Source organism: Hemiscyllium ocellatum, chromosome 45, assembly GCF_020745735.1.
Source record: "Hemiscyllium ocellatum isolate sHemOce1 chromosome 45, sHemOce1.pat.X.cur, whole genome shotgun sequence".
NCBI classification, from domain to species: domain Eukaryota; kingdom Metazoa; phylum Chordata; class Chondrichthyes; order Orectolobiformes; family Hemiscylliidae; genus Hemiscyllium; species Hemiscyllium ocellatum.
In genome coordinates this window covers 25722183-25794271 of record NC_083445.1, presented here as the reverse complement: position 1 = coordinate 25794271, position 72089 = coordinate 25722183, and the positions used below count along the sequence as shown (strand labels likewise).

Below are 72089 nucleotides of genomic sequence, written 5' to 3'. Positions count from 1 at the left end.
TTGGAGCAATATTGATGGTCCTTCACTCACGCTTGGTTAAAATCCCTCAACTACTCCCCTTCGACTGCTGCCATTCTCGAAGGTGGCTCACAACCAGCAATTAGGGATGATCAACAATTACTACCCACATCGCTTGAATGAATAGAAATTGAATAAGAAGAAAGAAGTATTTAATCGTTCATAGAAACAGACTTGTACTCATCACTGCTGTTTCATAGAGAGCGGGGCTAGTTTAAACTAAATGTGTTGAGTTTTCAGATAGAAGATTGTCAAGTAGAGAGTTTGCCATTAACATTACTAACAACCTGCTTTATTCCATTACAGCAAAAACTCTTATTTACTTGGCAGGCATTTATAACAACGTGGTTTCAAAGGAAAAATCGCTGGATTGGACTCACTGATTCTATCTCTGAAGGTGATTGGCGTTGGGTGGATGGAATGGATTATACTTCCTCTGTAAAGTGAGCTCACTTTCTGATTGTATATTTTTGACAATATTTGGGACATTAGACACAAAACAGAAAGTTGAATGTGTTTTGAAGTTTAGCTTCAGCTATTTCGTTAAGCTGGAAAATTAGAGATAAATGGAGTGAAGCCAGGCAGGACAGAAGCCGTCTAAGGGGCACTATGAGATCCCTTTAAGTTGCAAAATGACATCTCTGGTGTATGTGCACTCACTTGCCGAGAGTGCTGACTGCCGTGTTGATAAGAGAGTTTGTGTACACGCACATCAGTGTACACCAGTTTTGTTTCGAGCAGACAGGCCATGATGTAGCTCATCCAGAGCTCCAGCCTCCATCCTCTGAAACTCCCACATCTGAGCACACCTTCAGTGGCATGCAGCACCTCCCTGCAGTATTCATTAAGACGATCAACAACTAATTACAGGTCAGTTGTTGGAATATTTATTCAGCACATTGCTACCAGTCTATGCATTTTCCAGTGCATTTCAGGGATTTTAAAATGTTTTACTAGAGTATAAAGTGATCTGGCTGATTTTATTTTGGTGAGTGAAGGATTATTCATAAACTAGTGCTGCCCTTGTAGTGTCTATTCCTCACACGATCGCGACAGTGAGGAGAGGCTAGGCAGAGCATGACAAGCTGCTAGAAGAGGAAGGGAAGAGTAAAAGTAGCTATTTTCAACAGGCACCATAATGGCAGAGCCTATTGGGGAACACACTTGATAGAGAACAGCTTTTTCCCGAGCTTTGCTGGAGTTGCATTATGTCAGGACTTATAGCAGAAGCAGTTATGCAAAGATTAGAATGAACAGCCCTCCCCATGATCCAGCTTAAGCTATGGGTCCGGTATGTAGGTGATATCTTTGTCATCATGAAACTTGACAAACTGGATGAAACACACCAATACATCAACAATATCCTTACGGATATAAAATTACATCAACAATATCCTTACGGATACAAAATTCACCAAAGAGGAATAGAACAATAGCTGAGAAAAACACCTAGAACATAGAAAAGTACAGCACAAAACAGGCCCTTTGGCCCATGATGTTGTGCCAAGGATTATTCCTAACCTAAAATAAAATAACCTAACCTACGCCCCCTCAATTCACTGCTGTCCATGTGAATGTCCAGCAGTCGCTTAAATGTCCCTAATGACTCGCTTCCACCACCATTGCTAGAAACACATTCCATGCATTCACAACTCTACATAAAGAACCCACCTCTGACATCTTCTCTATATCTTCCTCCAAATATCTTAAAACTATGACCCCCTTGTGCCAGTCAATCCTGCCCTGGGGAAAAGTCTCTGGCTATTGACTGTATCCATGCCTGTCATTACCTTGTTTACTCAATCAGGTCACCTCTCTTCCTCCTTCTCTCTAGAGAGAAAAATCCAAGCTTAGTCAACCTCTCTTCATAAGACAAGCCGTCCAGTCCAAGTAGCATCCTGGTAAATCTTCTTTGCACCCTTTCCAAAGCTTTCTTATCTCTCTTATAATAGGGCGACCAGAACTGGACACAATATTCCAAGGGTGGTCTCACCAGGGAGTTGTGAGCTGCAGCAAAGCCTCATGGCTCTTAAGCTCAAACACCTGTTAATGAAAGCCAAAACACCATATGCTTTCTTAACAACCCTATCCATTTGGGTGGCAACTTTGAGGGATCTATGCACTTGGACATCAAAATCCTTCTGTTCCTCCACACTACCAAGAATCCTGTCTTTATCCTATATTCAGCATTCAAGTTTCAACCTTCCAAAATGTATCTCGTCACATTTATCCAGATTAAGCTCCATCTGCCAATTCTCCACCCAGCTCTGCATCCTGTCTATGTTGTGCTGCAGACTGCAATAGCCCTTGATATTATCAAATGCACCTCCAACCTTGTGTCATCAGCAAATTTACTAACCCACCCCTCAACCTCTTCGTCCAAGTCATTTATAAAAACCACAAAGGGCAGAGGCCTAAGAACAGAGCCTTGCAGGATACCACTCACCACTGACCTCCAGCTGTATACTTTCCATCTATAACCACTCTCTGCCTTCTGTCAGCCAGCGAATTTTGAATCCAGAGAGTCAAATCTCCCTGTATCCCATACCTCTTGACTTTATGAATGGGGAACCTTATCAAATGCCTTGCTGAAGTCCATATACACCACATCCACTGCTCGACCTTGGTCGACCTGTCTCGTAATCTCCTCAAAGAACTCAATAAGATTTGTGAGGTATGACCTGCCCCTCACAAAGCCAGGCTGACTGCCTTTAATCATGCTGTGCTTTTCCAAATAGTCATAAATCCTATTCCTCAGAATTCTTTCCAAAATCTTGCTGACCTCAGACGTCAGACTGTCTGGTCTTTAATTACCAGGGATTTCCATTCCCCTTCCTGAAAAGAGGAACATTTGCCTCCTTCCAATCCTCCAGTACGGGTCCCGTGGAGAGTGAGGAAGCAAAGATCTTCACCAGCTGCTTAGCAACCTCCTTTCTCACTTCCTGGAGCAACCTAGAATAAATCTGGTCTGGCCCTGGGGACTTATCAATCTTAATATTCGCTAAAATTTCCAGCACATCAACTTCATCAGTCTTGATCTGTACAAGCCTGTTTCCCAGCACCTCAAAGTTCTCATTCACAACAAGGTCCCTATATAATCTATTCAGGAATAGCAATTACCCGATAAGTGGAGTCCACCAATTCCTTTTGGACATTTTAATAGAACTAAATGCCAACGAGAACTGCAAACTAGTGTCTATAGGAAAGCCACACACGCTGACCAGTTACTCAACTCCAGAAGCAACCATCCCAACACCCACAAAAAGAGCTCATCAGGACACCAATCAAACAAGCCACAACTCACTGCAGCACCATGGTCTACGAGAAGCCGAGGGAAAATACCTATACAATGTATTCAGGAACGACAGTTACCCGATTGACGCAGTCTGCCAATTCCTTCTTGGATGTCTTGGTGGAACTAAGCACCGATGGAGAACTACAGACCAGCGTCTTCAGGAAAGCCACACACGCTGACCAGATACTCAACTCCAGAAACACCATCCCAACACCCAGGTTTATAAAATCATGAGGGGCATGGAAAGGATAAATAGAAAAAGTCTTTTTCCTGGGGTGGGGGAATCCAGAACTAGAGGGCATAGGTTTAGGATGAGAGGGGAAAGATTTAAAAGAGACTGAAGAGGCAACTTTTTCACACAGAGGGTGGTACATTATGGAATGAGCTGCCAGAGGAAGTAGTGGAGGCCCAGAGCCATGAATGCCTTGGCACTGCAAGTGCACATCGTCAACGTTACAAATGCTTCTGCCTCGATCACCCTTAGAGGCAGTGAGTTCCAGATTACCACCACCCACTTGGTCAAAGGTTTTTCCTCGCATCTCTTCTCAACCTTCCACCCCTTCCCTTAAATGTGCACTCCTAGTCATTGTTCCCTCCATCCAGTGGAAATGTTTCTTCTTGTCTACCCAATCTATGTCACACATAATTTTATACGTCTCTATCGTGTCCCCTGTCAATCTCCTCTGCTCTAAGAAAATCAACCCTTGTCTGTCCAATCTGTTTTCAAAATTGAAACTCTCTAGCCCAGGCAACATCCTGTAAATCTCCTCTCAGCTGCTATCACATCCCCCCCCCCCCCCCCACACACACACACAATGTAGATTCCTGAACTGTACACAATGCAGTAGCTGTGGCCTAACCAATGTTTTATACAGTTCAGAGTTGACACAGTCCAGAATGTTTGGATGAAAATGGCAGCTTCAAGGGAGCTGCAACCTTTAACTTTGTCGGAGAATGCAAGTCGGACCCATCGTGTAACTGCAGCATCGACTTAAAAGACACATTGAGTTGGACAGAAGGGAGTGAGAAGGAACATTCAAAGAGTACAGGAGCACGCAGGGCTGGTGTAGCTCGACAGCAGGCTTCACGATCAAGCAGTTAGTAAAACATACAGACAGGCAATTTAATCTAGAGAAGTGAGAAAGAGAAAAATCAGGAAATATGAACCTCTTAGATGTACAGTGGGTATGGGAAAGTCACATAGAGTGACAGAGCTAATCAGTTTGTGACCATGTCAGTTATTCTCCCTCCATCGATCCATTGGCCCTGAGGATTGAAACATTATCTGGCTCACTGACAGAGACTGTCTCTCACAGAAAGTCACGCTTTGTTCAGCAGGAAGAAATAATTATCAAACTGAAACCCAAAATAGGAACCAAAAAATATCAAATTCCTCAAAATTGGGCATGTCCTTCCCATCTGGCAAATTTCCTTTGTGAGGAAGAAAGATTATCAAAGAATCATGGATTTGTTAGAGTGCAGCATGAGGCCATTTAGCCTTTTGTGTCTGTACCAACTCTGCAGTGAGTTTATCTGCACTTATTTGTTGTAGAATCAAAGTCTGACCTGTATCTATTGATGAAACATTTCTGCAAATAGTAAATATTCTCTAAAATCCTTAGTCATTCTTTCTGCACAGATTAAACCTATAATCAGTGCAATCACAAAAATCCATTGAATGAATGATATTCATATGATCTACCCTGGAACAGAAACTTAATAATACAACATTTTCACATAAAACGGAGTACATCCTGGCTGAATGATAAAGTCTTCCTCTTCCTTCACCGATGACACGGTGACACAGGGCGGCACGGTGGCACAGTGGTTAGCACTGCTGCCTCACAGCGCCTGAGACCCGGGTTCAATTCCCGACTCAGGTGACTGACTGTGTGGAGTTTGCACGTTCTCCCCGTGTCTGCGTGGGTTTCCTCCGGGTGCTCCGGTTTCCTCCACAGTCCAAAGATGTGTGGGTCAGGTGAATTGGCCATGCTAAATTGCCCGTAGTGTTAGGTAAGGGGTAAATGTAGGGGTATGGGTGGGTTGCGCTTCGGCGGGTCAGTGTGGACTTGTTGGGCCGAAGGGCCTGTTTCCACACTGTAAGTCTAATCTAATCTAAACTAGAATAGACACATCATTGGTACAGTCCATGTTGCTTCAGAAAATGAACAGTTGAGCTGCTCCCATTGTTGAGATCCTCTGAGATAATGTGCTCGGTTTGGAGTCTGTGTGGGCTCTTCCCTACAGGGGACACGCTGCCCATGAGGAGACAAGGAAGCAAGTGGGCTACTGACTGAGGAGAGGCACAGACAATGGCAAGGCAATGGATGAGGTGCAGTGCTTTGAGTGGCGTCCAAATCCCAAATCTCCTTTCCCTGTTATCATCCACATCACCCAGGCTCATTTCAATTCTACATTATTAAGGTATTCAATTTATGCACAACTTTAAATTACATTTGTCAATTGTCATTTGAGTATTCACACAACAATAACCCAAATGCTATCACAACACAGTTTAAAATGACACAACACTTACAGAGTATCACTGCAGTGAGAAGCATCCCCATGGACAGCAGGATGGAGAGGCTCAGGAGAATGTGGCTGACTAGAGATGAGCATTATCCTTGGCCAGGCTCTGTTGATTGAACACCATAAAGTGTAAGAGAAGGTCATCATTGAAAGGATTAGAGAAACTCACCTTGTGAACACGACAGCAAATCCCTTTTCATTTGATGCTGGAGAAGAGGGAGAAAAAACTGAATGTTATAGTCGATGCTGGAATTTTTACAACATTTTAAAATCTAGTGGACATGCCATGTTCAGCTCACAGACATTCATTAAAAGCAGCTTAAATATTTAAAATTTCACAAGAATTAACATGACAACATGTATAGGTAGTTATAAAGAACAGATACAAAATACCAGTTGTGATGTAATCTACATTGTACAAGAAATAAAAACCATTTCTCAATCACAGACTTGCCTCCTTCTCAACCCTTCAATGTTTCGTTATTCCCTCCTCAATATCTTTACATCAAAATCTTCCTCATGATTTTCAGTGTGAGCCAATAACACCGTCTGTTAAAGGGAGGGTCACATTATTTTTCATTGATTTATTTCATTGTTAACAACACAAACAGTTAAAGGGATAGACACAGAAGAATGTCTGCCCCATTACGCTATTTCACTGTTCACACTAAAATCCATCAAATCAGAAGTGGGATTTTGTGACAACACTTTTTCTCAAACAAAGAGAAATGTTTCCATTGTTGGTCATTGATCTGAAGGTTAATTATTTCTGGTTAATTAACAAATACTGAGTAATCTCTACAATAATCACTGATGTTTACCTGATTTGAGGTTTTCCTGTTTCGTGCCTTGCTTCAGTTGATCATGATGCAAGGTTTCCAGATTGTTATAAATGTTCAGCTCCGTGTTCTCACTCAGGAGACCGTCCTGTTTTTAGAGGCAACCAGGGAAAGATAACATTTTATTCCTCAGTTTCTCTTCCGGAATCTCTGTTCAAAAAGTCATCACGATAATTACAGACTTCTGCTTTGCAACAAAGGCATGGACTTGTATCCAGCTCCTTAGCAATGATAACACAAACACATTTGTTTCTGCATTTTATGAAGATATCGTTGTTCTGTGATTGATTGCTGAAAATGCTACTGGATGTTGTTTCTCTCTGTCTATGTTTTTACAAAATTCTGTATTTGATTCTTCAGGTCTTCCTGTTCTATAACAATCTGATAGTGTTTGGGTTCAGTGAATCAAATGTAATATTTCCCAGTCTGCTGCCTACACAAGGCTATGTGAGAAGTGGAATGGTGAAGAGAAATTAGGACACATCAAGCTAATTTAGTTGAGTGAGTTAAAAATGTGCGACCGTTGTAGGATAATGGGGAAAGAGTGAAGTCCACTTCAGTTAAAAAGACCAGAATGGCAGGCTATTATTTAAATGGTGATAGATTGAGAAAGTTTGTTGAACTAAGGAACCTGGGTATTATTGTACACTGCTGAAAATGTGTTGCAGGAAAAGCGCAGCAGGTCAGGCAGCATCCAAGGAGCAGGAGAATCGACATTTCGGGTATGAGCCCTTCTTCAGGAATGAGGAGAGGGTGCCAAGCAGGCTAAGATAAAAGGTAGGGAGGCGGGACTTGGGGGAGGGGCATTGGAAATGCGATGGGTGGAAGGAGGTCAAGGTGAGGGAGATAGGCCGGAGTGGGAGTGGGGCGCGGAGAGGTCAGGAAGCACACTCTCCTCATTCCTGAAGAAGGGATCATGCCCGAAACGTCGATTCCCCTGCTCCTTGGATGCTGCCTGACCTGCTGCGTTTTTCCAGCAGCACATTTTCAGCTCTGATCTCCAGCATCTGCAGTCCTCACTTTCTCCTATCATTGTACACTGGTCACTGAAAGTAAATATTGGTGTTACAAGCTGTCAGGAAGGCAAACACTATGTTGGCCTTCATCACAACAGGGTTTGAGTTCAGGAGCAAGAGTCTTACTCCAACTGTACAGCGTCTTTGTCTACTGTGCGCAATTTTGGTTTTCTCACCTAAGAAAAGATACACTTGCTAAAGAGGGACTGCAGATTCATTGGGATGGTGTGTTAGACATGTGAATGGAAATTGGGTCAACTTGGCCTGTATTTTCTGGAGTTTAGAAACATCACTGAATCCTCACTATCAATGTCCCAGTGCAATATATTGTGTGCATAGTAATATCTACAAGATTCCAGTCAGGAGTAGATGGAATACTCTCCACTTGCCTGGTGGGGATAGCTCTAACAACAGTCAAGAAGCTCAACACCTTCTAGGATAAAGCGACTTATTTGATTGGCACCACATCCACAAACATCCACTTCCCCCACACCACTCAGTAGCAGCAGTATATACAAGATGTACAGAAATGTTCCATCCATTTTGTTATAATAACAATCTGCTTTCAGGGACATTTCTTAAGAGTTTAAATGTTGGCTACAACACTGGGGAGAACTCTGCAACTCTCCTGCCAATGAGCTGTCACGTATGAGAGCAGAAGAGGCTCTGGGTAATGGCTTATCCAAAAGATGGTACCTCTTTCAGAACAGCACTCCCTCAGTGATGCAGAGTCTCGTTCCGCCTGGTTTTGTGATCATATGCTGGGACAGTGATAGAACATTGAACAGAACAGGTCCTTCGGCCCACAATGTCGTGTCGAAAATGTTGCCAAATTAAATTAACCTCCTCTGCCTGCCCTTGGTCCATATTCTTTCATGGAGAAAATGAGGTCTGCAGATGCTAGAGATCAGAGCTGAAAAATGTGTTGCTGGAAAAGCGCAGCAGGTCAGGCAGCATGCAAGGAACAGGAAATTCGACGTTTCGGGCATAAGCCCTTCATCATCCTGATTATGCCCGAAATGTCGAATTTCCTGTTCCTTGGATGCTGCCTGACCTGCTGCGCTTTTCCAGCAACACATTTTCATCCATATTCTTTCATTGTATATATTCATGTGCTAAGCTAAAAGTCCCTTAAACACCCCTATTGTATCTGCCTCCACCATCATGCCTGGCAGGGTGTTGCACTCTCCTACCACTCTCTGTGTAAAAAAACTTGTGCCCCATATGTCCTTTGAACTTAGCTCCTCTCACCTTAAATACATGCCACGTCGTTAGTATTAGGCATTTCAACTCTGGAAAAAAATAGTCTGTCAGCCCTATCCATGCATCCCATAATTTTATCAACTATTATCAAGTTTGCCCTCAGCCTCCTGCGCTCAAGAAAAAACAAGTCTAGTTTTTCAAGTCTCTCCTTCTAGCTATACCAGGCAGCATCCCGGTAAACCTTTTTTGCACTCTCTCCAAGGCCTCCACAACCTTCATGTGACAGCCAGAATGGAACACAATACTCTGAGGTGTGGTCTAACCAAACTCTTACAAAGCTACAGCATAACATCCTGACTTCTGTACTCAATTCCCTGCCCAATAAAAGCAAATACGCCACAAGCCTTCTTTACAGCCCAATCTGCTTGGTTGGCTGCTTTCAGGGAGCTATGGACTTGAACCCCAAGACCCCAAGAACCCCAAGCTCCTCACACTTAGCTGGATTAAACCGCATCTGCCATTTCCCCGCCCATATCTGCAACTAATCTAAATCCCACTGTATCCTTTGACAACCATTGACACTATCCACAAATCCACTGATTTACAAATTTACATTATCTCTATTTCCCTTCTTGAACAACATTACCACCTCCTCCTTCCTTGGGATCTCTCTGGTGGTTAGTGAGAAAACACAGATCTCGGTCAAGGCCCCAGCAATCTCCTCTCTTGCCTCTCTCAATAACCTGGGGTAGATCCCTTCAGGCTCTGGGGATAACTCCATCTTAATGCTCTTCAAGAGATCCAACACCACTTCTTTCTTGATTTCAAATGCCCTAACATTTAGCATGCTGCACACAAATCTCACTGTCCCCCATATCCTTCTCCTGGGTGAATGCCATCTCACAGTACTCATTTAAGTTGGTGCTCTCTGCGTCCAAACACAAGTTCCTTCCTTTATCTTTGAGTGGTCTTACCTTCTCCCTAGTTATCCTCTCATTTTTAATGTATGTATAGCATGCCTTAAGATTCTCTTTAACCCTACGTGCCAAGGTCATTTCCTGGCCCCTTCTTGCTTATCTAATTCCCTGCTTGAGTTCTTTCCAGCTTCCATAGAGTCATAGTCATAGAGATGTACTGCATGGAAACAGACCCTTCGATCTTCATATCCCTCATGGGCCCTGCCCAAGTTTAGCTTCCTAACCCTTCCATATGCTTCTTTTTCCCTTTTGACTGAATTCCCAACTTCCCTTGTTTATCCAAGGGTCCTAAACTTTGCTATCCTTGTTTTTCCTCCTTGCCAGAACATGCCAGTCCTACACTTTGATCGGTCAGTCTATAAACAACTTCTTCATGTCAAATGTGGATCTGCCCAATACCAGCGACTCCCAATTAACACCCCCAAGCTTTTGCCTAGTACTGAAGTAATTTTCCATCCCTCAACTTAGTACCTTCCTACATGAACCATGAAACTATTGCTCTGACTTTAACCTGGCTGGATAGTAAGGAAAGCGCAAACCTACTCGCCCAAGATATTCAAAGAGCCATTCTCTCCCCTCAAACTCAGCAAAAAGTCATACTTGTGACCTCTGTGCTTGACTGAAATCTGAAACTTGAGTAGGGAAAGAGGAATGAAGGTAACAATCCAGATAGTCCTTTCTTACACAGCAATGTATGAAAAACTGAATCAAATGTCATCCAGGAAACCTCATGCCCAATTCCTCATGGTGCCATGTTACGGTTCACATGTCTGGATGTGGTGAAGTGCTCCTACACAGTGCTAGCCCAGAGGGTGCAATGTGATTCGGTGAACATCACTGACCATCTGCAGGCACTCTTGACTAGATGTCTGGATCTAGGCAGCCCCTCAGCCCATGTGGCTGGCTGGGTTGGCTGCCCAGTAGAAGCTTGGACACTGGGTCAAGGTGGGGTAGGGTTAGGATGGGGTGGGGGTGGGGAGGGGTGTTGTTGGCTGAGGACATCATTCTTAGGCAGGATCCCAAAGACATTTAATATAGCTGCTGGCCTCTGATGGACTGAAAGCTCTCGGTGGGTAGGACATCCGGCCTCAGCTCCTTGATCCTCAGGGGAGAAGCCCCTCGTGGCCAATTATGTCAGAAAGTGGCATTTAAAAATATGCCCCCTAGTTTTGAACTCTCCCACCTTAGGGAAAATCTCCTTGCCATTCACCTTATCTATATCTCTCATGATTGTACGAATCTCAATAAGGTCACCCCGACAACCTTCGACATTCCAGTGAAGGAATCCCAGCCTTTCCAGTCTATTTTTATACCTCAAACCTTCCAATCCCGGCAACATCCTTTTCTGAGCCCTCTCCAGTTTAATAACATGCTCCTATAACAGTGCAAAAAGAACGACACAGTAGAGTGCAGGGATGTGGAAGGAGCAATTTCAATGCAAACTCATAATCCTTCAGCATCCCATTTGTAGCCTCATCATCACAGGTGATCCCTCGCAGACAAGGAAGACTCCCTTCCCTCTCACGGCGAGTGTGTTTTCAGTTTGTTAACCAACACTTTATGTGACACTCCATTAAAAACTTGAAATATTCCTGTCAGGATGAACAATAAAGACGGCATGATTCAGGAACCTTAGATGACAAGAAATGTTGTATGTTAATTAAAAAGAAAGAAGTATGTCTAAGGTTTAGTAAACAGGAATCAGCAAGACCTTTGAGGATTATAAAAGGAGTACAAATACATTTCACTAATAAATTAGGAGGGCTGGACAGGGCCATGAAATGTCCTTGGCAATTAGGATTAAGTAGTCTTGCAAAACATTTCATACATACATGGGTGGCATAGTGGCTCCGTGGTTAGCATTATTGTCTCACAGCACCAGGACCCTGAGTTTGATTCCAACCTTATGTGACTATCTGTGTGGAGTTTGCAGACTCTACCTTTGCCTGCATGGATTTCTACTGGGTGCTCTGGTACCGTCCCATAGTCCAAAGATGTGCAAGTGAGGTGGATTAGCCATGCTAACATGTCCATAGTGTTCAGGAATGTGGGCCTAGGAGGATTAGCCATGGGAAATGGAGGGTTATGGGTATTGGGGAGGTGCAGGTCTGGCGGAGATACTCTTCAGAGGGTTGGTCTGGCACATGGGATCTATCCCTGGATACTCAAAAAGGCAAAGGAGGATATTGCTGGGTCCTTCACATAGACCTTTGTATCCTCTTTAATCACAGGAGATGTTCCAGAAGACTGAAGAATAGCCATTGTTGTTTCTTTATTCAAGGAAGGCAACAGGGATATCCAGAAAATTATTGGTGAAGATTCCGAGGGAAAGGATTTACTTGCATTTGGAAATGAATGGACTTATTAGAGATACTCAGCATAGGGGAGGTCTTGTCTTACAAACTTGATTTTTCTGAGGAAGTGAAAAGATAACTGATGAAGGCAAGGCAGTGAATGTTATCTCTATTGACTTTACTCAAGTGTGGTAGACTCGTCCAGAACATCAAATCACCTGGGATTTCTGGTGAGTTGGTAAATTGGATACAAAATTGGTTTGTTCATTGAGTACAGAGGGTAGTTGTGGAGGGACTGAGGTGTTCTGACTGGAGGTCTGTGACCAGTGATTTACCACAAGGATTAGTCCTGGGACCTCTGTTGTATGTAACATATATATGTATATATAAAATGTAGGTGGCCTGTTGATTAAGTTTGCTGGTGGGAACCGGGGCTATGGATTGAAGGATGGAATAGCTCGTGTACAGCCAGATACAGCTTGCAGAGAGTCTTTGAGGAGGGATAGACAGTTGATAGGGCAAATTTGCAGTCAATGTGATGGATTGAAATGTGTCTATTTTAACACAAGAAGTCTCAGGAATAAGGGTGATGAACTTAAAGCATGGATCAGTACTTGGAACTATGATGATGTGGCCATTACAGAGACTTGAATATCATAGGGGCAGGAATGGTTATTGAATGTTTCAGGGTTTAGGTGTTTCAAAAGGAATGAGGGGAGTGAGGGGAGGTAAAAGAGGTAGGGGAGTGGCATTGCTAATCAGGGATAGTATCACAGCGACAGAAAGGGAGGTTGTCGAGGAGGGTTTGTCAACAGAGTCAGTATAGGTGGAAGTCAGAAACAGGAAAGGAGCAGTCGCTTTACTGGGAGTTTTCTACAGATTTCCCTGCCCCATAGCAACAGAGACATGGAGGAAACATTTGGGAGGCAGAATTTGGAAAGATACAGAAGTAACAGAGTTGTTGTCATGGGTAATTTTAACTTCCCTAATATTGATTGGAATCTCCTTAGCTCAAATCGTTTAGATAGAGCAGTTTTTGTCAGGTGTGTCCCGACTCAACATGTAGATAAGCGGACTAGAGGGGAGGCCATATTGGATTTGGTGCTTGACAATGAACCAGGCCAGGTGTCAAATCTGTCGGTGGGACAACATTTTGGTGATAGCGATCACAACTCCCTGACCTTTTCTATAGCCATGGAGAGGGTTAGGAGCAGATGGTATGGGAAAGTATTTAATTGGGGGAGGGAGAATTACAATGACATTGGCAGGAACTGGGTGCCTTGCTGAGATATTAGTTTCATCGATAGTCACAAATGAGATGCTGGAAGTCTGGAGGTTGCTTAACAATGTGTCACTATTGAAGTAAGGTGGTAAGGAAAAGCCAGGGAACCATAGACCAGTGAGCCTGATGTTAATGGTGGGCAAATTGATGGAGGGAATCCAGAGGGTTGGGATTTACATGTATTTGGAAAGGCAAATGTATTTACATGTATTTGATTAGGGATAGTCAACATGGCTTTGTGTGTGAGAAGTCATATCTCACAAAATTGATTGAGTTTTTGAAGAAGTAACAAAGAAGATTGATGAGGGCAGAATGGTAGATGCGATCGGTATGGAGTTCAGTAAGGCATTCGACAAGGTTCCCCATGAGAGACTAGTTAGCAAGGTTAGATCTCATGGAATAATGAGAGAACTAGCCATTTGGATACAGAACTGGCTCAAAGGTAGAAGACAGAGGGTGGCGGTGGAAGATTGTTTTTCAGACTGGAGGCCTGTGATCAGTGGAATGCCACAAGGATTGGTGCTGAGTCCACTGCTTTTCATCATTTACAGAAATGATTTTGATGTGAGCATAAGAGGTATTGTTAAGAAGTTTGCAAATGACACCAAAATTGGTGTTGCAGTAGACCGCGATGAAGGTTACTTCAGAGTACAATGGGATCTTGATCTGATGGGTCAATGGGCTGAGGAGTGGCAGATGGAGTTTAATTTAGATAAATGTGAGGTGCTGCATTTTGGAAAAACAGATCAAAGCTGGACTTATACACTTAGTGGTAAGGTCCTGGGGAATGTTGTTGAACAAAGTGACCTTAGAGTGCAGGTTCATAGTTCCTTGAAAGTGGAGTCACAGATAGAAAGGATAGTGAAGGTGGTATTTGGTATACTTTGCTTTATTGGTCAGAGTATTGGGAGGTCATGTTGCAGCTGTACAGGACATTGGTTATGCCACTGTTGGAATATGGCGTGCAATTCTGGTCTTCTTCCTATTGGAAGGATGTTGTGAAATTTTAAAGGGTTCAGAAAAAATTTGCAAGGATATTATGTTGCAAGTGTTAAAGGATTTGAACTATAGGGAGAGGCTGAATACGCTGGGGTGATTATCCCTGGAGTGTCGGAGGCTGAGGGGTGATGTTATAGAGGTTTATAAAATCATGAGGGGCATGGATAGGATAAATAGACAAGGCTTTTCCTTGGTGTGGGGGAGTCCAGAACTAGAGGGCATAGGTTTAGGGTGAGAGGGGAAAGTTACTTTAGGGGCAACTTTTGCACGCAAAGAATGGAGCACATTTGGAATGAGCTGCCAGAGGAAGTGGTGGAGGTGGTACAGTTACAGCATTTAGATGGGTATATGAACAGAAAGGGTTTAGAGGGATATGGGCCACATTCTGGCAAATGGAACTAGATTAATTTAGGGTATCTGGTCAGCATGGACAAGTTGGACCAAAGGGTGTGTTACCATGCTGTACATCTCTGACTCTATAGCATCTTCCCAGAACTTCAATGCACTGGCTTTAAATAACCTCTTTATGGTTTTCATACAGTGTGGAAACAGGCCATTTGGCCCAACAGTCCACACCAACGCTTCAAAGAGTATCCCACCCAGACACGTCCCCTTACCTTATTACTCTACATCTAGGTCAGGCAGCATCCAAGGAGCAGGAGAATCGCGTTTCGGGCATGAGCCCTTCTTCAGGAATGAGGAGAGTGTGCTTCCTGACTTCTCCACCCCCACTCCCACTCCCACTCTGGCCTATCACCCTCACCTTGACCTCCTTCCACCTATCGCATTTCCAACGCCCCTCCCCCGAGTCCCTCCTCCCTACCTTTTATCTTAGCCTGCTTGGCACACTCTCCTCATTCCTGAAGAAGGGCTCATGCCCGAAACGTCGATTCTCCTGCTCCTTTGATGCTGCCTGACCTGCTGCGCTTTTCCAGCAACACATTTTCAGCTCTATTCTCTAGCATCTGCAGTCCTCACTTTCTACTCTACATCTACCCTTGATTAATGCACTAACCTACACATCCCTGAACACTATGGGCAATTTAGCATGGCCAATCAACCGAGCTTGCACATCCTTGGACTGTGAGAGAAAACCAGAACACCTGGAGGGAACCCACGCAGACATGGAGAGAATGTGCAAACTCCACACAGAGAGTCACCCGAGACTGAAATTGTACCTGGGACCCTGACGCTGTGAGGCAGCAGTGCTAACCACTGAGCCACCATGTTTTATTTCAACGCTTCTGGTGTGAACACAGACTAACTCTTCACTCAAAGGTAACCTAGTTCAGTCCATATTTTTCCTTTCTCCTATTCCAAGAAGTTCACAGGACTACCCCACTCAAAATAACAAACTGAACAGTAACAGTCTCCTACCCAAAGCTACCCACCGTGGGTGGCACAGTGGCACAGTGGTTAGCACTGTTGCCTCACAGCGCCAGAGACCTAGGTTCAATTCCCGCCTCAGGCCACTGACTGTGTGGAGTTTGCACGTTCTCCCCGTGGCTGCGTGGGTTTCCTCTGGGTGCTCCGGTTTCCTCCCACAGTCCAAAGATGTGCGGGTCAGGGGAATTGGCCATGCTAAATTGCCTGTAGTGTTAAGTAAAGGGGGGAATGGGTGGTTTGTGGGTCGGTGTGGACTTGTTGGGCCGAAGGGCCTGTTTCCACACTGTGAGTAATCTAATCTATGAGTATTTTGCTTAAGCTGAAGAAACACAAGCCCATTATTTCTTTTGCTTGTCACAGAACAACCTAAAATAAATAAAATTCATTAATGCTGCACAAAAAAATAATTTCTCTACAGCCAGTCTTCAAAAATGGATTTGAAAGAAATCATTGTGGCTCCGGAAGGAGTTACAAGTTAATTATCAACTTCTGACATACAAAAACCCACTGGTTTTACTCATTTGAAAACTACATTGCAAACTGAAAACATCAATGATGCTTGTTTGAGGAACCCGTGCACACCATGAGCTGAATGAACTCCTTCTGTGCTTCTGTGATATACTGTATGTAAATCACATAGATTACATCACTCAACACATAACAGACCATGAGACTGAGCCATGCAATCCATAAGAAATAAGATTACCAGACAACGGTTTAAGACAACAAGAGATTTATGACATGAAAGTACTGGAAGATCTTACATTTATAGACACATCTAATTGGTTGCCCAGCAGCAAGTGGTCTCATGAATGGCTGAGGATCCTGGGTTTGTATTAATTGGAGTTTAGAAGATTAAGGGGAGATTTAATAGAAATTTACAAGATAATACATGGCTTGGAAAGGGTGGACGCTAGGAAATTGTTTCCATTAGGCGAGGAGACTAGGACCCGTGGACACAGCCCGAAAATTAGAGGGGGTCAATTCAGAACAGAAATACGGAGACATTTCTTCAGTCAGAGAGTGGTGGGCCTGTGGAATTCATTGCCACAGAGTGCAGTGGAGGCCGGGACGCTAAATGTCTTCAAGGCAGAAATTGATAAATTCTTGATGTCACAAGGAATTAAGGGCTACGGGGAGAATACGGGTAAGTGGACTTGAAATGCCCATCAGCCATGATTGAATGGCTGAGTGGACTCGATGGGCCGAATGGCCTTACTTCCACTCCTATGTCTTACGGTCTTATGGTCTTATGGAATACCATGAGAAGCTCACCCACTGAAGACACAGAATAACTGAGGATCTTGTTGTAGGATAATGCAGAGACAGCTGCAAATTCCACAAACAGAGAAAGGTGGGGAATAAGGTGGAAGGGAAAGTTGGAGATTAAAGAGGAAAGTGAGGAATAAATGGCAGTTGGGAGTCAAGGGAAAGGTGGGGATAAAAAAAGGATGGGATCAAAAAAGGAGTTCAGTGTCAAGGGGAAGTCGGTAATTAAAGGTGACTTTGGATGTCAAGGGGAAGTTCGAGATGAAAGGGGAACTGGAGTAGAGGAACATCCAGGGAAGTGGAATGAAGTTGAGTGCGATGGGGGGGAAGGGGGGGGCAAGTGGTTACATTTGCAGGGGGTGGTGAAATAGAGATAGCGATAAAGGTGAAGGAGAATGTGGAAGGGAACAGAGAGATGCAGTGACAGTGGAGATTGGGGAGGTGGGAGATGGAGAGATGTGGGGTAGACTAATTGATGAATTGACTTGGGTGAATCCAGGACCAAGGAAGCAGAACATCACACTGATTTTTCACAGATCGAGCGATGCATAGAATTGCATGGCCAATCGTCCCATTTCCCTTCAGAAGACATTGTGGCACAATTTTCTTTTCTGTTACCATTGGGCTGGCCACTCCTCCAAAACCTGAATGTGGAAAGAGAATAGGGCAGAATGAATGGACTGTTGCATGTTAGATGAAGTGCAAGGACCTTCTCTATTGTACCCACTGCCACAAGAGTTTGTACTATCAACTGATTGTTACATATTTAACACAGTCACAAAATCTTTGAAACTGGACAGTAATGAACCAGTACATATGGAAAATGATCTGTGTGACCAGCTCATATAAACATTAATTAATAAATTGCTGCCATTTTATGCACTAAGATCTCTGAGAAATAAGATATGCATGCATTTGGAAAGATAATGTTTGATTTGAAGGAGTCAGCATGACTTTGTGAGGGAGACCATTCCTTACAAAGTTATTAGAGTTCTTTGATGAAGTGACCAGGAAGGTTGACGAGGCTAGAGCCGGAAACACAGTCTATGTGGATTTCAGTAAGGGCTTTGATAAGGTTCCACATGGTAGGCTGTTCTGGAAGGTTGGATCACATGGAATCGGGGGAGAGCTGGCAAATTGGATACAGATTGGCTTAATGGTAGAAAGCAGGGGGTTATAGTGGAAGGTTGCTTGTTGGACTGGAGACCTGTTACCAGTGATGTGCCTCAGGGTTGGTGCTGGGCCCATTACTGTTTGTTATCTATATCAATGATTTGGATGAGAATGTACAAGGCAGGATTAGTAAGTTTGCGGATGACACTAAAATAGACGGTATCGTGGACAGTGTGGAAGGTTATCAGAAATTAGATCAGAACCTTGATCAGCTGGGGAAGTGGGCTGAGGAATGGCAAATGGAGTTTAATAAAGATAATTGTGAAGTCTTTCATTTTGTAAAGTCAAATCAAGGTAGGGGTTTCATGGTAAATGCTAAGTCCTTAAAGAGTGCAGTGGAACAGAGGGATAGAGTTCAGGAGCACAGTTCTCTGAAAGTGGAGTCACAGGTAGACAGGGCAGGGAAGAAGGCCTTCATCAGTCAGGGCATTGAGTATAGAAATTGAGAAATTATGTTGCAGTTATACAGAACTTTGGTGAGGCTGCACTTGGAGTATTGTGTTTAGTTTTGATCACCTTGCTATGGGAAGGATTGTATTAAACTGGCTGGATAGTATTTGGTACCGGACAAAGCTTCAGACTCCTTGGACCAGCCTCTTGCTTCAGCTAGCGATTAATTTCTACTCTTTTCATTTCCTCCAGGGTTCCCTTGAAGACATCTTTGTACCTGCAAAAAATCTCTTGCAAACCTGTTTATGAGTCCACCAGCCTGTTAACCTGTCCCTGATTTTACTTTAACATTTGTAATCCAAAATGTCTACATAATGCCGGGTCGCCACGTTTCACTCCGTACAGAGGCAGTCCAGCACACTGGGCCCTTAGTTGTACTTTTACTGCCTTACTCTGTATTTTGGGAAGAACCCAGAAACACCCAGCCTCACTCTGTACCATCAGGATGTCGAACCAAAGCTCTGCTGACCCTGGGCCTTCTGGTTCTCCCACACTCCCGGCCGATTCCTGATCAGAGTCAGCATGGATTTCCGAAGGGGAAATTATGCTTGAATAACCTTCTGGAATTTTTTGAGAATGTAACTATGAAGATGGACAAGAGAGAGCCAATGGATGTAGTGTATCTGGACTTTCAGAAAGCCTTCGATAAGGTCCCACCTAGGAGGTCTGTGAACAAAATTAGGGCACATGGTATTGGTGGCAAGGTACTGATTTGGATTGAAAATTAGCTGACTGACAGGAAACAAAGAGTAAGGTTAAACAGGTCCCTTTTGGAAGTGCAAACAGTGACCAGTGGGGTACCACAAGATTCGGTGCTAGGCCCACAGCTGTTTACAATATACATTAATGATGAAGGCATTAAAAGTAATATTAGCAAATTTGCTGATGACCCAAAGCTGGGTAGCAGGGTGAAATGTGAGAAGGATGTTATGAAAATACGGGGTGACTTGAACAGGCTAGGTGAGTGGACAGATGCATGGCAGATGCAGATTAATGTGGATAATGTGTGGTTATCCACTTTAGTGGCAAGAACAGGAAGGCAGATTTCTATCGAAATGGAGTCAAATTAGACTACGGGGAAGTACAATGAGATTGTACATCAGTCAATGAAAGCAAGCATGCAGGTACAGCAGGTAGTGAAGAAAGCTAATAGCATGCTGGCCTTCATAACAAGAGGAATTGAGTATAGAAGCAAAGAGGTCCTTCTGCAGCTGTACAGGGCCCCAGTGAGAGCGCACCTGGAGTATTGTGTGCAGGTTTGGTTTCCAAATTTGAGGAAGGACATTCTGGTTATTGAGGGAGTGTAGCATGGCTTCATGAGGTCAAATCCTGGAATGGTGGGACTATCACATATTGAAAGATTGGAGCGACTGGGCTTGTATGTGCTTGAGTTTAGAAGACTGAGATGGGATCTGATGGAGACATATAAAACTATTAATTGATTGGACACACTGGAGGCAGGAAGCATGTTTCTGCTGATGGGTGGGTCCAGAACCAGAGGCCGCAGTTTAAAAATAAGGGGTAGGCTACAGAGAATAGAGTTAAGGCCAGAGAGTAGTGGATATATGGAATGCTCTGCCCCAGAGGGCAAGGGTCCCTGGTTCAATTCCAGCCTCAGGTGACTGTCTGTGTGGGTTTCCTCCCACAATGCAAAGATGTGCGGGTCGGGTCAATGGGCCATGTTAAATTGCCCATAGGGTTAGGTGCATCAGTCAGGGGGAAATGGGTCTGGGTGGATTACTCCTCAGAGTGTTGGTGTGGACTTGTTGGGCCGAAGGGCTTGTTTCCACACTGTAGGATATCTAATCTAATCTAAAACTCTAAAATAATATTCGCACTACACAAATGCCAGACAATGACCATTCCCACCTCTTCCCACCCTACCTCCTGCAAAAATGCCATCCCGTATTCCCAATTCCTCCGCCTCTGCCGTATCTGCTCCCGGGAGGACCAGTTCCACCACAGAACACACCAGATGTCCTCCTTCTTTAGAGACCGCAATTTCCCTTCCCATGTGGTTAAAGATGCCCTCCAACGCATCTCGTCCACATCCTGCACCTCCGCCCTCAGACCCCACCCCTCCAACCGTAACAAGGACAGAACCCCCTGGTGCTCACTTCCACCCTACCAACCTTCACATAAACCAAATCATCCGCCGACATTTCTGCCACCTCCAAATGGACCCCACCACCAGGGATATATTTCCCTCCCCACCCCTTTCCACCTTCTGCAAAGATTGTTCCCTCCGTGCCTACCTGGTCAGGTCCACGTCCCCCAACAACCCACCCTCCCATCCTGGCACCTTCCCCTGCCACCGCAGGAACTGTAAAACCTGCGCCCACACCTCCTTCCTCACCTCCATCCAAGGCCCTAAAGGAGCCTTCCACATCCATCAAAGTTTCACCTGCACATCCACCAATATCATTTATTGTATCTGCTGCTCCCGATGCAGTCTCCTCTACATTGGGGAGACTGGACACCTCCAAGCAGAGCTCTTTAGGGAACATCTCTGGGACACCAGCACCAATCAACCACACCACCCTGTGGCCCAACATTTCAACTCCCCCTCCCACTCTGCAAAGGACATGGAGGTGCTGGGCCTCCTTCACCGCCGCTCCGTCACCACCAGACACCTGGAGGAAGAACGCCTCATCTTCCGCCTCGGAACACTTCAACCCCAGGGCATCAATGTGCACTTCAACAGTTTCCTCATTTCCCCTTCCCCCACCTCACCCTAGTTCCAAACTTCCAGCTCAGCACTGTCCCCATGACTTGTCCTACCTGCCTATCTTCTTTTCGACTTGTCCATTCCACCCTCCTCTCTGACCTATCACCTTCATCTCACCCCCATCCACCCATTGTACTCTTTGCTACCTTCTCCCATCCTCCTCCCTGACCTATCACCTTGATCCCCACCCTCACTCACCTATTGTACTCCATGCTACTTTCTCCCCACCCCCACCCTCCTCTCATTTATCTGTCCACCCTTCAGGCACTCTGCCTGTATTCCTGATGAAGGGCTTTTGCCCAAAATGTCGATTTTACTGCTCCTCGGATGCTGCCTGGACTGCTATGCTTTTCCAGCACCACTAATCCAGGTTTTGAGGAGGTTCACCAGGGTGGAGAAACTGAGCTCTAATGAGACACCAGATAGACTTAGATTGTTTTCTTCCAGGAGAGCAGAGAAGACTGGGAGGTGACATGATTGAGGTGTATAAGATTGTGAGGGATATGGATATGTTGAATAGAGAGCAGCTATTCCCCTATGTTGAGGGGTCAATAAAGAGAGGGCATTGATTTAGAGTAATGAGCAGGAAATTCAGAGGGGATTTGAGAAAAAAATGTTTTCACTTAGCCGGAGGTGGGAATCTGGAATCCACTGCCTGGGAAGATCGTGAAGGCTGGAAATCTTATAATCTTTATAAGATATTTGGATGAACATTTCAAATGCCATAGCATTTGAGGATATGGGCCAAGTGCAGGAAGTGGGATTAGAGCACTTCTACTGGGAGTTGTGTTGGTGCAGAGTCAATACGGTGAAGGGCTTTCTCTGTGCTATTTGAATCTTTGACCTGATTACCAATCAATGACCTGGCGGAAAACCAGGGCAGAAATTCTGAAACCTCTATCAAGAATTCTTCAACATGCTGCAAACAAGAGAATTATGGGGAGAGACAGAAAATACAACTTCCTCTTCAAAATTATGTAAATAGGAACAAGCCAGGGAATTATACTCCTCAAAGTTTGTGAGAAGATTTGTAGCTCGGGTGCTCGTTGTTGTGGTTCTGTTCGCCGAGCTGGGAGTTTTTGTTGCAAACGTTTCGTCCCCTTTCTAGGTGACATTCTCAGTGCTTGGGAGTCTCCTGTGAAGTGCTTCTGTGCTGATTCCTCCGGCATTTATAGTGGTTTGTCTCTGTCGCTTCCGGTTGTCAGTTGCTGTCCGCTGCAGTGGCCGGTATATAGGGTCTAGGTCGATGTGTTTGTTGATAGAATTTGTGGATGAGTGCCATGCCTCTAGGAATTCGCTGGCTGTTCTCTGTTTGGCTTGTCCTATAATAGTGGTGTTGTCCCAATCGAATTCATGTTGTTTGTCATCTGAGTGTATGGCTACTAAGGATAGCTGGTCGTGTCGTTTCGTGGCTAGTTGGTGTTCATGGCCACATACACAGACCAAGTCCTGAACTATGAAAGCAACCACCCCAACGCACACAAACGAAGTTGCATCAGGACATTATTCAAAAGAGCTACAACACACTGCAGTACACCAGAACTGCAAAAAGAGGAAGAAGAACATCTATACAAGGTCTTCACCAAAAACGGATACCCACGCAATTTCATCAACAGATGCCTAAGGGAAAGACAACGAAATGAGGACATGCCACAACCCAAAGGACTGGCCACACTCCCATACATCAGGAGCGTTTCTGAACTGACAGCCAGACTGCTGCGACCACTCGGACTCATAACAGCACATAAACCAACAGCCACTCTCAGACAACAACTTACCAGGGCAAAGGACCCGATACCCAGCATGAGCCAAACCAACGTAGTGTACAAAAAATCCCATGCAAGGACTGCACAAAACACTACATAGGACAAACAGGAAGATAGCTAACAACCCGCATCCATGAACACCAACTAGCCACGAAACGACACGACCAGCTATTCTTAGTAGCCATATACTCAGATGACAAACAACATGAATTCGATTGGGACAACACCACTATTATAGGCAAACCAAACAGAGAACAGCCAGTGAATTCCTAGAGGCTTGGCACTCATCCACAAATTCTATCAACAAATACATCGACCTCGACCCTATACACCGGCCACTGCAGCGGACAGCAACTGACAACCGGAAGCGACAGAGACAAACCACTATAAATGCCGGAGGAATCAGCACAGAAGCACTTCACAGGAGACTCCCAAGCACTGAGGATGTCACCTAGAAAGGGGACGAAACGTTTGCAACAAAAACTCCCAGCTCGGCGAACAGATCCACAACAATTGTACTCCTGTTCATCTCGTTGGAATTAATATTGTGAAATAGTAACTCTTAGACTAAAGGTAAGTGAATCAAGGTAATGAACTCAAGAAGATTATGCCTGATCAACCCCCACAAATGTTTTAAACAATTATAAGAAGAAAAGGAAATGCTATGGATTGTGTTTTATATATTTTTAAATGCATTTGATAGCATATCAGAGAAGAGTGTTAATGAGAGGGGATGAATGCTGACGGCGAAGCCATGTGGTATGTAAAAGATAGAAAGTAAGCTGGAGGGCAGAAAGCAATAAGATAGAATTTGGGTAGATTCAATGTGGTGGCTGATGCACTATGTTGCAAGTGAAAATTACCTCTATACGTTGGAACCATTACTCACTTCACATTTGAACCATAATCAGTTTCATCCACCCAGCGCCATTTCCCTTCTTCAACGGTGTCATGGAGTCCAATCCAATGCGTGTGTTTCATTTTCATTTGTAAATATTCCTTATAGATAAATAACAATGAACATGTGTTAGTCCATTTCTCAGGGGTCACCTTGTAATGAAACGTTATCAGACTTGCTTCCAGTGAACTGTAATGTCACTGTATTCCCACAGAATTGCTTTTTGATGAGTGAGTGAATGAGTGAGAGAGTGAAAGAGTGAGAGAGTGAAAGAGTGAGAGAGTGAGAGAGTGAGTGAGAGAGTGAGAGAGTGAGTGAGTGAGTGTGAGCAAGAGGGAGGCAACTGAGACAACATTATCCTGAGCATCACCACATTTCAGTCAAGGGGCAGGGTTGAGAAAGCAAGACATGCTTGTGAATCTGATGTGAGTTTCCCTCATGAATATTGGTTTCTGCCTCATTTAACACTGTAGTGACTCGAATGTGTTGTACATAGGTCTAGAAATATCTGAAAGGATTAATACTCGATTGACAAGCCCCATCCACTTGGTGACAGTGTCAAATGGAATCTTGTGGGAAACAGACATTAGACCAGGTCCTCCCAGCAGTCTTTGCAGCAATGTACAACCTTTTTATAAAACCTGAAAATCATTGAAGAGATGCATTAAACACACAATAAAGAGATGCAGCATGATGTTCAAATGGTCTAATTGTGCTCCTGCATCCAACAAACGATGACATATGTACTCTCTAACACCCTTCACATTAGAATTACTGGCTGCCCTTGCAAACAGTAAACCAAATAAACCCTGAATGAACACATACACTGGGGAGAGAAGAAGGCAACACACATAGCTTCCACTCATAATATCAGGGGGTTGAGCTGAGTGACACTGGGGGAACACTGATTCTGTAAACATTGGACCAGAAGAAACATCCAGGTATAAGTCCACCAAAGACCAAAAAGCAGTACAGTAAAGTAATGGCCTTGTGGTATTATCACTAAACTATATATTCAAAACTCAGCTAATGTTCTGGGAACACAGTTTTAAATTCCACCATAGCCGATGGCTGAATTTGAATTAAACACTGAGGGTGGCATGGTGGCTCAGTGGTTAGCACTGCTACCTCAAATCATCAAAGACTGGGCGACTGTGTTGTGTTTTTTTAAAATTCTCCCTGACCTGCGTGGGTTTCCTTCAGGTGCTCCAGTTTCCTCCCACAATCCAAAGATGTGCAGGTTAGGTGGATTGGCCATGCTAAAATTGCCCATAGTATTCAGGGATGTGGGGGTTAGATTCATTCGTCAGGGATAAATGTAGAGTAGTAGGAGAATGGGTCTGGGTGAGTTACTGTTTAGAAGGTTGGTGTGAACTTGTGGGGCTGAATGTTTCCACACTGTAGGGATTTTATGAAATAGCACAGGAATAGATCTTTCGCACCACCCCCACCCCCACCAAAGGCTTAGTGAGATGTGTTGCCTTTCTAAACTAAAAAACTTTTGCCTCTATGTAGTCTGTATCCCTCTGTTTCCTGCTTATTCATGTGTCTGTCTTAATGCTTGTTAAAAGTTGCTGTTATGTCTGCTTCTACCACCTCCCCTGGCAGCATGTTCCAGGCACTTATCCCTCTCTGGGAATGGAGGGCTTGAGATGGGGCGGCACAGTGGTTAGCACTGCTGCCTTACAACACCAGGGTCCCAGGTTCGATTGCAGTCTTGGGCAACTGTCTGTGTGGAGTTTGCATGTTCTCCCCATGTCTGCGAGGGTTTCCTCTGGGTGCTCCAGTTTCCTCCCACAGTCTAAAGATGTTAAATTGCCCACAGTGTCAGGTGCATTAGTCAGAGGGAAATGGGTCTGGGTGGGTTGCTCGTCGGTGTGGACTGGTTGGGCCAAAGGGCTTGTTCCCACGCTGTAGGGACTCTAATATAAAAATAGACTGGAAAAGCTGTGATTTTTAAAATGGAGGATAAGAGGTTGAGGGTTATAAAATCATGAGGGACATGATAGGGTGAATGACAAGTGTCATTTGCCTAGAGTGGGGGGAATTCAAAATTAGGGAGCATATTTTTAAGGTGAGAGGAGAAAGATTTGAAAAACATGACAGACAACTTTTTTTACACAGAGAATAGTTCATGTGTGGAATGAACTGCCAGAGGAAGTGGTAGATTCAGGTATGGTTACAATGTTTATAAGACACTTGGCTAAGTTCCTGAATAGGAAAGGTTTGGAGGGATATGGGCCAAGCAGAGGCAGGTGAGACTGGTTTAGTTGGGAACATGGTCAGCCTGGAGTGACCGGACCAAAGAGTCTGCTTCCCTGCTGTATGACTATATACGCTATGAATAGAATATACAAAGGGTTCTTACCTTCTCCTCAGAACTGTTAATGACAACAAGATCAGCATCTATGAATTTACAGAATCTTTGCGCATCTTCCCAATTTGCTAAATGACGGGAAAAGTAGTAAAGTTTTTGCTTGGACTGGCTCCAACCTTCGATGCATTGGAAATGACTCAGAGCTGTGAAGATATTGAAAGAAATTGAAAGACACCAGCTAGAGTACACCAGCATCTCACACATCTCCTTCACCGAGCTTCTGCACATCTGGGACACAGTCTGTGGCATTTCTTTTACAGAAGTAATCTATAGCACTAAGAATTATATTGTACTCACTTACAACTATTTATGTTGTCAATTCATCTAATTGACTGTGTATGATCCATGTAGATTTAATACAATTACTGGGTTTTTTTTGACATTTTTATGCATGTTTTCAATGTGAAAATGGTGGCATATGGTAAAATCACTGAACTACTAAACCAGAGGTTCAGGTTGATGTTTGAAGACTGTTATTGAGTGGCTGCAGGACATTCTGAAGGGGCAGGGAGAATTGTCTCAGTACCAGTGAGACAGGTAAAGGAGATAGGATGAGATCCTGCAAATGAAATATGGAGAGCTGGGAAATTAATTAAAAAGCATAACCTCAAAACACCAAGCAAACGTGTCTCCCAGTGCCTTATTTTAATGAGGTCAAGAATGGAGAATGTGTGGCTGGAGGGGTAGTGTAAGGAGAGAGGAGTTTATATTCCTAAGGCATTGGGACCGGTCCTGGGCAGGATGTGTCCTGTTCAAGCTGGACCTTAGCAGCAGCAAGATCAGTATTCTCGAAAGCAAATGTGCTAGTCCAGTGGGGGAGGACTAACTGAGAGTAGCAGGGGAATGGGAACCTGAGGGGAGAGACAAGAGTGAGGGAAAGCAATATGGAAAGCGAAGATAGAAGAGTAGAAAGAAGAGTGAAAGACATAGAAAACAGGGGCTAGTAGCAACTAGGGCCATGGTTATAAAGAAAGTATAAATATGTCAAAAAAAAACAAGTCTAAAGGTACAGTGTCTGACAAAAATCAACTTTCACCTAATGGGTATCTAGGGAAAGGATAGGTCCATTTAAAGACAAAGGAGGGAATCAATGCATGACGTTAGGCCACTGTTGGAGCATTGCGTGCAATTCTGGTCTCCTTCCTATCGGAAAGATGTTGTGAAACTTGAAAGGATTCAGAAAAGATTTACAAGGATGTTGCTAAGGTTGGAGGATTTGAGCTCTAGGGAGAGGCTGAACAGGCTGGGCTGTTTTCCCTGGACCGTCGAAGGCTGAGGGGTGACCTTATGGAAGTTTACAAAATTATGAGGGGCATGGATAGGATAAATAAACAAAGTCTTTTCCTTGGGGTCAGGGGGTCCAGAACTGGAGGGCATAGGTTTAGGGTGAGAACGGAAAATATATAAAAATGACCCAAGGGGCAATGTTTTCACACAGAGGGTGGTACGTGTAGGGAATGAGCTGCCAGAGGAAGTGGTAGAGGCTGGTACAATTGCAACATTTAAGAGGCATTTGGATGGGTATATGAATAGGAAGGGTTTGGAGGGATATGGGCCGGGTGCTGGCAGGTGGGACTAGATTGGGTTGGGATATCTGGTTGACATGGACGGGTTGGACCGAAGGGTCTGTTTCCATGCTGCACATCTCTATGACTCTATAGACCAAAGGAAATGGATGAGGTCTTGAATGAAAACTTTGCATCAGTATTCATAGATTAGATTAGATTAGATTAGACTTACAGTGTGGAAACAGGCCCTTCGGCCCAACAAGTCCACACCGACCCGCCGAAGCGCAACCCACCCATACCCCTACATTTACCCCTTACCTAACACTACGGGCAATTTAGCTTGGCCAATTCACCTGACCCGCACATCTTTGGACTGTGGGAGGAAACCGGAGCACCCGGAGGAAACCCACGCAGACACGGGGAGAACGTGCAAACTCCACACAGTCAGTCGCCTGAGTCGGGAATTGAACCCGGGTCTACAGGCGCTGTGAGGCAGCAGTGCTAACCACTGTGCCACCGTGATATAGATTGATGATGATAAGGATTATGGAGGGGTCTGTTGATATGAAAGAGAAGGTGGTTTTGGGTGGCTTGAAAAAGCCTTGAGGTAGATATGTTCTCAGGGCATGGAGGAGTCTATTCCAGGATATGGAAGGAGGCAAGGGAGGAGATTGCTGGGGCCTTTGCAGAGGTCCTTGTATCCTCTTTAGCCACAATACTGGAGAATAATCAATGTTACTCTTTTGTCCAAGAAGGGCAATTGGGAAAATCCTGGAAATTATAGGGCAGTAAGCCACCAATGGTAGAGTATTGGGAAACCTCTTAGGGATAGGATTTAGTCATGTTTGGAGAAGAATGGATTTATTAGGAATAGTCAGCATGGCTTTATGGAGGGGAACTTTTGTCTCATAAGTCAGATCTTTTCAGGTCGTGATGAAGATGATTGATGACGGTAAAGCAGTTGATGTTGTCTACTTGGACTTTACTGAATCATTTAGCAATATCTCTCATGGTAGGCTTTTCTACTATAAACCGACTGACTCCCACAGCTACCTGGACTACACCTCCTCCCACCCTGCCCCCTGTAAAAACTCCATCCCATATTCCCAATTCCTTCGTCTCCGCCGCATCTGCTCCCAGGAGGACCAGTTCCAACACCGCACAGCCCAGATGGCCTCCTTCTTCAAAGACCGCAGATTCCCCCCAAACATGATCGACGATGCCCTCCACCGCATCTCCTCCACTTCCCGCTCCTCCGCCCTTGAGCCCCGCCCCTCCAAACGCCACCAAGACAGAACCACACTGGTTCTCACCTACCACCCCACCAACCTCCGTATACAGCGTATCATCCGCCGTCATTTCCGCCACCTCCAAACGGACCCCACCACCAGGGATATATTTCCCTCCCCTCCCCTATCAGCGTTCCGCAAAGACCACTCCCTTCGTGACTCCCTCGTCAGGTCCACACCCCCCACCAACCCAACCTCCACTCCCGGCACCTTCCCCTGCAACCGCAGGAAATGTAAAACTTGCGCCCACACCTCCTCCCTCACTTCCCTCCAAGGCCCCAAGGGATCCTTCCATATCCGCCACAAGTTCACCTGTACCTCCACACACATCATCTATTGCATCCGCTGCACCCGATGTGGCCTCCTCTACATTGGGGAGACGGGCCGCTTACTTGCGGAACGCTTCAGAGAACACCTCAGGGACGCCCGGACCAATCAACCCAACCACCCCGTGGCTCAACACTTTAACTCTCCTTCCCACTCCACCGAGGACATGCAGGTCCTTGGACTCTTCCACCGGCAAAACATAACAACACGACGGTTGGAGGAAGAGCGCCTCATCTTCCACCTGGGAACCCTCCAACCACAAGGGATGAACTCGGATTTCTCCAGTTTCCTCATTTCCCCTCCCCCCACCTTGTCTCAGTCGGTTCCCTCAACTCAGCACCGCCCTCCTAACCTGCAATCTTCTTCCTAACCTCTCCGCTCCCACCCCACTACGGCCTATCACCCTCACCTTGACCTCCTTCCACCTATCACATCTCCATCGCCCCTCCCCCAAGTCCCTCCTCCCTACCTTTTATCTTAGCCTGCCTGGCACCCTCTTCTCATTCCTGATGAAGGGCTTATGCCCGAAACGTCGAATTTCCTATTCCTTGGATGCTGCCTGACCTGCTGTGCTTTAACCAGCAACACATTTTCAACTAGTCCAGAAGATCAAACTACACAGGATCTATAGTGAGTTGGCTTGGCCGTAGAAGACAGAGGGTACTTATGGAGGGGTGTTTTTCTGACTTGAGGTCTGTGGCCAATGATGTTATGTAAGGTTCAATGCTAGGATCTCTGTTGTTTGTAATATACAGCTAAATAATTTCAATGAAAATATAGATGGTCTGCTTATTAAGTTTGTAGCTGACATGAAAATTGGTCGAGTTGTGGATTGAGGAAGGACATCAAAGGATGAAGCGGGATATGGATCAATTGGAAAGTTGGGCAGAAAAATGCCAGATGGGAATTAATCTCAACAGTTGTAAGATGTTCCATTTTGGGTGATGCAACAGAAGAGGAAAGTATACAGGAAATTGCTGGTACCTTGGGAGTATTGATATACAAGAGGAATTTGTGATTAAGTCCATGGCTCTCTGAAAGTGGCAACACAAGTGGATAAGATGATAAAGAAGGTGTACAGCATACTTAATTTCCTCATTCAGGGCATTAAGTATAAAAGTTGACAAATCATATTGCAAAAGTATAAGACTTTGATGAGGCCACATGTGGAGTATTGTGAGCAGTTCTAGTTACTCCACTATAGGAAGAGTGTGGAGGCTTTGGAGAGGGTACAGAAGAAGTTTACCTGTATAATACTTGGATTGGAGTGTATCAGCTATAATGGAGAAACTGGACAAAAGTGGATTGTTTTTGCTCAAAGTATTGCAGGCTGAGGGCCGAACTGATAGAAGTGAAGAGGAACAGATTAAAGGTTAAAGGAGGTGCGTGAGGACAGTTTGTTACACAGAGAGTAGAAGGTGCCAGGAATGCGTTGCTAGGGGTGGTGATAGAAACAGGTAAAATATCAAAGTTTAAGAGGCATTTAGGCAGACACATGAACAGACAGGGAATAGAGAGATACAGACCATGTGCAAGCAGATGGGATTAGTCGAGAATAACATTGTGGTTGGCACAGACATGCTGGTTGAAGGGTCTGCATATATGCTGCACTGTTCTTTATTCTGTCTTACATTTAGCTGAGGAGAGTGAGAGTGGATTTGTAAGAGAATCATTGTCTTTGAGAAATCAGATTTATTGATAAAGTAACTGAAAACATTGATGAAGGAAGCTGAGTAAATATTGTTTCAAAAACAATCTGAATTTGAAAGCTGGTTTATATACTTTATACAATTGATATGGAGTAAAGCTTTTCAAACTTGCCGTTGAGAATGACGATATTTGATTGCAACAGGGCATTTGGAATTGGCAGACAAAGGGCAGATTGGATTAACCGAGAATATGAAGTGATGAACTCTGGAGGGAGTAAGAGAGAGAGCCAAAGATCAGAGAAGTTAAGGTTTTTCTTCTTGGAGAAAGAAAGATAAGGGGAGATTTGATAGAGATGTGAAAGATTATGATGTTTCAACAGATTTTCAATATATTTGGGCAGAGAAATAGCAGATGGAGTTAACATGGACAATGCAAGGTGATGCATTTTGGGATGTGTGAATTACACAATGAATAGCACAGGAAATTATCTAGGATCTTGATGAATTCGGACAATAGGCTGAGGAGAGATAGGTGGGGTTGAATTTGAATAAATGATAAGTGCTTCATTTTGTTAAGATACACAGGGTAGGATTTATGCAATTGATGGTAGGGTCCTGGGTAATGTTATCGAACAGAGACACTTTGGGGTTCACTTAGATAGTTCTTTGAAAGTTGTGTCACAGGTAGACAGGGTAGTTAAGAAAGTGAGTGTGTATTGCTCAGACCATGCAATAAAGGATTTGGAATATCTAGTTGCGAATTACAGGATGTTAGTGAGGCCACTTTTGGAGAACCGTGTACAGTTCTGGTCACTGTGCTATAAGAAGGAAATTATTAAATTGGAGAAGGTTCACAAAGAATTTACAAACATGTTGCTGCAACTGGAGAGTTTCAGTTCTAAGAAGAAGCAGGATGGGCTGGGGTTTTCTTTACTGGAGCATAGGAGGTTGAGGGGTTTATAGAATTTTATTAAATCATCAGGGCATAGATAAGATGAATAGCAAAGGTCTTTTCCCTGGGTTAAGGGAGTTCAAAGCTAGCTGGCATATTTTTTGGGTCAGAGAGAAAGAGTTAAAAGGGAACCGATGCGACCTTTATACACAGAGGATGATTCATATGTGTAATGAACTGCCAGAGGAACTGAGAAATGAAGGTACAGATCTAACAGTTAAAAGACATTTGGACATGAATGACAGAGGTTCGGGAGCTCTGGGCCAAGCACAGTAAAATGGGATGAGTTTAGTTTGGAAAACTTCATTGACATGGACAAATTCAACTGATGGATCTGTTTCTGCACTTTATTACTCTCCGATTCTTAAAAGAATGATGGCTCCAGAATGTCCCTGTTGATAGTAATGAGCTTGGGACCTTAAATGGACCGGCCATTTAAACACGGCATACTGTTGGGAAAATATCTCAATGTAATGTATTGTATGTTGCAGCTTTCCAAGTTTATACACTGAGTCTGTTCTAACTTGCCTTAAGCAATATTACAGTACGTCACCAGTTTATGTCCCTGGTTAATTAGGGACATTAAATGTCCCATCTAAATCACGTCAAACTACATATTCCTCTAACTCAAAACATTGTTAGGAAACGTGAGTACCTCAATCACAAATGCTTTCCCACCATTCACTGACTTTGACTTTCAATTATGTCTCCGTCCCAGCACTTTGCAGTGGGAGTTCCTCATGGGAGCTGCCAAACTCTATTCACCATCAATCCCCTCATCAAATCAACCAGGCATAAACATATCCCATTGTTGCCATATCTGGGGGCCAATGTCTTAGAATTCCCAATGGAACCATCAAGGGTGCCAGAATTTCATAGTTTCAGGAGAAGCTGCACCGTTACCAGCCCAGGATGATTACGATTTGGGTAATAACAGTCTTACCTCCCTCTGCCATTACTGAGGGAGGTAAGAGTTTTAAACTCTCTGATGGATATTAAACTTACTCTCCTTCAGCTGTGAAATTTCCATCTTCAGTTGAGTTAATGAATTTCTTGTTGCCTCAGATGTACCTGGAAATGAAATTGGAATAACCCATGAGTCATATGTCACTGTTTCTCCAAGAGATCATTGTGTTTCGATTTACTTTGATAATAATGTGATCAGAAGTATCACTGTGTCAAGCTTGACATAAAAATTCCAAAAATCTCTTGTTTTTGACAAGTATTGAATGAATTTCCTGTCCCCTCAGATGTAGCTAGAAATCACAAAAAAGAACAATTCTTAAATTCACATGGTACTGTTCTCCAACAGATCATTATCACCAGATTTATTTTGATAATACAGCAGTATTTCTGATTATATTAGCACTTGAAATAAAAGTCCCATAAATGTCCTGTTCCAGACAGGTATGAAGTATGAAAAGGGGAAAAGAGAGAAAGACACTCACTTTATGCAAATCTTTTCTGAACTGAAAGCAGAAATTTACAAGCACCCACCAATCAAACGTTTTCCTCAACCCATTCTACATATCCGAGCTCATTGTATGCCAGTAAGTGTACACTGAAAAGAAGCTCTAAAACTGGGAGAGGGTTCACTCATGCTCTTCCCCTGCTGAGATAGCAGATTCTAATTAATATTCATTCACTTGGCCAGGAATTATTTGAATTCTCATGTTCAGTGCAAGACTTTGACCCAAAGGGAAAACAAAATGCATCAGATAATAAAATGAAAGAAATTTTAGTTCGAGAGTCAGTTGAAATACATTGCAGTCTGAAAACAGCAGGGACATTTTTACAGATGGCAGATTTCTATTGGCAAGATATTTTCAAATTCTGAAATTACGACAGTTCCACCTGATCTCATTCTCTCTGGGTAATGAGTGAAGCCTGTGGGTTATTTATCAGTCAGATAGTTAAACACATACATATATTTATCTATATGTCATCCTCATCCCATATCTATTTTTAGATTACTTACAGTGTGGAAACAGGCCCTTCGGCCCAACAAGTCCACAACGACCCGCCGAAGCGCAACCCACCCATACCCCTACATTTACCCCTTACCTAACACTACGGGCAATTTAGCATGGCCAATTCACCTGACCTGCACATCTTTGGATTGTGGGAGGAAACCGGAGCACCCGGAGGAAACCCACGCAGACACGGGGAGAACGTGCAAACTCCACACAGTCAGTCGCCTGAGTCGGGAATAGAACCCGGGTCTCAGGCACTGTGAGGCAGCAGTGCTAACCACTGTGCCACCGTGCCGCCCACTATTTGTGATAGCACTGGCAGGAATGACTGTAGTACAGGCCTGGTAGCAATCGATTCCTATCTCCAAATTGACGATACCTTCTCGGGAACTGCTATTTCACTGAGTGGAATGAATAATGTACAGCTCTCTCAGATCAAAATGGGGCATCCATGGATGTGTGTTGTGGACGATCAGCTGCAGGAATTGTCTATCCCACCACAGTCTGTAACTTCATGGCCTGGCATTTCCCTCTCTTCCAAAACCATAGAAGGACAAAGGGAGCAAATACATGGGAACTTCACCATCTGCGAGACCCCCTCCAATCCATACACTGTTGTAACTTGGAATCTGAACAATGTCACTGTGTCAAAGTCCAGGAGCCCCCTCTCTGACAGCATTGTGTACGTCCCTCCAACTCAAGCACTGCAGTTTTTCCAGAAGTTAGCTCCATCGCTATTTTGTCCAGAACAATTTGGGATGAGTAATGAATGCTGGTCTGACAAGCAAAGCTCATATTCCTTGAATAAATAAAAAGAATAACTACGGATTGTTCAGTGTGGAGTGTGGATGAGTAAATCTGGAATAGCGGAGCTGGAAATGACATGTCAAGTGAATTAAGCTACAACAGAAGGCAATTGGAAATTCTTTACTCCTCCATGTATTGCTCAGTCATTGCTGGAGTTTTGGTTTTGGAAGACTCAGTTTATGGCAGTCTTGGATCCAACTGAGGCTGCAAAGTTGAGCTCAAGGTGAGAGAGGGAGACTGGCTTTGATGTTGAGGAACCATTTGACAGATTCTGATCATAAAATCATTACAAACAAGCAGGCCCTCAAGCTTATTCTGCCTCTTCAACAAGTTCATGGGTGATCCGGGTGTGGCCATAAGGCTAATTCCGAATGACCTAGGCGGAAGTGGGTACTGCAGATGCTGGAGATTAGAGTCAAGATTAGAGTGGTGCTGGAAAAGCTCAGCAGGTCAGGCAGCATCTGAGGAGCAGGAAAATCAACGTTTCTGGCAAAAGCCCTTCATCGGGAATGAGACTCATGAGCTCAGATTCTGCCTGACCTGCAGTGGTTTTCCAGCACCACTCTAATCCCTACTTCCTAATGACCCTCTGTAACCTTTGACCTCTCTCCAGATCAATAATCTGTCAAACTGAGCCTGAAATGCATATAATGACTGAACCACTATTTCTCATTCAGCAAGAAAATTCCAAAGAGTAATGATTTCCTGAGGCAAGAACTTCTTTCTCAGCTCCAATGAGATACTTTATTTTAAAACTGTGCCTCAAAGGTCTCCTTTCTCCCACAAGGAAAATCAATCCCTGAGTGGCCACCCTGTAAAGTCTTCTTAGAATCTTTTGGATTCAATAAGATCGCCTCGTATTCATTTAAATTCCCGGGAAGATAGGTATAACTTGCTGCACTATTCCTCTTATGACATCCCAGGTATCAGCTGAGTTAACCTTCTCTCAAATGAATTGATAAGGGGGATCAAAGGTTATGGGGCCAGGTGAGAATGTGGGCTTAAGGCTGTATTCAAATCAGCTGTGATCTTCTCCAATCGTGCATCAGGCTTCAGGGCCCAATCAGCATCCTGCCGACCCTGTTTCTTCTAATGTTAACTGCTGTTTTCGGAGAGACTTGGTAAAGTTGTTCATGTGAATATGAGAATAAGTGACATGGAATATGAGGTACGTCTTTTTTCCCTGGCTGATTCCAGGGATAGAGGGGCTGGCGTATGAAGAGGGATTGACTGGGTTAGGATTGTTTTCACTGGAATTCAGACGAGTCAGAGGGGATTTCATGGAGATTTATAAAATTCTAACAGGACTAGACAGGGTAGATGCAGGGAGGATGTTCCTGACGATGTGTGTGTCCAGAACCAGGGGTAACAGTCTGAGGATTTGGGGTGGACCATTTAGAACGGAGATGAGGAGATATTTCTTCACCCCAAGAGTGGGGAGCCTGTGGAATTCATCACAGGAAGGAGTTGATGCCAAAACATTGAATGTATTTAAGAGGTGGCGAGATATAGCACTGGGAGTGAATGGAATCAGAGGTGTTGGTGAGAAAACAGGATAAGGCTGTTGGACGATAAGCAATAGTTGTGATGAACAGTGAGGCAGGCTTGATGGGCTGAATGGCCTCCTCCTGCTCCTACCTTTCATGTTTCTATGTTGCTATGTTCTCAAAACTGCTTCCAATGCAGCTAATTCTGCCCTAAACTGAGCAGTACATTTTATAGTGAGGCTGGTGGGTAATGCCTTGTACAGTTATAGCAAGAATTCCCTATTTATGTGCTCCATTCTACAGTAATAAAGCAACATTTCATTTGCCTTCCTTGTTATTTGCTGTCGCTGTGCGTTAAACTTTGTGATCATGTACCAGGACACCCAAATCGCTCTGTACCTGTATAATAAAACAAGGAACGGTGGGTGTTGGAATTCCAAAACACAAACAAAAAAAACTGCAGAAACTGGCAGTACCAGCGGAGGAAGAAATAGAGTACCTCTGTAGGAGACAGAAAAGATTATAACTATAGTAGCAGTTAGTTTAACTTTTGTTACTGGGAAATGTTAGAGTGTATTAGAAATGATGTAATAGTAGAGAACTTAGAAATACATAATATAATTAATGGGGAGGCATGGTGGCATAAAGAGGAAAGCATACCTTACAAATTTATTAGAATTCTTTGAGGAGGTAACACACAGGCACAATAAAGGGGAGTCAGTGTATGTAACATATTTAGATTCCAAAACACATCTGGTATGATATTGCACATTAAGATCCTTAAAAAGAAACCATGGTTCAGGTACATTATTCTTTGAAAGTTGCATCACAAATGATACAGGATGGTTAACCGTACGTATAGCACGCTTGCCTTCATTGCTCAGACTGTTGGGTACAGGGGTTGGGATGTCAGACTGAACATTGCTGTGCAGGACATTGGAGTACTGTGGACTGTTCTGGTTACCCCACTAAAGGAAGGATATTATTAATTTGGGCAGAGTTCAGAAAATATTTACAAGGATGTTGCTAGGACTAGAGGATTTCAGTTATAAGGAGAGGCTGGATAGGCTGGGGCATTTTTCCAATGGAGCCTGGGGGGTTAAGAGGTGACCTTACAGAAGTTTATAAAATCATGGGAGGTAGCAAACAACTTTTCCTTGGAGTGGACAGTTAATAACTAAGGGTCATATTTTTAAAGTAAAAGAAAGATTAAAAAGGGGCCTGAGGGGCAATCTTTTTTCACACAGAGGGTGGTTCATGTGTGTAATGAGCTGCCAGAGGAAGTGGTGGTTGCAGGTACGGTAACAAGATTTAAAAAGAATTGGGCAGGTCCATGATTATGAAAGGCTAACAGGGATATGAGCCAAATGCAGTCAAGTGAAGCTAGTTTAGTTTGGGAAACTTGGCTGGCATGGGCAAGTGGAATGAAGCGTGTATTTCTGTGCTGAATGACTCCATCTTGCTTTGACGCTAGGTAAGTATATTCCCATGTATGGAGAATTGGCTAATTAACATAAAGGCAGTGAGTTGGGATAAAGATCCCAGCAAAGGCCCCTATGGAACTTCACTACTTACAGCTTGTCAAGTCAAAAATGAGCCATTTATCCTCCTACACTCTTCGTGACCAAACTTCAATCCATGATGATATGCTACCCGTTCACCATGAGATATTATCTCCTTATTTACTACACAAGATGACTGGAGGCTGTGTACTAGGTTTTAAGGGAGGTGGTGTTGTTATTGTAACACTACTAGAAGGCTTATGCCCGAAACGTCGATTTTCCTGCTCCTTTGATGCTGCCTGACCTGCTGCGCTTTTCCAGCAACACATTTTTGAGTAATCTCGAATGTCAGGTTAATGATGGGGATCATGGATTCAGATCCCACTAAGGCAAGCGATGACATTTGATTTTAATTAATATCTGTAATTAAAGAAATAACCTCAATAGCAACCATGTGACACTGTTAATTGCTGTACTCATCTGGTTCATTGTTGTGCTTTAGGGAAATAAATCTGCAATCCTTACCTGGTCTGGCAATACCAGCCCACAGCAATGTGGTTGATCTTAACTGCCTTCTGTGCAGTGAGGCATGGATAAAAAATACTGGCCCAGCCAGTGATACCCATATTCAGTAAACAAGTAAAAACAAAACTCCAACTACACAATGGAGCAAACTTTTCATTCCAACATCCTTCATCCAAATGGGACCATCCTCTGCTCAGTTATAGAGTTCAAATAGAGTTCCAAAAGACCTGAACGTGGTCCAACGATGATTGCTAGAAAATGACTAAAACATCTGAAAAACAAGACAACTGTTAGAATACAAGAGAAAGATCTGTCAGACTGAGATTTCACACTCACCATTATCTTTCAACTGGGTAAAATCCATTCTGAAATCAGTATGTGATGCCTTCATTTCACTGAACAGCTGTGAAACTGCAATAAAAAGTAGGATTTACCATTTATTCATAAAGGATAAAGTGAGGACTGCAGATGCTGGAGATCAGAGCTGAAAATGTGTTGCTGGAAAAGCGCAGCAGGTCAGGCAGCATCCAAGGAGCAGGAGAATCGACGATTCTGGCATGAGTCCTTCTTCAGGAATCATTCCTGAAGAAGGGCTCATGCCCGAAACGTCGATTCTCCTGCTCTTTGGATGCATTCCTGAAGAAGGGCTCTTGCCCGAAACGTCGATTTTCCTGCTCCTTTGATGCTGCCTGACCTGCTGCGCTTTTCCAGCAACACATTTTTGAGTAATCGCGAATGTCAGGTTAATGATGGGGATCATGGATTCAGATCCCACTAAGGCAAGCGATGACATTTGATTTTAATTAATATCTGTAATTAAAGAAATAACCTCAATAGCAACCATGTGACACTGTTAATTGCTGTACTCATCTGGTTCATTGTTGTGCTTTAGGGAAATAAATCTGCAATCCTTACCTGGTCTGGCAATACCAGCCCACAGCAATGTGGTTGATCTTAACTGCCTTCTGTGCAGTGAGGCATGGATAAAAAATACTGGCCCAGCCAGTGATACCCATATTCAGTAAACAAGTAAAAACAAAACTCCTACTACACAATGGAGCAAACTTTTCATTCCAACATCCTTCATCCAAATGGGACCATCCTCTGCTCAGTTATAGAGTTCAAATAGAGTTCCAAAAGACCTGAACGTGGTCCAACGATGATTGCTAGAAAATGACTAAAACATCTGAAAAACAAGACAACTGTTAGAATACAAGAGAAAAATCTGTCAGACTGAGATTTCACACTCACCATTATCTTTCAACTGGGTAAAATCCATTCTGAAATCAGTATGTGATGCCTTCATTTCACTGAACAGCTGTGAAACTGCAATAAAAAGTAGGATTTACCATTTATTCATAAAGGATAAAGTGAGGACTGCAGATGCTGGAGATCAGAGCTGAAAATGTGTTGCTGGAAAAGCGCAGCAGGTCAGGCAGCATCCAAGGAGCAGGAGAATCGACATTTCTGGCATGAGCCCTTCTTCAGGAATCATTCCTGAAGAAGGGCTCATGCCCGAAACGTCGATTCTCCTGCTCTTTGGATGCATTCCTGAAGAAGGGCTCTTGCCTGAAACGTCGATTCTTCTGCTCTTTGGATGCTGCCTGACCTGCTGCGCTTTTCCACCAACACATTTTCAGCATTTATTCATAAAGGCTGGGTTTGCTTGAAGTATCACTCATGGAGAAAAGCCTTTTTTGAGGCTAACACTTGGTGTTCCTAAATTAAACACAAATCCACTCTCCTGTCTAGCCTGGCTAGGATTGTTGAAATCTTCCTCTCCCATTCACATTACATACCAATGAGAGAAAGTTCAGTCACGGTATCACAGGGAACACAGCTGTGTCAAGGTCCACTTGTGTTCCTTGGGTCATTGTGTTGGAACATAAGAACACACAATCCCACAGTGAGTGAAGACTTGAAATAAAGGGAACTCGTACACAAAGAAGCTGGATATAAAAGACATCCAGCAGACTCAGACAGGTCCATTATTATGAGTAGGAATAAACCACAGGGAATATTTTGAGGAAGTAAGAAAACAAGGGAACATCAGTGAATCTGATTGATCTGAATTCCAGAAAATATTTAATCAGGTTAGAGCTAATATTAAAGCTCAAGGAATTGATGATAAATTATTGACCTGGTTAAGAAGTTGGTTGAGTAGAATCGGGGCAATGGACATGTGCTGAAGTTGGGTGCAAGTGACCCACAACGAACTGTTCTTAAGTCTCAAATATTCAACATATTACTTAATGATCCGACGGAGAGGCTTTTATTAGGCAAGCCAGCTACAAAGGTTGGTGATACAGACAGGAGCGGGATATCACAAGGATATATTGATATTGAGTGGGTAAAACTCTGGCTGGTGGATTTGATGCAGGTCAGTTGAAAAGCAATCATTTTGAACCAACATGTGAAACATTCTCCCATTTTAAAAAATCCTATGTAGTGTTTAGGAATTTTTATTCCCCAAAAAAGATCGAAAATGAACTTTCAGATGAGGGTGGGAGCAGTTATTCTGACGTCATCAGCAGGTGTCCCATGTTCATCGGCCACAAGGATTCAAACTATTGACACAGAGTGAAATGTCAGCCCCCAAGATAGAGTTCAGAGATTGAGGACAATCTTCATCACATGGCAATGCTTGTCAGGTTGTTGCCTCCTCCGAGTGAAAACATATCATTGGCATCTAGATAGAGAAATTGAAGGTCTAATCACATATATTTGTCTTCACACACACACACACACACACACACACACACAGACAAACATAGACAGAGTCAAATCATGGAGGGGTCACTGGAATACCAGTTCAGAAAGCCGTTGTTTACAGGATGTGTTGTGGTGACCCTTAAGATTCTTGTGCTGGTCATGAAACTGTTTCTTAGTCATCCTTCACCAGATACTTCCATTGGTTTACAAGAGGGACAGGTTGGCAGGTTCACACATCAATTAAAAGTCACAGCTTATAGGATTACAGCTGCTTCCTGCAGAAAGCAGAGAGAGCTCCTAGTCGAGGGAGACTTGGTAGTTTCTCTGTAACGTGTTCCCAAATTCAAGCATTGATGATCAACGATTTGGAGATACCAGTGTTGGACTGGGGTGTACAACGTTAAAAATCACACAACACCAGGTTATAGTCCAATAGCTTTAATTGGAAGCACTAGCGTTTGGAGCGACGCTCCTTCATCAGGTGTCCTGCACAACCACCTGATGAAAGAGCATTGCTCCAAAAGCTAGTGCTTCCAATTAAACCTGTTGGACTATAACCTGGTGTTGTGGGATTTGTAACTTTGATGATCAATGACATGGAGCTGTGTTGTCATCAATGATGATGGTGATCAAGGAGACATGGAAATTGGACTTCCCTTATAGCTCATTTGCCTCACTCATTGCCTTCCCATCCACTTCTCTGTCACTAATCTACTGCAATGTAATGTTTGTTTGTTATCTGTTTATGCATTTAACTTTATTTCTTATTTTCTAACTTATTCTGTGAAACACTGCAAGGTCATGTATGATTTTTTTTCTTTATTTCTTTATTTTTGTCCAAGATTTGAACCTAGGTACTTTGTACCTAAGATGGTGCCATGAGGGGCAACATTGTAAACTTTTCACTGTACTCCTGTACTTGAATACAAGTGACAATAAACCTAATTCTAATTGTGTCACTAGCCCACATGCTCTCTCATCTCCCAATATCTAACTTGACCCTACACTGATAAATGTGGGAAGGTCCTCTCATATTCCAAAATCTAAATGACCTCATCTAATAGTCAATGTTGCAAGGTTTAGGGTGACAGTTGCCTGTAAAGCAGTTGATCATTCATAGGAACTTTCAGATTGTTTATTAAGTTTATTAAGGAGGAGCAGATTAAAGGTGAAATATTTGTTAATCAGACTAAAATAATATACAACCCATGACCATCGAGGATGGATTACAGATCCCAGAGCATGGACAGACTGTTGGAATGGAAATGTGTTGATCTCATTGAGGATGTGGAGGCAGCATTCCACACTCTAGCCTTGTTATCCAGTGAAAGCATTTGGAGAAGGTTGACTGAGGAGCAGCTTCCTGACCAGCACAAGAATCATAAGAATCATCACAATAGATCCTGTGAACAAAGCCAACTTGCCTATTTTCCCAGTGATACCTCCAACCACAGCCCTGACTAAGTGTGTGCATGAAGGGAGCAAATAAGGGATTACTGCCACACAGCCTTCCTTTTCCTTAACTATCCCAATCCCATCCTATATCCATTGACCAGACAGTCAGGAGCCAATACGTTCCATAGATTCAAATATCACAAAACTTACACAGTACGATTGAAGTGCCGAGAATCACCATTGACAACAGGCTGGAGAGAACTAGAAAAATGGAGATGACCAAAGGTGACCATTTTCTTCGGACAGGATCTGCTGATCGGACACCATGTTCTGTCAAATGGAAGGGAAAGTCATCACTGAAACAATTAGAGGAACCCACCTTGTGAACATGACTCCAAACATTTCTTGTTTGGTGCTGAAGAATAGGTACAGATACCAACATTATTGACAATGCTCGAATTTTTGAAATATACCATGATTAGACGCGTCAAATGTGCATTTCTTCAGTTGAAGAACATTCAATTAAAAAGCAGTTTAAGGATCTAAATTGGATAGGAAATTGAAATGAACCAAGTTACTTGAAGGGTAAACCAGATGGATTTTTTCCTGGCGCACAACAATAGATTCATGATCATCAGTAATTCCAGATTTTGTTTTCTTGAATTCAAATTCCAACATCTGCTGTGGTGACATTTGAGCCCATCTCCCCAGAACATTATTTGAGTTTCTGGATTAACATCCCAGCAGTATTACCGCTGGGACATCACCTATCTGAATCTTCACTTCAAGATCTTCTTCACACATTTTGCTATCATGTAAAGGGATGGTCATGGCTGAGGATGGAGAGGGATAGATGAGGGTGGTCCTTAATTAATTATTCATATTCAAATTCAATGGTTCTTCTGAGTTCTGACAAACTTTCTTTCTTGAGAAATGATCCTTTGATTTTATTAATTGAGCTGAAGATTAATAATGGAAGAATCATACAGTATAGAAGAGGCTATTTGACCTATCGGGTCTGTAAGGTCTGAAGTATATGACTATTTACACTAGACCCACTTTGCTGCAGTAGGCCCACAGCCGTGAATGTTATGGCCCTTCAAGTGCTTTTTGAAGATTGTGATGTTTCCTACCTAACTTATACTCCCAGACAGTGCATTCCAGATGGCTACCACTTCCTGGATGGAAAGTCTTTCCCTCAAATCCCCTCTAAATCTTTCACTTTAGAATTATGCCCCTTGACTAAAGGGAACAGCTGTTTTTTTAATTTATTCTATCTATGCCTCGCGTAATCTTATATACCTCTATCAGGACCTCTACAAACCTTCTCTGCTTCAAAGAAAATAATCTGTGCTTATCCAAACTCTTTTGGCAGCTGCAATATTCCATCCCAGGCAACATCCTGGTGAACCTCCTCTGCAATCTCTCCAGTGCAATCACATCCTTCCTATAGTGCGGTGACCAGAACTGCACATAGTACTCCAGCTATGGCTAAACTAAAGTTCCATATAGATGCAGGCATGAGCTGCCTGTTCTTACAACCTGTTCCATGACTGATCAAGTCAAGCATCCCATGTGCCTTTTTAATGACCCTGCTGACCTATTCTGCCACCTTCAGGGATCTGTGGACAAGCACCCTAAGATTCTTCTATACCTCTGAGCTTCAGAGTTTTCTGAATACCATCTTTTCTTTTTCTTCTTCCAAAGTACATAATTTCAGATTTCTAGGGGTTTAATTCCATTTGCCACTGATCTGCCATCTGCCCAATTGTTTATATCCTTCTGCAACCCAACACCTCCCTCCTCACTGATAACTACCCAGATAACCTTTGTGTCATACACAAACTTATTTATCATCACACCCCCAGCCATTCTGATCTACTTCATTTGTGAAGATGACAAACAACTTAGAACCCAGCCCTGATTCCTGCAGTACGCCACTGCTCACTGGACTCCATTCACACAAACAGTCTTCTACCACCATCCTCTTGAGGACAAGGGCAGTTGGAGTGGGATTCTTAATAAGCCAGCAGCAGTGACTGGCCTGGCAGCAGAACAAGGGACTCCTGGTTGTGGTTACAGTAGGTCAGACCTGGGGACCGCCCAGTTATCAGTGAGGTCGTAGCAGTTGGGTAGTCCCTGAGCTAGGGACTCCCGGTTATCGGTGACGAGGTGGTAGCAGCTCCTGGGTGGGGTAGTCCCTGAGCTAGGGACTCCCGGTTATCGGTGACGAGGTGGTAGCAGCTCCTGGGTGGGGTAGTCCCTGAGCTGGGGGCTCCCGGTTATCGGTGACGAGGAGGGAGCAGCTCCTGGGTGGGGTAGTCCCTGAGCTGGGGACTCCCGGTTATCGGTGAGGAGGTGGCAGAACCAGAGCAAGTTGCAGGGCGAGTGTGGGTTTAGCTGGAGTCCCAGGATTGGCAGTGTTGGCGAGGTGGGCCCAGTGATGGTGCCTAAAGAGTGTTCAGACCTACATTTGTGGGTCTGGCATAGACAGTGGTGAGGTGGTGGAGGATGGTTGGTGATGCAGATGTCCTTTGTGAGCCAACTCAGGGCTCAGGGCTCATGGTTGAGGTAGTGCAATGAGGATACTGAGTCTTTCAGTCATAGCTTGTTATTCTTAAACTATTCAAAATGGTGCTGGTTTGTGGTGTCAGACTTCTCCTTTCACTGTATTTTACAATATTATTCACTGTAAAATGCAAGTAATGGTAGACCATTCAATTCAATTCTATCGCTAATCTCTAAGCCAATTTCGTGATTGTCCTGCACAAAAGTTTGCACTTTTGCTTCGACAGTTGATATGTAGCAGTGGGTCAAAGATTTTTTTAATCGGAGCAAGTGTCCTATTTGGTTTTATTCACTTGGTGGTCACAGATTTTCAGCAGCTGTCTTTTATTTTTATTACACCCCAAAGGTTTGACACTGCTCCACATAAGACCATAAGACCAAAGACATAGGAGTGGAAGTAAGGCCATTCGGCCCATCGAGTCAACTCTGCCATTGCTGATGGGCATTTCAACTCCACTTACCAGCATTCTCCCCCTTGCCCTTAATTCCTCGTGATATACCCAGCGTCTGTTCTCTTCTCAGTGGGAGAGACGGGCCAGTTTGTCCAGTTGGTGCTCATTAAATCAGGAGGAGGTCAGGAACGGGTTAATCTCCCCATAAACTGCCAGTGTACAGGAGGACTTAAATAACATCGAAACAGCATGTCTGACCTTAATCTCTCGACCACTAGCAGCTTCTTTTCACTGGGTCTAAGCCCTAAACTCTGTAATTGTCTTCCTAAACTTCTGTGCCTCTGCCTTCCATGTTTTAAGACATATTCCTTAAGGTCTAAACTTCAGTGAAAATGTTGCAATCATTTAATGGTTATACCAAGTAAGAAGGCATTATGCTTGTTCCATCTTTCTGAATGTGCAGTTCTGCTAATCCCAATCATTTACCATTTCTCAGCAGCTCTGCATGTTTATTGTTATCTGTAGCGATGGTCCATTATGAGGTTTGGTGTCAAATTTTGTTTGACAATCTCCTTGAAGCAACTTGAGAGACTATATTATTGAAAGGTTCTATATTCCTGCAAGTTATTCCTGAATATCCATTCAGACGTGATTTGAACTCTGCTAACGTAAATGGGATAGCCAGATGCATGTGCAATCATCATTTTGTGCTGTTTTTATGTAGGATCAAAAATATCTGATGCCCTGTCATACTGTGTTACTGCTATACTATACTGAGAAGAAGCTTATTAATTTCCATTTATTTTATATCTCAACATATTTGAAGGACAGTTATGTTTCAACGAATCAAAACTACCATCCAATGACTGATTCCATTGAAAGATTAGATTAGATTAGATTAGAATACTTACAGTGTGGAAACAGGCCCTTCGGCCCAACAAGTCCACACCGACACATTGAAGCACAACCCACCCATACCCCTACATTTAACCCTTTACCTAACACTACGGGTAATTAAGCAAGGCCAATTCCCCTGAACTGCACATCTTTGGACTGTGGGAGGAAACCGGAGCACACGGAGGAAACCCACGCAGACACGGAGAGAATGTGCAAACTCCACACAGTCAGTCGCCTGAGGCGGGAATTGAACCTGGGTCTCTGGCGCTGTGCGAAAGATCACCACATTCTGGTGGCCTAATGCTGTCCATCATTCGGCAAGACGAGATACAGTGGGTTTGGAACATGGGTTGATAACACTATTTATGGTATATATTCTAAATTCTGTCAGAATGTTCTGTTTGCAATACAGAATTCCTTTACCCAGAAATTACCTTGACCACGTCTGACTCCAGTAAAAAGACACTTATCCTCTCAGGATCTTGGTATTAAAATGTGAGCAGTTATGACTATGCAATGGAAAGGCTGATTATTCTGTTCCTTTTCACTTTATGTGGACAGTAGTTTTTGGCGACAATTAATGCAATCCTAACTTGAGAGATCTTGTATTGGGTACTTGAAGCATCAACTTATTTGGCTAGTAAGCTGAAATAACTGGAAGTGTGACTGATGTAGGAAAATTGCAAAAGCTTCAAATTGTGACAAAGTTTTTCATGAGCAGCATGAAATTTGCATAACAGGATTTGCTTACAGATGGAGTTTTAAGTCCAGAAAATGCGGTTGGATGATAAGTTTCAGTTTGAATGTTGATCCTAAAAATAAAACTTCAAGAGTATAAACTTAGCATTAATGTTGTGGGTGGATAAAGGAAAACTAGTAGTTGTTGTTTAGCTCTGTTTTTGAAAATCATTTGATAAGGTGCTGCATCACAGTGTTGTTAAGCATGGATCGAAGATCTATTATCAAAGAAGAATCACAGTCAAGATAAATGGGTCATGTTTGACAAATCAAATATAGTGGGGTGCTGCAGGGATCAATGTTATCATCTAATATGGTCTGGTCTGAAGGCCTACATTGGTCAGAGTATTGAGTAGAAGAATTGGAATGTCAAGTTGCAGCTGTACAGGACATTGATGAGGCATCTTCTGGAAAGCTGCATGCAATTCAGGTCACCCTACTCTAGGAAGGATGTTGTTAAACTTGAGAGGTGCAGAAAAGATTTACATGGATATTGCCAGAATGGAGGGTTTGAGGTGTAGAGTGAGGCTGAATCAGCTGGGGCTATTGTGGGGTAACTTTATGGAGGTTTATAAAATCATGAGGTACATGGATAGGGTAAACAGACAAGATCTTTTTCCCAGGGTGGGTGAGACCAAAACTAGACGGCATAGGTTTAGAGTAGGAGGGGAAAGGTTTAAGATGCTCCTCCCTTTTTCACCTAGGGGGTGGTGAATGTATAGAACATAGAACATTATAGTGCAGTACAGTCCCTCGATATTGCGCTGACCTATGAAACCAGTCTGAAGCCCAGCTAACCGACACTATCAATTATCATCCATATATTTATCCATTGACCATTTAAGTGCCCTTAAAGTTGGTGAGTCTACTACAGTTGCAGGCAGTGCATCCCATGTCCCTACTGCTCTCAGAGTAAATCAACTACCTCTGACATCTGTCCTATATCTATCACCCCTCAGTTTAAAGCAATGTGCTACCCATCACCATCCGAGGGAAAAGGCTCTCACTGCTCACCCTATCTGATCCTCTGATCATCTTGTATGTCTCAATTAAGTCACCTTTCAACCTTCTTCTCTCTAACGAAAACAGCCTCAAAGTCCCTCAAGCCAGACTCTCAAACTAATAACACATCAGCCCCTTGACTTTATATATTCCAAGATGGTGGCAGGCGAGGCTCCTGCTTGCCTGCTTCATTGGCTTCTTTTCTTCTTCTTTCCATTTCTTTCTTTTTTTCTCTCTACTTACCTCCGCTACTTGGATGGCATTAGTGGTAGAGTATTCATTTAGCAAGGGACTCCTGGCCTCGAGGAAACACAATGTGGATGGACTCGAACGACTTACAACCTCAAGGACACCCAGTGCGGATTTCCAGACCTGGCGAATCCCAGCACAGATTCCCCGTCGTGATGAGGCTCAGTACACACTCCCAGTCTTGATGAATCCTAGCACAGACTCCCAGTCTTGATGAATCCCAGCAGAGATTCCTGGTCGTGATGAAGCTCAGTACACACTCCTGGTCTTGATAAATCCTAGCACACACTCCCAGTCTTGATGAATCCCAGCACAGACTCCAAGTCTTGATGAATCCCAGCACAGACTCCCGGTCTTTATGAATCCCAGTATGGACTCCTGGTCTTGATGAATCCTAGCACAGACTCCCGGTCTTGATGAATCCCAGTATGGACTCCTGGTCTTGATGAATCCCAGCACAGACTCCCGGTCTTGATGAATCCCAGCACAGACTCCTGGTCTTGATGAATCCCAGCACAGACTCCCGGTTTTGATGAATCCCAGCACAGACTCCCAGTCTTGATGAATCCCAGCACAGACTCCCGGTCTTGATGAATCCCAGTACGGACTCCTGGTCTTGATGAATCCCAGCACAGAATCCCAGTCTTGATAAATCCCAAGACAGACTTCCGGTTTTGCCGAATCCCAGCACAGACTCCCAGGCTTGATAAATCCCAAGACAGACTCCAGGTCTTGATGAATCCCAGCAGAGACTCCCAGTCTTGATAAATCCCAGCACAGACTCACGGTCTTGATAAATCCCAGCACAGACTCCTGGTCTTGATGAATCCCAGCAGACTCCCAGTCTTAATGAATCTGAGCACAGACTCCTGGTCATGATGAATCCCAACACAGACTCCAGATCTTGATGAATCCCAGCACAGATTCCCAGTCTTGATGAATCCCAGCACAGACTCCTGGTCTTGATAGAGCCCTCCTGGCATTGAAGTAGAGAAAAGCCAGACTCACCTTACTATCTCTGACACCATGTGGCTGAATTCCCTCTGTTATGCTTCCTTTTCTAAGTTACACTTTGTCACTATTGAACTAACTCACTGTGTCTTCTGCCTCACTGAACTAGTTTAATCTCCGTCCAACAAGCGAACAAACCTTCCCACAAGGATATAAACATTGAAACATCGAAAACAGCTGCAGGATTTCGGCCCCACTGTTCAATACACTGATGGCTGATAGTTAGTCCCATTCTGGTTCAGGTACTGATCATTCCTCTTGTACAATTCCCACCTTTCCCAGAAATGGTCCCAATGGTCTGGCAATCTAAAAATCTCCCTCCTGCACCAACTCTTGAACCATGCAAGAGCTTTATTCTTCCATTCCTGTTGCTGGGAAAAATCCTGAGATTATAATCTCTGAGGTCCTTCTTAAACTATACCCAGCTCCCTGAACTCAATGTAAGAACTCATCACTTGATCTAGTTATATCTGTAGCACCAATACATAAAACAACTAAGCTCTCATTAATCCACAAAGTCAGATCGGCCTGTACAATAATGACCAAGAGTTCTACCTGATTTCATGCTCTTCGCTTTGCCATGAACTCTCCTCGGTTGGTTGCAATAAACTTCATCAATATTTTGATAATGATCTTTCAACTCCATGTTCTGAGCTGGATGAAGCTGCTTTGGGAGCTGTGAGTTCACTTACAGCACTTCTCTGGCTGCACTTCCTGTCCCTTTCCTGCTCCACAAAGGCCAGCCCTGCACATGAGATCCAACGGTCTCTTCAAGGCAGTTGCCACTTCTGTTTTTCAATGCTGACATGAATTTGTAAGCACTCTCTCCACTTTATTGACACTGCTGAGAATTTGCTTTCGCTTCTTGCTGACAATAATGTCCTTTAATAACCATTTCCCAAAGTTCTATTTTTCTGTGGTGTCATTTGTATACTGTCTATATTTGAATCTCCAGATCTTTCTGTTGATCAACAATCTTACAACATCTTTCCATTGTGTCTGTTCCTGTATTGCCCATAGTCTGCACCCCCAGTCTACAGTATGTCCTCTAATTCCATATAGTGTGTACCCCACCCCCACAGAGTGTATGCACCCCAATTCCATAGAATGTGTACCCCCATTCCCACAGAGTGTATACTCCATTCTTAAAGTGTATACTTCATTCTATATAGTATACCCTGGAGTCAAGAGGTTTGTAGCTTTCATAGCCACAGTATTCATTCGGCTGTTACAATTCAGGTTCTGATTAGTGGTGACTCCATCATGTTGAGGGTGGTGGACAGAACATTGAAAGTCAAGGGAGGATGGTTTGGTTCAGATTTGGGTTGGACGTCATCACTTTCTGACAATTTCTTGCCACTTCTCCATCCAAGTCTGAGTGTTGCCTGTGTTGCAAGAACTTGTAATGGTCAACCAGAGCAGTCTGAGTCCAGGTTTACAATTGTTTATTCACGAGGATGTAGGCAGAGTCCATTCTAGACTGGATAGAATTAAAACACTACTGAGTTCGAGAAATTCATTAATTTATACATATGTGGTCATGTCTGCGAATTTCAACCTTACCAATATGCAATCAATCAAAAAAACATATGTTCCCAGTCCGAGATAAGTAACTTCATTCACCCAGACAGGGGCTGCTTAACCTGATTCTAGACTGATTGTGCCTGGTACTGTTTGCTCCACTCCTTATCAGAATCTGTTCCCTCTGACACTGATTCCCAAGGATGCTCTGGACGCTCCTGCTGACACACAGCGATCCATAAGATGATCATAACAGCATAAGAACCAGGAACAGGGTAGCCCATTCAGCCCCTCGAACCTGCTGTATCATTCAATATGCTGATCTGACATTCCTCATGTCCACTGTCCTCTGTTTTCCCTATAGCCTTTGATTCACCTGGAGAATTGCACTTACTTTGAACACAGAAATCTCTCTGTAACTCTGATAGTAAACCCCTGTTTAACTTTTATCGTGAAATTTAACTATCTTCCTCTGTGTGGGGTGTGATTCTGACCATTGGAATATTTTCTCACTCTCCTTCCCCATCCCTTTCCCTTCACAGCTCCCCTATTGCCCATCCTACTTCTCCCCACGCTCACATTCCTTCCGGTACACATCGATGGCTATGACACAGACAGGAAGAGAGATGAGGTCCTGCACGGAGAATTCAGAGAGCGAGTAAGTTGAAAAGCATCATCTCCAGGGTTGTAATCTTGGGATTACTCCCTGTGCCATGTGGTAGTGAGGCAAGGAATAGGGAAATAGTGCAGCTTAACACATGGCTAAACAGCTGATGCAGGGTGGAGGGTTTTGGAATTTTTGCTTATTGGGATCTTTTCCAAAGCTGGTGGGATCTGTTAAAAAAAAGGATGGATTGCCTCTTTGCTGGAAGGGCACCAACATCCTGGCTCGGAGGTTCGCGAATCCAACTCTGGCGAATTTAAACAAATAAGGTAAGGGGGATGGGAGGCAAAACAGCAAGTCAGGAAGAGAGCAGAAGATAGAGGTTAATAGGATAAACAGCCTAATGAGCATGGTGAGGCAAGGAATCATAAAAGGTCAGAATGTGAGTAAAAATGGAGCAAGTAATAAAGACGAGGCTCAGTGTTATCAGGGATTTATAACTAAGGATGGAGACTGTGGGGTGTGCTGTGCACAAGAAAAAATTAAAAGAGAAAAACAAATAAGTTGAACTTATGTAAAAACCATGTACCTTAATGAACACAGTATTTGGAATAAAGATGTTGAGCTGACGGCACAAATAGAGAGAAATGGGTGCGACTTGGTGGAGCTTATCAAAATGTGGTGACAGGAAGGCTAGGACTGGGAGGTAAATGTCCAAGGGTACTCAGTATTCCAAAAGGATAGACAAGAGGAGCAGGAGGTGGAGTTGCTTTGTTGGTTAAGGCTGAAATCAAGGCTGTACTAAGAAATGATGTTGGTACAATCGGCCAAAATGTTGAAGCAGTCTGATTGTAAATAAAAAGCAAAGGGAAGAAAACTCCTTGGTAGGTCAATCACCTGATGAAGGAGCGTCGCTCCGAAAGCTACTGTGCTTCCAATTAAACCTGTTGGACTATAACCTGGTGTTGTGTGATTTTTCTTGATTTACAGGCCCTTACACAGTACTTCTGAAGGAGGGTATTGTGTAAACAGGAAATAATGAAGGTTAGTGAGAAGGGCCCAGTGATGATTTGGGTGATTTGAACATGTGTAAACACTGGATTAATCTGGATGACTTGGTAAGGGTAGCCTCTAAGAAAGGTTGATAGAGTGCACGAAGGACTGTTCTTAAAACAACGTGATGGAGCCAGCCAGAGAACCGGTTACTTTAGAGTGGAGTGGAGGCAGAATCAATCAGTAGATTCAAGAAGGAGAAAGATATATTTCTGATGAAAAGTAGAATAAAGAGCGATGGGGAGCAGGCAGGAGAGTGGAGTTGGGACCAGGATAAGATCAGCCATGATCATGTTCAATGGTGGAGTGGGCTCAGAATGTTGAATTGCCTACTCCTGCTCCTCATGTCTATGGCTTTCTCCCATCCATCTCTCCTCACTTGGAACTTTCATTGATCTTACCATTTCTTTAGAAGCTTCAACAAAGTCATTCCAGGCTAGTGAATAAAACATTAAATTGAGCTTCATTCAGGTGTCCATCTGAAGCCCAATGTGAAAGGTACATCATTCCTTCTTGCTTTCTTTCGCCTTTGAACACAGTATTCTCTTCCTCGTTCATTATTTGGTTTTCCAGTTTCCCAGAACTTATAATGTTGAGAATGGCAGGAAAATCACCCAGGGATCAGAGATAATGACTCATTGTTTTATTCACTTCAGAAACATCAAGAAACACATTATAACGATTAAATTATGGTGAGCCAAGACAATTTAAAATTTCCTGACACGTTTAGATGAAACTGAATGACGGGCCAAAAAACCCAGATTACGTTAGAGGGAGCTTCAGAAAGTTTATATTTGAACAAATATTTCTGTTTTGTTCAGTTATTAAGAACTTGCCCAGAAATCAGCTGGTTCAAGTTGAACTCCAGAGACTTAAACACAACATTTAGGCTCCCAATGTCAAGCTTGAGGGAGAGCTGTATTACCAAAGGTGCCATCTTTTAACTGAAGGGTTCAATCAAATTGGCATCAATCCTCCCTGTCAGGGAGTCTGGAGGTTTCCCAGACACTGTTTCCATGACATCACTAATACTGCCTGTTTCTTCCTCTGTAACACCATCACATTTTTCTCCTGCCTCATAATTAGTTCTTGATATAAATGTTCCAACACCCACCTCTCACAGGCCTTCCATCAGTTTCACTCATCCAAAAACCTGCTGCCCATTTCTGAATTGCACCACATTCTAGTCATCCACCACCCCGGTGTTCAGTGACTTACAATGCTTCCTGGACACATAATTCGTTGAATTTAAAATTGTCATTCTGGTTTTCAAATCTGTTGACAACTTTTTTCCATTTATCTTTGTATACTCCTGCAGTCCCACAACCCCCTGAGAAATCTGTACTTATCAAATTCTGGTCTCGGCAGCAACTCCCAATTTAATCAACATTGTGGTTACTGCACTGACTGTTAACATGGGGGATCCCAGGGACTTTGACAAGGTAGGGAGCATTGGCTTTTGCCCGAAACGTCGATTTTACTGCTCCTCAGATGCTGCCTGAATTGCTGTGCTTTTCCAGCCCCACTAATCCAGCATTAATTACAGCCCATAGTGAGAGCCCTCATCATCTAGACAGTATGTTCTTGTCCCAAATGATTCCATTTTCACATTTAATGAACTCTTCTACCATCTTGAATTCAATGGGATATGTTGAAGATCCCCTTATTTATCCAGTGTGGTACAGTTCAAGCTTGTGGACCTGGTTAGCACTGGCAGACTATTCACAAGTTTTGAATAGTTTGGACTGGATCCTATCTTTTGAAAGATGGCACATGCATACCATTGTGGCCAAGATTTATAATCAGGTTACATTGCACTGTGCTTTATTTCCCCCTAAAATACTGACATACATCTGTGTCTCTCTTTTCATGAAATAAAGGAAATACGCCCGGTTACCCAGTAGATACAAGGAGAGAACTTGAAGGATAGTGGGATTTGACTGAATAATCTTTCAAAGCACAGGTACGAGCAGGATGGTCTGTATCCCCTCTTCGTGATTAATGAGCCCAGCTCTTATCCCAGTTTGCTCATTCTGTTCTGACTTGCTCAGTGCCTTGCCAGCAGGAATTGCTGCCCATGCCCACACTCAGAGACCGTGAGTAAACCTAAAGAGTAAGTGTCAGTGGCTTCACAACCAACCCAGGCACTCACACATCCCAGCAAGGAATTGTCCCCAAGTAGTTCAAACAGGAATATGGACTCCAGTCCTTTGTTACTGTCTCGTTCAGAGCCACAGTGCTGACTTGTGACCAGATCTACTCCCCGAAGGAGAAATCGCAAATCAGACTGGGAGCAAATATTTTCCGACTTCATTGTTACATCAACCCTGCAACAGAGGCTATTTATCACATTCATACAGCTGTAGGCAACAAGGCCAAAGGGTAAGGATAAAGAGTGACCATACAGCGGATTTTTAAAACTGATATTGTTGTGTTTTTAATGGTAGTCCCATTAACTCAGGTGCATTGTCCTTCCACACCAAGGCCATTGAATCCAAACCAGTTTTTCTCTTATTGTGTTGCTCTTCATAAAATGCTGCAGCAAAATAAATAATTAGATACCAATCACCATCTTAATATTTTAAAATGAATTGACTGTGTGGTAGTACACATAAAAGGCATCAAGTCAAGTATTCTTGCAGGGAGATTGGACCAGAATTTAGTTCGCATTTCAGAAAATTATATACTTGATTTTTTTTATAGTTTCCAATTATAAATTTCTCTATCCATGTTTAGAATATTAAATGGCTGTAAAAATGTCACACAACATTTGCGTTCTACTTGTCACTGATCATATGCTTCAACATTACTCTCACTAGATTTTCTGGCAAGGCAAGTGTTTATTTCCTGTCACCTTTTGAGGAGGTGGTAATAACTGCCTTCTTCAACGACTGCAGTCACCAGGTTTAAGAAACCCCATAGTGCTGTAGGAAGGGAAGTTCAGGATTTTGACCCATCGGTGAAAAGGAAGAGTGATATATTTACAAATCAGGATGGTGAGTAGATTGGAGGGGAACTTGTCAGTGATGGTAATCCTAAGTATCTGCTGCCCTCGTCCTTTTGGGTAAGAGGTAGCTGATTTGGAAATAGTTTTCCAGCTAAATCCATTCAGGCAAGTAAAGAGTATTCCATCACACGACTGGCTCTGCATCCAACACCTGAGGGACCTGGGTGTATATCTGCATCCAACACCTGAGGGACCTGGGTGTATATCTGCATCCAACACCTGAGGGGTCTGGGTGTATATCTGCATCCAACACCTGAGGGACGTGGGTGTATATCTGCATCCAACACCTGAGGGACCTGGGTGTATATCTGCATCCAACACCTGAGGGATCTGGGTGTATATCTGCATCCAACACCTGAGGGACCTGGGTGTATATCTGCATCCAACACCTGAGGGACCTGGGTGTATATCTGCATCCAACACCTGAGGGACCTGGGTGTCTATCTGCATCCAACACCTGAGGGACCTGGGTGTCTATCTGCATCCAACACCTGAGGGACCTGGGTGTATATCTGCATCCAACCCTTGAGGGACCTGGGTGTATATCTGCATCCAACACCTGAGGGACTTGGGTGTGTATCTGCATCCAACACCTGAGGGACCTGGGTGTATATCTGCATCCAACACCTGAGGGACCTGGGTGTCTATCTGCATCCAACACCTGAGAGACCTGGGTGTATATCTGCATCCAACACCTGAGTGATCTGGGTGTATATCTGCATCCAACACCTGAGGGATCTGGGTGTATATCTGCATCCAACACCTAAGGGACCTGGGTTATGTCTGCATCCAACACTTGAGGGACCTAGGTGTATATCTGCATCCAACACCTGAGGGACATGGGTGTATACCTGCATCCAACGCCTGAGGGGCCTTGGTGTATATCTGCATCCAACACCTGAGGGACCTGGGTTATGTCTGCATCCAACACCTGAGGGACCTGGGTGTCTATCTGCATCCAACACCTGAGAGACCTGGGTGTATATCTGCATCCAACACCTGAGGGATCTGGGTGTATATCTGCATCAACACCTGAGGGTCCTGGGTGTATATCTGCACTGATGATTGAAGGTGGCAGGATAGATGGAGAGAATCATTCATAAAGTCCCGTATTCTGAGTGTTATTAATAGGGGATAGGGTAGTTGAGCAAGGAGGTGATGTAGCATTTGTACAGGACAGTTATCAAACCTTAGTTTGATAACTGAGTGTCATGTACAGTTTATGAGTATCATGTACAGTTGTAAGTGCCACATATAGGAAGGATGTGAGAGAGTGCAGAAGCAATTTCGAAGAATGATTCCAGGAATGAGATTTGATAGCGAGGTATTTAGCAATGGTCATGTCATTGAGTGCAAGAGAAGATTGGGTTGTCTCTTGTTTACAGAGATCATTGCCTGGCACTTGAATGCAAGGACTGTTACTTGCTATTTATCAGACCAAGCCTAACTGTTGTCCAGGCCTTGCTGCTTACAGGCTACTTCAGTATCAGCAGAGTCATCAAAGTCGAAAGTAGCTGAAAATGGTTTGGTCTAAGACGCTACCCTGAGAAACCCCTGCAGACATGTGCTGGAGCTAAAGTGATTGACCTCCAGCAACTTCAACATTTTGCTTTGTGCTAGACTTGACTCAAACCTGTGTAGAGTCACTTCTCCCAGATTACCATTGACTCCTACAATCTGCCACTGATTTTCCAGCATCCCAGCAAGCTGACCCAACTTGACCCAAGCCACCTTTACCGACCACCTTCTCCGCAGCATCCTACACTGCTGGTACCCTACCCAATGGCAGTCTATTCATCTCTCACTCACCTGGCAGCCTGACACCCTCACTTTTAGATTACTTACAGTGTGGAAACAGGCCCTTCGGCCCAACAAGTCCACACCGACCCGCCGAAGCGCAACCCACCGATACCCCTACATATACCCCTTACCTAACACTACGGGCAATTTAGCATGGCCAATTCACCTGACCCGCACATCTTTGGACTGTGGGAGGAAACCGGAGCACCCGGAGGAAACCCACGCAGACACGGGGAGAATGTGCAAACTCCACACAGTCAGTCGCCTGAGGTGGGAATTGAACCCACTTGCTCTTTCACGATTGCTGTCAAAGTATTTGGTGGACATTAAAACAGCAGAATATGTAGTTTAGTGCTGTAAAAGAGAACATGGTTTCAGAAACAATTTGCTTCACTGTGGTCTCTAGGTGCCCTGTTCAGCTTTGGATCAGAACGCCGCTGTGTGGACACCTACAGTGCACAGGTCGTCTGAAGGTCATATTGAATCTGATCAAGGTTGGAAATATGACTTTAAAACCTGAACAGAACATCTGTGCCCTGAACAACATTCAGGCCTGGGATAAATATTCTTGCCTCAGTGCTACCCAATGCTCAGGTTCAACAAGAGGCAGAATAATCATCACCCCCTGGTAAATTCAGACTCTCTATCTTCGCCTTGTTTCAATTCCGAATAAAGGGCAACTTTAGTACCTGAGGACACCATGTCCATATTAAATTAATTAGAGATGAATTAACTTCACAGAGGCTGGTGTACCATTACCAAGTCACCCTTTATTTACATGTGCACAGGGCATGCACTCTGACCAGCTCGCTCAGAGCCAGCCCCTAGAGTGAGGAGACTCTCTGAGACTCCTGTTTAGATCCATCCAGGGCTCCCTGATTGGCCCAGATTAACAATCCCAATGAGGATCTCATTTTTAATGAGATCCACCAGGCCAACCTTGTTCCAATCCCTACAGGTGAGTCCATGTTTATGGTTATGAATAGGAAATGGATGCACTGAACATGAAAGGACAAAAAATGCCTTCAGGCTTTTCTTTGTATCATAAACTAAATTGAACTGAAGATAGGCATATATATATAATGGCCTCAGGAGAGGAACATGATAGATTACCCTTTCAGAACTTCTTCCTTTTAAGAATTTCAGCCTTCTTTTCTGCAACACATTGATATCATCGCAGATAGAGAACTTTACAGAGTCTCCTGCTCCTGTAAGTAGTTTATAGTCCATTATAATTCATAACAGGGCATGAAATAATTCCATCTTGAGGGCTTCCTTTTAGCTTATTTGAGTTCTATTTTCATTCTCACCAACATTATGTTGACATGGGGTATTTGGACTCACAAAAATAGAATTAGAATTTATTAATATTCTCAGTAATTGTTGACTCTTAATAAAATTTAAAGCCACAAACACAATGCGAACATTCATTTCCTAGACATCACAGCATTTAAAGTGAAACAACAGCAGTTTTAAAAGGGAGAGGAACAGACAAAGTCAGCACATTATCGGAGAGTAAGAGAGAGAGAGAGAATGAGAGAGAAAAAGGAACCCACACTACTAACTGATACAGCTTGAATTTGCTCTGTTACTGCCTTTGGTGTTTGAATGTATGTATTGATGGACATCGCGTGCATCTGGGAATATTAACAAACAGTGAAATTCACAACTAATCTTGGAGGAACCTGTTTGGGAGAGGCCACAGCACTGAAACAGAGAAATGAATATTTTAAGCTTGGCCTCACAGTAAGTCTGCAGTAGTGAGTAGATTGGGTTCCTTCTTGATTATATATTTTATTAAGATATGTCCCTTGATTAAACTTAAAAATATAACCCATAAGTATTAAGTTGGCCTGGAGCAGTGTTTTGTAGAGGAATAAGACAGTGCTAATTTATGGGCCTGTGGATTGAAAGAAGCAAAAATGGCCCTTCGTAGAGTGATATGCTCTTCTTGTCAGATGTGGGAGTTTAACGAGAATTTACATGTCGTTGAAGATTATATCTGCAATAAATTCCATTGGTTATGAATCCTATCAGATCAAATGGAACAGTTGGAGTGACAGTTAAAGGTAATGAGGAATTTACAAGAGCAAGGAGGTGTGATAGATAGCAGTTATAGGAAGGGGAAATGTTGCAAATACAGTCACATAGATGGATTAACTCCGGGAAAGAGAGGTAAGCAGATAGTGCAGGAGTCTTCTGTGGCTATCCCCATTTCAAACAAGCATGCTGTTTTGGAAAATATAGGGGGTGATGGATTCTCAGAGAAAAGTAACATGAACAGCTAAGTTTCTGGTATTGAGACTGGCTCTAACGCAATGAGGGGAACGTCGGCTTCCAAGAGATCAATTGTGTTAGGAGATTCTCTAGTCTGAGGCACAAACAGATGTTTCTGTGACCAGCAACAAAAAATCAGAATGGTGTGTTGCCTTCCTGATGCCAGGGTCAAAGATGTGTCAGGGAGGGTGCAGAATGCTCTCAAGGGGGAGAGGACACAGCAGGAGGTCATTGTCTACATTGGAACCAATGACATAGGAAGGGAAAAGGTTGAGATTCGAAAGGGAGATTAGAGAGAGTTAGGCAGGAATTTAAAAAGGAGGTCCTCAAGGGTAGTAATATCTGGATTATTCCTAGTGCTGCAAACTAGTGAGGGTAGAATAGGAAGATCGAGGAGATGAATGCATGGCTATGGAGCTGGTGTATGGGAAAGGGATTCACATTTTGGATCATTGGAATTTCTTCTGGGGTAGAAGTGACCTGCACAAGAAGGACGGATTGCACCTGAATTGGAAGGGGACTAATATACTGGCAGGGAGATTTGCTAGAGCTGCTCGGGAGGATTTAAACTAGTAAGGTGGGGAGGGGGGTGGGGAGGAGATAGTGAGGAAAGAGATCAATCTGAGACTGGTACAGTTGAGAAAAAACAAGTCAAACAATCACAGCAGGCAGGGACAAAGCAGAGAAAAGGTATGACTTATAAATTAAACTGCATTTATTTCAATGCAAGAACCCTAACAGGGAAGGCAGATGAACTCAGGGCATGGTTAGGAACATGGGACTGGGATATCATAGCAACAACAGAAACATGACTTGAGAATGGACAGGACTGGCAAATTAATGTTCCAGGAAACAAATGATACAGGAAGGACAAAAGGGAGTCGAGAGAGGAGGGGGAGTGACATTTTTGATAAGGGATAGCATTGCAGCTGTACTGAGGGAGAATATTCTCGGAAATACATCCAGGGAAGTTATTTGGGTGGAACTGAGAAATAAGAAAGGGATGATCATCTTATTGGGATTGTATTAAAGACACCCCAACATTCAGAGGGAAATTGAAAAACAAATTTACAAGGAGATCTCAGTTATCTATAAGAATAATAGGGTGGTTAAGGCAGGGGATTTTAACTTTCCAAACATAGACTGGGATTGCCATGGTGTTAAAGGTTTAGAAGGAGAAGAATTTGTTATGTGTACAAGACAATTTTCTGATTCAATATTTGCATGCAACGATGAGAGGAGGTGCAAAACCTGACCTCCTCTTGGGAAATAAGGCAGGGCAGGTGACTGAGGTGTCAGTGGGGGAGCACTTTGGGGCCAGCGACCATAATTCTATTAGATTTAAAATACTGATGGAAAAGGATAGGCCAGATCTAAAAGTTGAAGTTCTAAACTGGAGGAAGGCTAATTTTGACGGTTTTAGGCAAGCACTTTCAAAAGCTGATGGGGGCAGATTTTCACAAGTAAAGGGATCGCTGGAAAATGGGAAGCCTTGAGAAATGAGATAACGAGAGTCCAGAGAAAGTATATTCCTGTTAGGGTGAAAGGGAAGGCTGGTAGGTAAAGGGAATGCTGAATAACTAAAGAAATTGTGGGTTTGGTTAAGAAAAAGAAAGAAGCAAATGACAGATACAGACAGGGTAGATTGAATGAATCCTTAGAAGAGTATAAAGGCACTAGGAAAATACTTAAGAGGCAAATCAGGAGGGCAAAAAGGGGACATGAGATAGCTTTGGCACATAGGGTTAAGGAGAATCCAAAGGATTTTTACAAATACATTAAGGACAAAAGAGTAACTATGGAGAGAATAGGGCCCCTCAAAGATCAGCAATGTGGCCTCTGCATGGAGCGACAGGAGATGGGAGATACTAAACAAGTATTTTGCATCAGTGTTTACTGTGGAAAAGGACATGGAGGATGTAGAATGTAGGGAAGTAGATGGTGACATCTTGAAAAATGTCCATATTACAGAGGATGAAGTGCTGGATGTGTTGAAACACATAAGAGTGGATAAATCCCCAGAACCATATCAAGGGTACCCTATAATCCTGTGGGAAGCTCACAAGTGATTGCTGAGCCCCTTGCAGAGATATTTGCATCATAGATAGTCACAGGTGAGGTGCCGGAAGACTGCAGGTTGGCTAACATGGTGCCATTGTTTGAGAAGGGTAGTAAGGACAAGCCAGGGAACTATAGCCAACCAAGTCATGTAGGTGGTGGGCAAGTTGTTGGAGGGAATCCTGAGAGACAGGATGCACATATGTTTGGATAGGCAGGGACTGATTAGGGATAGTCAACATGGCTCTGTGTGTGGGAAATCATGTCTCATAAACTTGATTGAGTTTTTTGAAGAAGTAACAAAGAGGATTGAGGAGGGCAGATTGGTGGACATGAACTATATGGACTTCAATAAGGCGTTTGACAAGGTTCTCCACGTGAGACTGGTTAGCAAGGTTAGATCTCACGGAATACAGGGAGAACTAGCTATTTGGATACAGAACTGGCTTCAAGGTAGAAGACAGAGGGGTGGTGGTAGTTGATGGTTGTTTTTCAGACTGGAGGCCTTTGACCAGTGGAGTGCCACAAGGATCGGTGCAGTAAGTTTGCAGATGACACCAAAATTGGGGGTGCAGTGGACAGTGAAGAAGGTTACCTCAGATTACAATGGGATCTTGATCAGATGGGCCAATGGACTGAGGAGTGGCATTTGGAATTTAATTTAGATAAATGTGAGGTGCTGCAATTTGGGAAAACAAATCTTAGCAGGACTAATACACTTAATGGTAAGGTCCTAGGGAGTGTTGCTGAACAAAGAGACCTTGGAGTGCAGATTCATAGTTCCTTGAAATTGGAGTCGCAGTTAAATAGAATAGTGAAGAAGGCTTTTGATATGCTTTCCTTTATTAGTCAGAGTATTGAGTACAGAAGTTGGGATGTCATGTTGCGGCTGTACAGGACATTGGTTAGGCCACTTTTGGAATATTGCGTGCAGTTCTGGTAGGATGTTGTGAAACTTGAAAGGGTTCAGAAAAGATTTACAAGGATGTTGCCAGGGTTGGAGGATTTGAGCTATAGGGAGAGGTTAAATAGGCTAGGGATGTTTTCCCTGGAGCATTGGAGTCTGAGAGGTGGCCTTATAGAGGTTAAGAAAATCATGAGGGGCATGATTGAATAAATAGACAAGGGCTTTTCCCTCGGGTGGGAGAGTCCAGAACTGGAGGGCATAGGTTTAGGGTGAGAGGGGCAAGATATAAAAGAGACATAAGGGGCAATTCTTTCACGCAGAAGGTGGTGCGTGTATGGAATGAGCTGCCAAAGGAAGTGGTGCAGGCTGGTACAATTGCAACATTTAAAAGGCATCTGGATGGGTATATGAATAGGAAGGGTTTGAAGGGATATGGGCTGGGTGCTGGCGGGTGGAACTAAATTGGGTTGGGATATCTGGTCGACATGGACAAGTTGGACCAAAGGGTTTGTTTTGGTGCTGTACATCTCTATGACTCTGTGATTCTATCTCAGGAAGGATCTAAATGAATACTTCATTTCTTATCATTCAAATATCAATACATTAGTATTCACTAGCGAGAGGAACAATATGGATATAGAAATCAGGGAGAAAGTCTGTGATCCAACTGAAGAAATAAGTACAGGCAAAGAGGAGGCTCTGAATGGTCTGGCAGGTTTAAATGTAGATAAATCCCCAAGGCTGGATGAAATGTGTCCCAGGCTGTTAAGTGAGACAAGGTAAGAAATAGCAGGGGTGCTGGCAAAAATGTTTAATTTCTCTCTGGCCGCAAGAGAGGTTCCAAGGACAGGACAACAGCCGATGTGGTATTGTTGTTCAAGGAGGAGGAGAAGGACCAACCTTTATCATTTCTAATTAAGTGCAAAATTAAATCATATGGTGGTCACCTTTACTCTGAGTTTATTAATTACACAAGATGCACATGCTCAAAGAAATTCTCTCAATGACATATCATCTAGGCTATTATTGCCATTCCAATCTTTATGATTAAAACTACCTATGACTTTTGACATACTTTAACACAAGCACCTACTTTTTCTGATTTATTTCACTTTATTAACAACGCAGTTAAAGGAATGGTCACTGAGGAGTGACTGACCCTATTCTGTTATTTCACTGTTCACCTCTGAAATCCAGCTATTCTGAAGAAGTGGAATTTCCTGACAGCACTTCCTCTCAAACAATGGGAAATGATGGTTCCATTGTTGCTCATTGATGTGAAGATTAATTAATTAATTAATTCATGTTAATTCACAAAGTACTGAATACCTTTTGTCACAATGACATTTACCTGATTTTAAGTTTTGCTGTTCCGTTCTCTCTCTTCTCAGTTGATTACAATGAAAGTGCTCGAGATTGATGTAATCATACAATCCCGTGCATTCAACCCGGAGATCCTCTTGTCTGTAGAGACAATTAGAGAAAAGCAACACTTTTATTTCTCACAGTTTCACTTCCTGAGGGTTTCTGGTTTTTCTCAGAGAAGCTGCTGTTTGGTTATTTCTCGAGAACAGGTTCACACTTTCACACTTCTGGCTTTTTTGATATGATCTCAACTTCTAAGTATTTCCTTCACCATTGGTGACACAACTGAGTTTGCTTTAAGTTCTTGGTGACTTCAATGCCCGTTCTATAGCCAGTAATTAAAAATGCAATTGGCCTTTTGTTTGTACTTCAGTTACCCATTTTCACAAAATTCTGTGTCTGAATCTCTAGGACTTCCTTTACATCAACACTCTTTCAGCATCTTTGAGTGTCTGCTCCCTTTGCAGAAAATGTGAGCTCATATTGAGGACATTGCACTGATCTATACTCCCATTTCATTGACTGCACCAGCCCATCTCAGCTAACTGAGTGTATGTTTCATTTCAGTGTATGTGCTTCTGCTCCATTGAACATGTGGGCGCACATCGCCATAAATTAGCTGACTACATTGACAAAAAAAATGGTTGATATTAGCTGTACTGGGGAAAAGAGAAATAAGTCAGAGACACACAGATATGAGCTTCTTTGAACATGCATTGTGCTCAGCATTCAGGAATAAATTAATGGGTCAAAGGAATCACAGGACCTTGTCTGTTCGGAAGCACAAGATATGGTTCAAGTAGCGTGACAAAGAGAATTAGTTTAATAATGGAGCATGGTTTCAAATATATTTGTGAAACTTAATTAATAGAAGGTTCATTTTGAGAGAATAATGAGGGAAGTGATGGAGTCTTCCTGGGACAATGGAACATGACCTTTTGAAGTACGGTTAAGAAAAGGGACCAGTTGCAGTGTATGTTTGTGCCATGACCACTCATGAGGCCAGAGCTTTGCTAGCTGATGTGAATTAGTCGGGAAAGGCTATAAATATTGATATTCCCAAGTCAACATTTTCAAAGAGGCTTCAGGAACCTGACAACTGAAGAAATTCAGTTTCAAACTGAATATCCCGACAGCACTGGCTTTGTGACAATAATTTGCATTCTATCTAAATGCTATCTAACTGGTTAGGAGGGGTCTGTGTACCTCGGGGGGCAGGACCTACCTTACAGGCTGCAGCCATGTTGGGAACAGCCTCAGCACTGAGTGATCAACAATAGCAGAGAGTTTCTCATGGCATTAGCAGCATTGAAGGAGCAGCATTGGGGGTGAGGGGGGAGCATGAAGAGATAATCAACATTCAGTGCTCACAGCAGCATGACTAGGTCAAAGACAGATAACCTTTAGTTGTTCCATCGACATTGCAACCTGCAAATCAACATGCACCAGCTCATTCAGGTTCATTAAAATAATGTTGGAGCATTTCCTGGCAGCACACTGGCTTAGTGGCCTCACAGCAGCAGGGACCCAGGTTCAATCCTGGCCTTGGACAACTGTCTGTGTGGAGTTTGCACATTCTCCCTGTGTCTGTGTGGGTTTCCTCTGGGTGCCCCAGTTTCCACCTACAGTCCAAAGATGTGCAGATTAGGTGAATTGGCCATGCTAAATTGCTCAAAGGATTCAGTGCATTAGTCAGGGGAAATGTAAAGTAGTAGGGGTGGGGAATGGGTCTGGTGTGAATTTATTGGGCCAAATAAATGCAGGGTCATGACCTTTAACAATCTCTTTAAGGCTGTTGTTTGATAGTTCTCCAATTTTCCATGTTCTCCCCCCAATCCCAGACTTGCTTTTGAAAATTGTTAATATTCAGGAGTCTCGCGATCATATCATCACCAGTGTGACCAGGATTTGCAAATCCTGTCAGCACTAGTTCCTGGCACTCTATTCTTTGAAAGCCCATGTGAGATGCTAAGGTTCCGCATTGGTACAAGTGTCAGTGAGCTGGTGCTGATGAATAAGTCTGAGATTCTTGTAAGACAGAATGTTAGTGAGAATGTTAAACAGAATCCTACAATGATGAGCAAAGCCAGGAAATTCAAGTGAAGGCAGTGATATCATTGTAATACCACTGGAGAGTAATCCAGAGCCAGTCGCTAATGCTCTGGAGATGGAATCCAAACCCCAGCTAAAACAAAATGTTCTTGATGAAGGGTTTTTATCCAAAACATTGATTTTCCTGCTCCTCGGATGCTGTCTGACCTGCTGAGCTTTTCCAGCACCACACTTACGACTAACTCAAAACTAAATCTTCAGGATTCCTGAAGAAGGGCTTATGCCCAAAACGTCGAATCTCCTGTTCCTTGGATGCTGTCTGAACTACTGTGTTTTTCCAGCAACACATTTTCAGCTCTAAAACAAAACTTGCCCAATTGTGATCATGTTGATCTTCATCAAAGCCCATCTACCTTTGCTAAAGTCCTGTGTAAGGGAATTAGCCATCCCTTGTTTGGTCTCATCTACTTGTGACTCCGGACCAATAGCAATGTGATTGCCTCTTAACTGCCCTCCGGGCAATTGGGGATTGGGAAATGAATGTTAGTGATCTCACAAACCGCAAAAGAAAAAGCTGGTAAAATTTGTCTTGTTTTTGGTCTATTCCTGGTGATTTTGTTTCACAGGCCAATCTAAGAAGCCTCATGGCAGTATCAAAAATGACCTTTGCAGAAGTTCATGATTCTGAAACAATGATATGATGTTGACCAGTCTGATGATGTCACGTTGTCTTCAGGTGGAGAACTGGGCTGTCTATCACAAGCCCCTGATGGACCCCGATGTGTCACCTCTGGATCTGAATTGTTGTGCTAATTGTATTTAGTTCATCAACTAACATATACCTATTTCAGAGATGAAAATGTGTTGCTGGAAAAGCACAGCAGGTCACGCAGCATCCAAGGAGCAGGAAAGGAACCTGCAATCTTCATCCTGACCTCTCCGCCCCCACCCCCACTCCAGCCTATCACCCTCACCTTAACCTCCTTCCACCTATCGCATTTCCAACACCCCTCCCCCAAGTCCCTCCTGCCTACCTTTTATCTTAGCCTGCTGGACACACCCTCCTCATTCCTGAAGAAGGGCTCATGCCAGAGATGTTGACTCTCCTGTTCCTTGGATGCTGCCTGATCTGCTGCGCTTTTCCAGCAACACTTTTCCAGCTCTGATCTCCAGCATCTGCAGTCCTCAATTTCTCCTAGAAGGTATATCTATTACAATCTTGTACTCACTCAGGGGGGTGGTGGTATATCGAAATAATCCAGAACTCCAAGCCAATCCTACCTGAGGTGAAATTTCTACTTAATACAAAACCTGGGATTAAAATTAAAGTTGGTCTTATGGAGACCTTGTGCCAATTGTTGTAAATACCCATCTGGTTCACTCATGTCCTTTCAGGATGGAAATTATACCCAGTCTGGCCTACATGAAACTCCAGATCTGTAGCAAAGTGGTTTACTCTTAACTCCCCTCAGCCAATTAGGGATGGGCAATAAATGCAGGCTGAGGCAGTGATCCACATCACACTGGTGAACATAACCTGTCTCTTGTTCTGTAAGGCCAACACCCTCCACTCATTCAGACTCACCAGGGGTCTATTATTTTCTGCTAATAATTGAACAGGCTCTGTATAGACGTGAGGATTGTTCGCAGATTGAAACCCCACCAACATGTCACCAGCAGTTGACCCAGATACTGATCTATCAATATCAAACGAGACTCTGAATGAGTGAATTAACTACTTTAATTGGTCTTAACCAGGGATTCGGTGAGATGATACTACACCCTTTCCCCACCCATGTGAACATAACCATTACCAGGAATGGTCTCCCAAAACTGGCACAACATCCAGTTTTGGCTCTTTTCTGGTCCATTCCCTTCCATTCTGATCCCTGGTAGGCAGACCCATTATTTGAGAAACTGTATTAATAGATGACAAAAGAGACATTCAGCAAACAATGGTAAAACGTTCAAATGAATAATGCTACAGACTGTAAAGGTTTATCTCAGTCAGCAAAATTGTCGAGATTGGCAAAAATGAATCCGGTCTCTTTGAGGAATAGATGGGGGAAAGTACAATGGAGCATATTGATATTATGGGATATTAAAGGAATGATTTGTGTCTGCCTTCACTGGAGAATATGCAAAAGAAATTAGTCAAAATTGTGCTGAAGCAATGTCTAATCAGTTGATAATATTAGTAAAGATCTTATGTATATATGTATATTTCTAAATATAATATGAAAGGAAAGGTAATGGAAAGCAGAAGCAGGTGTGATTCCATACCAAGAGGAAACCACAACTGCAGGAACAATAGCCACTAACTCCTGGAAACCATGATAACACGAGTGGCAGAGGATGTAGGGTTAGAGTGGTTACGTTCAGTTTTATAATGAGAAATGATTTTTTTTACTCTTCAGGCTTCCGAGTGGCTTGGAAGAATTTGTACCGCTGGGTAATCATAGCTTTGGCTTCACAAATTATGAGACCCTTTTGAAAATATTTTGGGCAGGGAAAAAGGGAGAAGATTGGTATTAAATAAAAAAGCAGACTAAATAATAGGGCTAGTACAGGCGCAATGGTCTCCTTCTGCAACATAACATTTCTGTGATTCAGTGATACTTAAAATAACTCTTCCGTGTTCCTCACTTATTTGTAAGGAACTAATTTCAACAGAACACAACCCATTTACAGGAGTAGAGACAGTCTCTTTGTGTGCAAGGAATGGAGACAGTAAAAACACAGCCAGAATCTGATAGCCATTGCAGGATCATGGCTGCAGGGTGTCCTATGTTGGGACTTGAATTTTAAAGAACCCTGGCCATTTAGGGCCGTATTTATTGTCAGTTAGGAACTGATTACTGTGCTTAGAATTCCAGAAGGTGTTTGATAAAGCACTGCACCAAAACCTATCGAAGAAATGAGATCTTGATGTCAGGGTAACATTTTGACATTGATTGAAGATTGGTTGGCTAACAGGGAGCAAAGGTGTAAATGGGCCTTTTATATTTTGGCAAGATTGACCAAGTGATACGCCACAGGTTCAATGCTGGGATCTTAACTTTTTACAACTTATAAAAATGGCTGGGACAAGGGGATGGGAAGGTATGGTCGCCAATTTACTGATGATACAACATTAGGGAGAAACGTAAGTTGTGAAGAAGGTATTACGTTAAGTCAGTGAACAAAGGTCTGGAAAATGTAATATAATGTGGGAAAATGTGCAATTGTCTATTTGAATGAGAGGAATAAAAACAAATTTTCAGCTACACAGGAACAAAAACAGAAATTGCTGGAGAAACCCAGTAAGTCTGATAGCATCCGTGAGAGAAAACCAAGTTAATGTTTTTCCTGGTGCCTCTTCAGAACAGTAGGTCACTGGATACAAAATGTTAAATCTGCTTTTCCACAGAGGAGCTGCTGGACATCCAACAATTTCTGTTTTTGTTTCAGATTTTCAGAGAGGTGTAAATAGATTGGAAGTAGATTAGAGAAAATTTACTAGATTAATACCTGATTTGGTGGGTGATGTTATGAGGAAAGGATGCATCTGCTGGAGTTTAGAAGGATAAGAGGTGATTTGGTCGAAATGTATAAGGGAGGGATCTTGGTATTTGGTTGAGGTATCTTGAGAAAGTGCATGTGAAAGGATCCTTCCTCAATGGTACAATGTTGAACTAGGGGTCATTGTTTAAAAAAAAGTCAGTTTAAGACAGAGATGAAGCAAACATTTTTCTTTTTGGAAGTCTCTCCAATGAAACCAGCATCTTTGAAAAAGTTTAAACCAGAGACTCTTGTTTAGTACATGGGGTGTGAAAGGTCGGGGGTGGAGTGGGGTGGGGTGGGGTGTAGGTGAGATAATGCAATGATCAGATCGTTAATCTTATTGGATTAGAGAGGTGAGTGCCTACTCCTGTTCCTAATACACATATCAGATGTCCCAAAGAACTTGTAACCAGCAGTTATCTGGATAGAAATAGTGTGCATGACAATGGGAAAAAGGCAGGAGGTTGGCATTAGGGGATAGAATTGGTGCAGGCACAATGGACTGAATGGCCTCTGCTGGGGCTATACCAATTCTGTGATTCCAAGAAGTTTCTTGAAATCCAGCCAAGTAGCGATATCAATAAGTGGCAGCCAATTTATATACTTCAATGATCTGTAAACATATGTAAAAGCAACCAAATAATTTGCTTTTGATAATGATGCTCAAGAATATAATTAATGGCTCGAACATTGGTGAGAGGTTCCCACTCTGCTGCCAATAGTGCTGTGGCATCTTTCATGTCCCTTTCAGAGAGCAGAAGAGGCTTCTGGTTAATGGCTCATCCAAATGATAGTAACTCTGTCAGAGCAGCCCTCCTGCTGCAGAGCCTGGACCAGCCTGGTTTTGTGTTCACGTTCTGGAGCACTGATGAACCATGAAGCTCTGGCTCTGATTTTACCCCAGGGTGTTCAGAGCCATTCTCACACCCTAACCTGAGCAAAATGCGACACCTGTGACCTCTGTGCTTGACTGAAATATGCCAACTGCTGCCAACCCAACTGCAGGGCAGGGGAATGATGCTATTGCCAGTGGCTATGAGGGTGACTGTGGTGATTAGCTCGAGTGTAACTCGCTCTATCTCGGCTGCTGCCCGTGACTTAAACAACGTCACGCTGTTTCCAAGCACCAAGGTCACTGAGAGGCCTATCAATGAGAAACCTCTCTGTTCCATTTCCACTTTAAGGAGTGAAGCCAGGGGAGTTAATCACAAGGTGATCAAGTTGGGTGCTGGGTGCCATTGACTTGGCTGTTTATTCACATAGTTCATATCAACGCTGCTGTGTCCGGGAAGAGGACGGATTCCACTCTTTCAGTGTATAGTGTTATGGACCAGAATAAACCTTCTTCAAATACATCAAGGAGATAGCCTTGACCTGAGCTTTTATCTTGATTAAAGGTACTGTGTTCCAGATAGAATTCAGTTGGTTATCGTGCTCGGCTTTGAGAAAAACATACTTTATTCTTACAGTTAAAATACAAACAAAAGAAAGAAGAATTAGTATAATTTTAACTCAGTTGGAAAACCTAACAGAATAATAGATTATTTAGCTTCAAAACAGTGTCTGTTCCAGTATAGTAACATCTCATAAACATACCTTTGGCAAAGACAGGTTCAGTAAAACAGATTGGATTGAATTGAATTGAATTGAATTGAATTGAATTTATTGTCATGTGTACCGAGGCACAGTGAAAAGCTTTGCTTGTGAGCAATACAGGCAGATCACAGAGTGAAATGGCATCAATAGTAAATAATAGATAAACAGCAGCAAAAATAAAAACACAGGTACAGGCGAATATCAAGAGTTTGTGAGTCCATTCAGTATTCTAACAACAGTCGGGTAGAAACTGTTTTGAAACCATCTGGTGCGTGTGTTCAGGCTTCTGTACCTTCTCCCTGATGGTAGAGGTTGTAGAAAAACATTGCCAGGGTGGGATGGAGCTTTGAGAATGCTGGCGGCCTTTCCTTGACAGTGGGCCTGGTAGATGGACTCTATAGATGGGAGGTTGGCCTTTGCGATTGTCCGGGCTGAGTTCACCACTCTCTGTAACTGTCTCCGATCTTGAATGGTACAGTTGCCATACCAGGTAGTGATACATCCAGACAGAATGCTCTCCATGGTGCACCTTTAAAGGTTGGCAAGGGTATTCGCCGTCATGCCAAATTTTCTCAGCTGCCTGAGGAAGAAGAGACGTTGTTGGGCCTTTGTAACCAGTGTATCCAGCTCTGACATCATGCTATATCACCAGGCCCTGCATCTCTATTTTGTTTACTTTGTACTTAATTTTTAAAAAAATCCTACTGGTGTTTAATCTGTAAAATAATTCTATTTACCTCTAATCTGAAATAAACTTATGACAGATCTAGTCAAATTAACCACTTGCACCAACCGATGAACTAACCGTTTCATGTGATGTCATT

At 43.3% G+C, this 72089-nt stretch overlaps 1 protein-coding gene across 1 annotated transcript; it reads right to left on the bottom strand.

The window, feature by feature from the left end:
* Positions 1-16554: 16554 nt before the first annotated feature.
* Positions 16555-50176, bottom strand: LOC132835995 (CD209 antigen-like protein C). The gene is made up of 8 exons (XM_060855174.1): positions 50038-50176; positions 42836-42955; positions 39770-39844; positions 38855-38929; positions 33230-33295; positions 26491-26642; positions 24114-24223; positions 16555-17751 (listed from the first exon to the last, which is right to left on the bottom strand). The coding sequence occupies exons 1-8, from the start codon at positions 50126-50128 to the stop codon at positions 17625-17627; spliced, it is 816 nt and encodes a 271-aa protein (XP_060711157.1). The 5' UTR covers positions 50129-50176; the 3' UTR covers positions 16555-17624.
* Positions 50177-72089: the final 21913 nt, after the last annotated feature.

Bases quoted from the DNA above. Each gene is read 5' to 3' on its own strand.
- LOC132835995 (XM_060855174.1), bottom strand. From the start codon at position 50,128: ATGGAGTTGAAAGATCATTATCAAAATATTGATGAAGTTTATTGCAAC. The intron at 26,643-33,229 runs GTAAGTTTAATA...ATATCTTCACAG, and splicing joins AATTTCACAGCTGAAGGAGA to CTCTGAGTCATTTCCAATGC. The intron at 17,752-24,113 runs GTGAGTAATGGT...TTCCACATTCAG, and splicing joins GATTATGGTTCAAATGTGAA to GTTTTGGAGGAGTGGCCAGC.